This window comes from Ctenopharyngodon idella, chromosome 16 (genome assembly GCF_019924925.1).
Source record: "Ctenopharyngodon idella isolate HZGC_01 chromosome 16, HZGC01, whole genome shotgun sequence".
Lineage (NCBI taxonomy): Eukaryota > Metazoa > Chordata > Actinopteri > Cypriniformes > Xenocyprididae > Ctenopharyngodon > Ctenopharyngodon idella.
Genome location: NC_067235.1, coordinates 11829764 through 11901852, shown reverse-complemented (window position 1 = coordinate 11901852; position 72089 = coordinate 11829764). Strand labels below are relative to the sequence as shown.

Genomic DNA, 72089 nt, shown 5'->3' with positions numbered 1-72089 from the left:
AATTCACAATAGCAATATTATTTGCTATATTGATAGGCGGAATCCATCAAGCTCCCACAACTTTTTGGGGTGCAGATAGTGTCTCGCTTTCACCTGTCATCTCCTTCGACATGATTTTGTGCATTAGTAGTACAGTCCCTCCAGGATTTCGCAGGACTTTTTTCTGTTTTTTTTTTTTTTTTTTCGGCCTAAAATGACTGAATTTGTGACTGCTTTTCTCAGAATTTGGCGTAATAATTGCGGCGATATTTGTGGCATTTCTCATTGTTTTGCAGTGAAAACATACCACAGACAACATTCTTCTAAAATTGTTATTTTTCTGACCTCGAGAACCATTGCAGGGCTCCAGACTAACGTTTGAGGGCAGTAGCACCGGTGCAATATGTAATATTTTCTGTCCGCTAGAGGTCGCTAGAGGCCTATTCAAAACAAAGGCGTAGCTTGATGAAGCCAAGTTTGAGGGCAGAATCTTGGGACATGTGGTCTTCACCTCACAGCCGGTGGAAAACAATTGGGATAGGACTCGGGAATAAATCATGTTCATGGATGCGATTACTAACGTTACTGTAGTATGAAGCAGAGCAGGACCGAGTGTTGTCGGAGCTGAACGCGGCCGCTGGAGCGATTGCGCAACACGCCGCGAGCAGCGGAACTTTTATTATGCCACAGCCGCCGGCGCTGCTTCCGCTTTTCCAGTCAAGAGTATGAGGTTAAAGAGCCTTGGTTAAAATTGCAATTTTCTCACAATTTACAAATAGTTGCAAACATTTGGGATATTGTAAGTACTCAAGTGAACAAAATAAATAACACTGGCCTAGTGGTTTTTGAATATTTTACTGCAAAATTCTTACATATTGCACCTTTAAGTTCTACACTTAATGTCTTTTTATTTTTAAATAAGTGTTTGCTTTCAATGTTACTGATTCTGTGGCGAATTCAAGCTCTTTCTAAACGGGACCTCCCAACGCTGTGTATTAAGGGTGTCGCGTGATCTAGATCAGCACGTTTAAGTCAAATGAGTAGCGTGGATTAGTTCTGCTTTCCTTTTATTTGTCCATTGTAGACCTTGTAGATCGGTCTTCACGCAAGGCTGTTCTTTACATTTTTGGAACTGAGAAACAGCCTTTGTTTCACTAAACGCGCCTTGCGATGGTGTGACAGGACACCTCTAAGCCCAAAATCTGCAGAACATCTGCGGCAGTTTGCTTGATTTTGCGATAAATTCAGCCATCGCAGAATCTTGAAATCCTGGTGGGACTGGTAGTAGCTACATACTCCCTGTGTTCCATTCTGAAGGGCTCATCCCTATGCCCTAATCCCTTCAAAGGTTATACCCTCCAGAGTGAGAGCTCTGAAGGGAGAAAGGGTGTAGAAGACCAAAAAAAAAAAACAACTGTTGCCTGTGCAAAGAATCATGGGTGCAAAGTGTCGATTAGTTCTCTTCGTAATCCTTCATTCCGAAGGCCCTTTTGGAGTGGCCAGTTTTGAGCACTTTGGTTTGAAACGACCCTTCAACATGGCAACCATGATGGTTCTCACTCCGGAGTTGAATATATCCCATTTGGAATGCATCCACTGTGTCTTCTTATCCCTTTTTTTGTTTTATGACTGGTAGCTACCAGTGTTAATGTGCAGTACTGCCACCTACTATTTTGGAGTGTCAGCCAGGGCTGCGTTTCCCAAAAGCAGGGAAGCCTAAGTAGATTGTAGAACCATTGCCACCCATAATCTCTACAGTCTCTATGATCAACTTGGCTCACGATGCTTTTGGGAAACGCAGCCTTGGTTGACACTCCAACATAGTAGGTGGCAGTACTGAACCTTAACGGTAGGTGGCAGTACTGCACCTTAATAGTTACTGGTACTGGATTATTAATGATATTATAATATGTGTAATATTAACACAATATCAGTAGTTATCATGGATATCGTCACTATACCAGTATAATTGCAATACCCTTAATTCAAACTTGTCAGTCACAATCCAAATACTTCGATTATTTATGAAAAACACGATAATCAGTGCCATTTAATGCCATCAATATCAAAACCATTGCAACAAATTTTTGCACACCACATTTGACTTAGTGTGAGGTTTGAGAATGTATTTGCATTTTTTGCTGAATAAGGGCCAGATTGACTAAACAGGCACATTAGCGTGAGAGCGCAATTCCAAAAAAGCGCTAATGGGAGTGGAAAGTTCTGCATGTGATCTACTGACGACGCACAAATTAAAGAAGCAGATGCAGCTGAATCATTTCCATAATGACTAAAACAATCTACCAAGAGCAGCGCAAATTAGCGTCTGGTTTAAGACATGCATTTTTGGGCGGTAAATAATGGCGCAAATACCAGTAAATTAACTAGCTTAAACATTAGTAAATGACCTTGCATGATTCATTTAAACACTCTTCCCCCATAAATTTTGCATCTGAAAGGGAAACTCCTACAAATGCATATGCAATAAGTTCAGCCGCAAAAAATAACTGTGTCCACGCCCATTCAGCACTAATTTTTCACTGCGTGTCTTTAATAAATCCTGACAGTAGTTTTTTAATGCTAGAAGAGGGTTTGTGCTGGCGCAAGCTGTGAGTAAATCTGGCCCTAAGTGTTCTATTCTTAGATTGACAGTCCTAGTCACTGTATGCCTTTGTCGTAAAGGTTTGAAAATAAATGAGGGTGAATATATAATGAGCTGATTTCTGTTAATTGCTTAAGGTATGTTTAATAGTTAGGATCTCTATGTGGACTCCATGTGAGTTTTTGCTGGTTGCTTTTGCAGGCTGTAACACAGAACACTGAGCTGAGAGAGCGTCTGTGCAAGATTCACGCTGAGTCGCACATCTCTGAGCCCTCTGTCCATATAAACCTCAGTCCTGGCCCCCTGCAGGTGGGTCTGGGAAATGTGCTATCATTACACCCATCCACCACCCCAATGCTATTATCAAGACCAGACCATTTCTACAGCTGCCACCAACCATATACACACTACTTTTTATTAGTCATTGCTCACTAATCACAAGTAGAGTTATTGTAGAAAGAATTAGCGTAAGATTTGTCAGCTGAATATTTTTTATCACCTTGGGTTAAAACCTGAGGCTTCAGTTGATTTATGCTAATTGAATCCACAGATACTCTCTGGAGAGGCTGAGTCAGACTTACTAATGCCAGTTAATCATGTCTCTGGGTAGTATACGCCCAAACCCACTTGCACGCACCCTAACAATCTTATATTGCACCCACGCTTCACATGCTATCAGTGATATGTTCCTGTGGAATTGCTTTGTCAATAACCAACTTCCCTAATTGACATTCTAGTCAACATAATGCTTTTACGCTAATTATCTTGCAAAGCACTGCCAACTGTCTTTCCTTTTTGTCTTACTACTTCATAACAAGTCGTCATTCAAAAGAAATTGTTTGCTAATTGTTTATTTTACTTAATTATGTTTACTTGGTCTTGTGCTGATAAGAAATATTCTCTATTATTTAGCATTTTTGTTTTCTTTAATCTTCTGTTGGGAAATTGTATCCTGTTTGCTTCGTATTTCAGCTAATGTGTTGAATCTCATGAAAGCTGCCAAGAAATATCCAGGACAAATCTTTCCTCAAAATGAAAAGAAACAAAAAAGAAATGTTGTATTGTATAAGGAAAATTAAGCCTATTTTAAGAACAATAATATTTATCCATAGTGATTTTTTCTTTTTTGGCATTTTCATGACAATTAGGCATATTTAACAGATCTCTGTAGCCTACTGTGACATATAAAAATCTTTGTGTATGAAACAATAACGTTTACTCTATTCTTCTCCCAGTTCACCAGCCACTTACTTTTATGTATTTCGGGGAAAATTTCGTAAATCCGACAGCTCTAAATTGTGGTGCAAACTCATTGCATGACAAAACAAATTCGCTTCCACATATTTTACAATCAAAATATATCATATAATTCATGATATAGTTAACAAGTTTGTGAATATTTTGAATAAAAAAGGAAAAACGCAATACCTACATATCTGTCAGCTGCATGACGTGTCTCCAAGGAATTAATATGTTCTAAAATAATGTTGTAAAATAACAGTCGCCTTAAACTCACGCTGGGGGTTCAGCTAGAACATAGAGCCCCCAGAATATAGATAAATTACAATGTAGATTTAATTTGCAATTTGTTTTGTTTTTTATAAGATCCCATGAGTCCTGATAAATGCAATTTCAACTTCTGAATTGCTTCTTATATAAAGACCACCGCTTTCTCACATAACGCAGTGAAGCAGCCCCTGCATAGAGTGAATTATCTATTCTTGAGCCATCGATTTCAACCAATTCAGCACCACCGCCATGGACAGCACCTTGTATTGTCGCATTTAAGAAAGTATACCTTAAGCAACCTGATAAGGTATAGTTCAGGGAACACGCCTAGAAAAGTTATAACTTTAGTTAAGGTATTCCTTTAGAGTCCTTGACAACATTATAGGGAAAAACAGCCCTGACTCATAAAAAAGTCTCACAAAAAGACTGCCTAACATCATGTGTAAAGCCTCAGTTGATACCCAGATTAAAATTGACCCAGAAGTGTTACAATGTATATTTTTAAATGATTATATCTATTTTAAAAAATCATGTGTATTTTGATATTCTTAATCAGTTTCCAAAGTTAAGCTCCCATACTAAAAATAGATTTTTTAGAATTTTTTAATGTACCTATTCCTGGTCAAAACTGAACTAAATGCAATAGGAGGGATAATTTATGCTGATTTTAACATTTTAAAAAACAAAAACAATGTAAATGGACGGGATGATTCATTTCTATATTAGAGGATAGTGTGCCTAATTGTTGTGAAAATAAATAAAAATAATAATAAATTGAAAGGTCCCAAATATAATATAATATAATATAAATTTATATTATATATTAATATAATATTATGAATAATTTATTTATATAATTTATGAATATAATGTTTGATTGTAGGGTCAAATAAGATCCACATTTTTTTCTTTTTGAGATTCACCTATTTGGCTCTCTGTGACGTAAAGCCATGATTTCTCTTCAAACAGAAGCAAGACTCCGCTGATGGTTCCCACCCCCTTGTCCACCAGGCGTCCAATGAGAGCAGAGCTTCCATTACAGAGTCTCTTTCGGAGTTCTTTGATGCACAGGAAGTGCTGCTGTCAGCTAGTTCTTCAGAAAATGAGGTGAGGATGAAGTCCCCTCTTTTCACCTGTCCAACAAATTGTGCTACTATAAGTATCATCACAGTTGGGCACTATGACCAAAATGAGTCATACACTGAAGGTGTCCTGTACAACATAGTTTGGCTATAGTAGGTTATAGTATAGTTTCAGGTTTTCATAGCTTGACAGACAGATACATTTTGCCTAGCTCTACCAAAGCATCAAATATTTCATTTACTGCACTTCCTCAAGAGACCAGCTGCCTCCGCTCTTCACCTAAGGCAGACATTGAACTAAACACCCTATTAGGAGACAGAGGAAGGGACTAATTATATTAAACATGTAATAAGTGCTACGGATGACATTCCACAGCTAGAGGAACCAGCCATCCCTGCTTTCTCTCTAACTTCATTTCTGCCTCTCTGACTCACAGTGAGGCTGACCTGCTCAAGCGTCTCCTGTAGCAGAAGTAATATGAAAATTGAGATAATTGCTTCTCTCTAAAAATACCTTATGAAGAATTTAGCTTCTGTGACAATTAGAACCCCACAAAACTTCCTTCATCTACTCCATTTGAGTGATGGACACACAAACACGCTAAAGTCTTCATTGTTATGATAATGTGGTTTATTAGAGGGTGCAGAGAGATCCATTTGTTAATATGTTAGTAGACAGTTAATATGTAATATTAACTGTCAGTTAATAGTTAATATGTTAATAGACAGGCTTTGATACATTTATACGGTCAGAGAGCCAAACACCTGTAATGATGATGTGTGGTTTCCTGCTAGCCTTCGGAAGATGACTCATATATCAGTGACATCAGTGACAACGTGTCCATGGATAACTTCAGCAACGAGGCAGAGAATGAGAGACTCAATACAGGTGGGTAATGTTCCCTCTAAGTTGCACGCGTACACGGCCGTGATCATGATGTCCCACCCACGCAGAAAAAATAAAATGCTGCGCAGAAGGCAGATGCAAAATGTGTGGGGAAAGCCATTTGATTGTATTCTAGTGAATGAGAAATAATTGCAGTGTTCGGGTCAACCGCTATAGAGTTATAAAAGCTGCGAGTTAAAACCGGTGAAAGCGGTTTACTGGTTTCATAGAAAGAATGGACAGTTGCTGTTGTATGGATGATGTTCTCAAGAGCTCAATAGGGGAACGCAAAGACATGAGAAAAAAGTCATCATGTTTTAAAGAAGAGTGGCTTGATATGATTGAAAATTCTGTCAGTAATTACTCACCCTCATGTCGTTCCACAACCGTAAGACCTTCATTCATCTTCAGAACACAAATTAAGATATTTTTGATGAAATCTGATGGCTCAGTGAGGCCTGCATTGACAGCAAGATAATTAACACTTTCACATACCCAGAAAGCTACTAAAGACGTATTTAAAACAGTTCATGTGACTACAGTTGTTCAACCTTAATGTGACAAGAATACTTTTTGTGTACCAAAAACACAAAATAACGACTTCATTCAACAATATCTAGTGATGGGCGATTTCAAAACACTGCTTTACGAATCTTTTGTTTTGAATCAGTGGTTCGGAGCATGTATCAAACTGCCAAAGTCATGTGATTTCAGTAAACGAGGCTTCGTTAAGTCATAAGTGTTTTGTAACGTTTCGAAATTTCAATGGTTCACGTGAGTTTTCACCATGACTTCCTGTTCCACAGAAGTATAAATATGAGGAAACACTAAGGCCAAATGATGGACTAAAACCAAAGAATATAGTTCTGATGTGCAACAAAAGATTGTTGAGCTTCACAAAATAGAAAGTGGCTGTAAGAAAATAGCTGAAGCATTGAAAATTCCCATTTCCACCATTAGGGCAATAATTAAGAAGTTCCAGTCAACTAAAGATGTTACAAATCTGCCTGAAAGATTATATTATATTATATTATATTATATTATATTATATTATATTATATTATAAAGAATTTAACTGTTCTGCAGTTCTGACTTTAAAAAAGAAAAAGAAAAAAGTGTTTGAAGTATTGAATTTCTTGGTAAAGAATGGGACAGCACTGTATAGAAAATTCTCAGGTAACCTAAAAATGTGCTTCATATTTAGTAACTTCTAAATTAACTGCTTATTTTCAGAAATATGATTTAGAATCACATAAGTTACATCCAGGGTCAAATAAAATAGACGTTGCAACTGCAGGATATGTAACCACTTTTTGTACTGTACAAGGGACATTTTTGCTTAGAAAAAGAAAAAGGTTTTGCTTAACAATAAATAAAAATTAGTGGGTACATTGGTTGGTATGTCACATTTTTCCTCAAGTCATTGATATTTTGCTATCGTTCCAGTGTTACACATGAAATACAAACTGCATTTCATACATTTGACAGCTGTTTTATAGCTGTATGAGGGATTTGGTACGCTCAGAAAGGCCACTGACAAGCAATTTTAGCATGCCAGAACAGAAAATTCCAGAGACACAATTGCTGGAGATCAATCTTAGATGCATTACCTGAACCACAAATGATTTTTTTTTTTTTTTAGGTTGCGTAGAGAACGGTGGTTCTCAAGGACAACGGCGGTCTTGTCTTCCCTCCCCAAGTCCCAATACCAGCAACATCAGCCTGTGGAACATCCTGAAGAACAACATCGGGAAGGACCTGTCTAAAGTAGCCATGCCTGTTCAACTCAATGAACCGCTCAACACACTGCAGAGACTGTGTGAGGAACTGGAGTACAGCGAACTGCTGGACAAGGCCGCACACACACAGGACCCATTTGAACGCATGGTAGGCAGAGGTCACATGCATAATTGCACAAAACTATTTGCATATGAAAAGTATTTGGAATTTAAAAACATGCATGAACTTAAGCCTACGTTAATATTTTTAGCTAATCACAATTATTGTGCACATTAAAATAAAAGAAATATTGCCATCCAAATGCTTTCTGGTGCAAATGTGAATTTTCAGGAGATATTCTGACTTTTGTGAATGCAAAGTGTTCTGGTTTTGCTTTATGTTCACATTTGCATATCCTTACAAAATTAAAGGGTTAGTTCACCCAAAAATTAAAATTCTGTCATTAATTACTCACCCTCATGTCGTTCCACACCTGTAAGACCTTCGTTCATCTTCAGAACACAAATTAAGATATTTTTGATGAAATCTGAATCATCCATAGACAGCAATTTAATTACCACTTTCAAGGCCAAGAAAGGTAGTAAAGACATCATTAAAATAGTCCATGTGACTGCAGAGGTTCAGCCTTAATGTTATGAAGCGCAAAAAATGTATTCAACAATTTCGTCTCTTCCATGTCAGTCTCCGTCACTGTTCACATAGTAAACACAGTGCAGTGCTTCCAGGTTCTACGTCACGTGGGCTATTGTAACGATGTATATATATATATATATAGTACATTTTATTGTTTACTATTAATATTGTAATATTCACACACACTTCCATAGTCTGACTTATGATGTCACAATGCATTAGAATTTATTAGCCTGATGTGATTGTTTCGAGTGATTCTTTTGAAAGCCTGTCTGATCCAGGCTCATCATCATGGGATCCACTATTACTCATCATGAGACCATGATTATTGTTCAGAAATCATTCTCCCTGCTTGGAAATATGCTTTAGTCAGCTGCACTCTACTGTATCCAGTGACACTCTGAGTGCCCATCGTCGTTCTGTCTTAGTCTCTGGAGGAAGACAGCAGTCCTTTCTCTCAATTTAAATAATAGCTTTAGCTTTTGAATTTTCAACACACTAATGTCTTGGTAGCTTAGTGTCTTGTAGCTTTTCATTTACTCACAAGAGACAAAGAATTTTAAATCAATATGAAATCAAAATTGACCGGTTTACTCTAGTTGTGCATGATTCATCATTGCACATTATTTAATTGAAAAAAAAAAAAAAAAAGGTCTTCGGTCGGAAAAAAATAAATTACTTTGCCTCTGAAATGACTTTCCTTTTTGGCTGATGTCTCATAGGCCACATTTTCCCTCAGGTGATTGGCTAAAAAATGTTTCTGGTACTGAATGAAAATGAGGGTATACTAGATATCCGTATCACAGTAATTTAATGCCAGTTAACATTAATATAACAAAGGTTACAGCAATAAAATAAAGACAGGTTTGAAAAAGAATTGTTACCATTGGGATACTTTGAAATGCTCTAGAAAGGGTGAACTTGATTTTCAGCTTTCACATCCCTGTCAAAAAGCCTCCCAGGTGCTGCCAGTGTTCCAGAAGAGGGACTTGTCCTCCACAATGAAATGCAAAGTCACATTCAGATCTAAAAAAAAAACCACACTTTTCGTGATCGAATCATTTCCCAATGGATAAGTCCAGCCTAGATTTTTTTGTTGAATATTTTGTTTCATGCCAGATTATGTAAATAAATGAATACCATTTAACATGCCAGACAGATCAGAAACAATGTAATTTCAATGAAGTCTTAATGAAGAGTGTGAAGAAATGGGCAACATATATCAGCGCATAACTAACCAAGTGTGCACTGATCTGTTTGTAGGTGTACATCGCTACATTTGCCGTGTCTGGCTATGCTTCCAGTTACTACAGAGCAGGAGGAAAACCCTTTAATCCAGTGTTGGGCGAAACCTACGAGTGTGATCGCCCAGACAAAGGCTTTCGCTTTGTTGCCGAGCAGGTAGGATGCTTTCTGTAAGCTGTGTTTTTGTGAGCAGGCATGTAAATGTAGCTATGTTTCCATCCATGTACTTTTAAGCAAATTTTGTGTTATTGCATAAAAAAAATAAAATAAATAAATAAATAAAAACGCTGCTTGGAAATGCCAAAATGCGCATAAATTCTAAAAATGCTATACCCGAATTCAGCCCGAATTCCGGAAATGTTGGGACGTTTTTTAAATTTGAATAAAATGAAAACTAAAAGACTTTCAAATAACATGAGCCAATGTTTTATTCACAATAAAACATAGATAACATAACAAATGTTTAAACAGAGAAATTTTACACTTTTATCCACTAAATGAGCTCATTTCAAATTTGATGCCTGCTACAGGTCTCAAAAAAGTTGGCACGGGGGCAACAAATGGCTGAAAAAGCAAGAAATTTTTGAAAAGATTCAGCTAGGAGAACATTTAGCAACTAATTAAGTTAATTGATATCAGTCTGTAACATGATTAGCTATAAAAGGGATGTCTTAGAGAGGCAGAGTCTCTCAGTAGTAAAGATGGGCAGAGGCTCTCCAATCTGTGAAAGAGTGCATAAAAAGATTATGGAAAACAATGTTCCTCAATGTCAAATTGCAAAGGCTTTGCAAATCTCATCATCTACAGTGCATAACATCATCAAAAGATTCAGAGAAACTGGAGAAATCTCTGTGCGTAAGGGATAAGGTCGAAGAACTTTATTGGATGCCCGTGGTCTTCGGGCCCTCAGATGACACTGCATCACTCATCGGCATGATTGTGTCAATGACATTACTAAATGGGCTGTCAGTAAACACAATCCGCCGTGTCATCTGCAGATGCCAACTAAAGCTCTATCATGCAAAAAAGGAAGCCATATGTGAACATGGTCCAGAAGCACCATCGTGTCCTGTGGGCCAAGGCTCATTTAAAACGGACTGTTTCAAAGTGGAAAAGTGTTCTATGGTCAGACGAGTCCAAATTTGACATTCTTGTTGGAAATCACAGACGCCGTGTCCTCCGGGCTAAAGAGGAGGGAGACCTTCCAGCGTGTTATCAGCGTTCAGTTCAAAAGCCAGCATCTCTGATGGTATGGGGGTGCATAAGTACATACGGTATGGGCAGCTTGCATGTTTTGGAAGGCACTATGAATGCTGTAAGGTATATAAAGGTTTTAGAGCAAAAAAAACAGCTCCCCTCCAGATGACGTCTATTTCAGAGAAGGCCTTGTGTATTTCAGCAGGACAATGCAAAACCACATACTGCAGCTATTACAATAGCATGGCTTCGTCGTAGAAGAGTCCAGGTGCTGAACTGGTTTGTCTGCAATCCAGATCTTTCACCTATAGAGAACATTTGGCGCATCATTAAACGAAAAATACGTCAAAGACGACCACGAACTCTTCAGCACCATGTAAATATGCCCCCGTCCCAACTATTTTGAGACCTGTAGCAGGCATCAAATTTGAAATGAGCTCATTTTGTGCATAAAATTGTAAAATTACTTAGTTTAAACATATGTTATGTTATCTGTGTTCTATTGTGAATAATATATTGGCTCATGTGATTTGAAAGTCTTTTAGTTTTCATTTTATTCAAATTTAAAAAACGTCCCAACTTTTCCGGAATTTGGGTTGTAATTTTTTTTTTTTTTTCGGTAAGAAGACATGCGCATAAACTATAATGGAAACACAACAAAAATCTCACATGACTTTGACTAAACAGAGGATGTGAGCGCAAACTGGACTAACCAGGGGACCTATTTCATTGCACAGAATCTCAAATGTTGCTTTGGTCATTCTGAAATGCCTGAGCCAAAATCTGTCATCAACATGTTTAGGTATAATAACCTCTCAAAACTGTCTCACTCGATTGCGTTCCCAAACACCGGGCATCTGCCTCCGAACACAAAATAATATGACAGTGTTTATTGCGTTTCATCTGCATGCTCTGAGGCGCAAGTAATTTATGAAAAAAGAGCCACAACGTTGCAATCCCTGATTGCAACAGCTTCCATTTTTATTACAGACATTTTTTGCCAATTTCCTAGGAACATATGGGATGGAAACGGTGCTTTATTTGCAAATGTTTTATGCAATATTACAATTTTGTTTTCATCCTCCAGGTCAGCCATCACCCCCCCATATCAGCATGTCACGCTGACTCTAAAAACTTCATCTTTTGGCAAGGTAACACCACAGTAATAATATTGTGTCAGTACAATTAAGCTGATGTCTACAGATGTGAAGCTGATCGTGTTATATGTGACTGATTTCAGATGTGAGGTGGAGGAATAAGTTCTGGGGAAAGTCCATGGAGATTGTACCTGTAGGAAGTACTCATGTGGTTCTCCCTGGGTAAGTGCTTCTGTATATTTCAAATGCTATCCAGTCTGCTGTTTTTCGGCTTCCTGGATATATGAGGAAGCCCGATTTAAAAAGTGTGATTTCTAGATCTGGAAAAGTCATGTAAATGAATAAAATCATAAAACTCCATGTGTGAATTAATATACTGAATGAAAATGAATATATATTTTCTTAGTTATGCCAAGCTCTTCAATATTTTGTCAGGTAGGAATGTTTTAAAGGGAATCCAGGGTATTAAGACTTGTATGGCTTAATATAACGTAAATGATGTCTCTTATTGAAATATGTAGTAGAAAACCCATGAAGGATTTACATTATTTAAAAAATCCTTGACATATTTTGGACAAAGGGGGGCGCCATTTTGTTTAGGTGAACAGTGCGTTCTATGTCGATGACGTCAAATGGTTGCACTTGGTGAGCTACTGGCGCTGACCTGTTGCTATTTTTACCGCAACACAATTCGGAATATAATATACGATGCCACATTGTGCGGCTTTTGGTTGCAATCTTCAGTCAAAGGGCAACAAGAGAAGCAATGCAAGTCTTCACTGCTTTCTGATGCTTGCACTGCTTTTTAGCTATAAGAAGAGGAGAAAAGAATGGGAAGATGTCTGTGGACAAATAAAATTTCCTAAAGAACTGCATCTTTGTTCTCTCCAATTTAGCCCTGATGCCTTTGATACTTTTTCATCTGTATACTGCAACGGTAATCTAGTAACGCATACAAGTCTTAATACCTCTTTTAAAACCCAATCAGCCTTTTCAATTTGAGCTAGAGCGCAAAATTAGTGAGGATGAAAACATTGAAGACGTGCAATGTCTCTGTGGCTTTTCGAACTACTGATGGATGATAAAGCAGTGAAGACTTATATTGCTTCTCTTGTTGCCCATCGACTGAAAATTACAACCAAAAGCTGCACAATGTGGCATCGCATTTTGTTTTCTGAGATGTGTTGCAGTAAAAATAGCAACAAGGCAGTGCCAGTAGCTCACAGAGTGCAACCATTTGACGTCATCAACCTAGAATGCACTGTGCACCTAAACAAAATGGCCTTGTCCAAAATATGTCATGGATTTTTAAAATAACGTAAATATTTCTACTACATATTTCATCATTTACGTTATATTAAGCCATACAAGTCTTAATACCCGGGGTTCCATTTAAATGCTTATCCTCAATCCTTATCCACTAAATCACAAACAATTGAAAAAGTCATGGGCTCTTTGAATATTGTTGTGGACAACGTGGGACCTTGGAGACAAAAGGGTTGAAAACCACAGGTCTATTGCACACTTGTGAGAAGCAAGCATGTAGTATTAATACAGTGAAAGTCTGTTTATACATTAAGGGCAGGGCTGTACATACATGATGATGCAGTAAAACAAGTGTTGAATGTAAATGTAATTGTAATAAGCAGCCATATCACCCTGTAGCCCATGACTGGTTGCCCACTGAAGCTAAGCAGGGCTGAGCCTGGTTAGTACCTGGATGGGAGACCTCCTGGGAAATCTAGGTTGCTGCTGGAAGAGGTGTTAGTGAGGCCAGCAAGGGGTGCTCACCCTGTGGCCTGTGTGGGTCCTAACACCCCAGTATAGTGATGGGGACACTATACTGTCAAAAAGCACCGTCCTTCGGCTGAGACATTAAACCGAGGTCCTGACTCTCTGTGGTCGTTAAAAATCCCAGGATGTCCTTTGAAAAGAGTAGGGGTGTAACCCCGGTATCCTGGCCCAATTTGCCCAAATACAAACAAATGCAGGTCTTATATATGCCCACACAAACAAGCCAGGCACAGGTGATATCATTGAGCTAATAATGAACAGGAAATCAGGAGGAATTTGTGGAAGGTCCCTCTGCTGGACAGACTGTGGTGTGACATTCATACGTAAAGCGTACCCAGAAAAGTGCTATATTAGTGTAACAAATTATTATTAATAATGAACAGCACTTTCTTCCATCTCTCATTACCCAAAACTGGAACTTGAGCAAGGCACCTAACCCCTAATCGCTCCCCAGGCACCGCAGCAAAAAATGGCTGTCCAAGGTGGGTGGGTGTTCATGGTGGATGTGTGTGTTCAGTACTCACTTGCTGTGTCTGTACTATTGGATGGGTGAAATGCAGAGCACAAATTCCAAGTATTTTTGTATTATTCCTCACCTACAGGCATATTAATAGAAAAGAAACTCACACTGTAGCTAAAGTTCAGCTTGCTCAGTCAGCCTAGTTCTGGTTCTCCAAACTCCCAATAGATTGTTCTCCATCACTGCATCCTCATGGATGAGACATGAAGATGACTACATAGTTCAAAGATTAGTCAACTTTCACTGAATTTTAGATAATCAATGAACTCAATGAACAATGAAAAATGCTACCTATCAGATTGTGCTTCCAACATGATATTAATGTGGTTTAAGGCTTTATTAACATCTACACCTACCCCAACCCTAAACCTACCCTTACAATAATGCAAATACATGGTGGTAGCACAATCTGATATAGCATTATTCGTTAGAATAAGTACAAGTTGACAGCGAAAAATGCAGATTGTGCTTTATTAATGTCTACACCTACACCTACCCCAACCCTAAACCTACCCTTGCAACAATGTAAATACAGTAATTTTGTGTTATTTATCATGACAAAAATGATGTAATATTGATGTGCGCACACACAGTAAGCCCGGGTAGGACAATCTGATGGGTAGGATGAAATGTCAGGACACCTGTAGCACATATGCCAGAATGTAAAATTAGTTATTTTATGCATTTATATGTATTTTTGTAATTCATACCTTTTCCACGCTCATTTGACTGGTGCTGGGACGAAGTTAGCGTGCGCACCTAAAAAGTCTCCCATTTGTTGTGGTCATAAATAGACGGTTGTATATCTAAATAAACGCAATTTGTGTCAAGGAAAAAGAGAAACTTTGTGAGAAATTGTGAGCGGGTGGCTAAAGGGGTGGCCAAACTAAGCCCTTAGCCCCCTAGCTCGGTCCCTAACGATAGCAACACAGAGAAACGCTATCGTTGGAATCATTGAGAGCCAATAAGAACATTGGCAGCCAATCAGAATCCATCCTTCTTTAAAGAGTTTGAGCATTTAAAGTTCTAGATGACATAACTACAGCACGTGCTTAGAATAAACAGAACGATAACGTCTGCTGGTGTGGACAATCCTTATAGTTATCATTCTTGGTGTGAACGGGCCTTTAGTGTTGCTTTGAAACTTTTGACTAAAGTAGACCATAGAGGTAAGAATAGATTGTAGGTAATTGGTGTCTTGAATGATGGAACTGTCCAAATTATAGCAGCAGCTGTGGTTGATGTTGTCAGTGTCCTTATTCTCCCTAAGCAATGGAGCAGTTATCTTTCCTGGAAACAGCAGACTAGGGCAGTGAGGTGTTGAAGTTGTCAGTGACAACAGCAGCCAGTTACTCAGCAGCACACATTGTGATGACATATGATGACGGACTGTTTGTGATGAGTGGGTTGCGTTGCTTTCACTGTTCTGCAGGTTTTACAGATCCTCCGATTCTATGAATGGAGCTCAGTTTTCTCCACCCAACTCAGCTCAAAATGTGAAAGTTAGAAATGGTTGTGAAGAGTTATAGTTTTGGTGATTTACTATGGATTTGTTTTGGAAATTTCTCTCCCGCAAGTACTTAATGCTGTATAAAGCTGATATATTGCAGGGCTCTCTGGAATACTTCATTTTGATTGGTCGATCATGGCATTCTGTGTTGTAATATTTTTGAGTAATGACTTCTAAACTGCAAAATTGACATTATTTGTCGCAGGGATCTGAGTTCTTAAATAGATGTGCTAGTTTCATGTCTCTCATCACTTCAAGGTTATTTTCTTCTCACATAATAACAAAAGTCATCAGTCAGCAGTAATCATGAATGTATATTATTCCTTACATATAGAAAGTAGTCTCTTATGCGCACAAAGTCTGCAATTATTTGATCAAAAATACTTTAATATTGAAAAATATTATTACATTAAAAAAAACTGTTTTGTATTTTAATATATTTTAAAATGTAATTTATTGCTGTGATGGCAAAGCTGAATTTTCAGCATCTGTGTCACATGATCCTTCAGAAATCATTCTATGCTGATTTGGTGCTCAAGAAACAATAATTATTATTGTCAATGTTGAAAGCAGTTGTGCTGCTTACTAATTTTGTGGAAAACATGATACTTTTTTCAGGGTTCTTTGATGAATAGAAAGTACAAAAGAACAGCATTTGTTTGCAGTAGAAATCTTTGCTACATTATAATGTCTTTACTGTCATTTTTGATCAATTTAATGCATCCCTTCTGAATAAAAGTTTTATTGATTGATTAAAATTAATTAATTTTATTTATATTATACATCATATATATATATATATATATATATATAATCCATTATTTGACTATTATACACTATTAGTTAACTAACACTAATGACTAACACTTCAATTAATCAGATAACCAGGCATATTATGAATTTACAGTAGACACACACTCACACTTTACTCTCACCTGCAGCTTTGGGGATCATTATGAGTGGAATAAGGTGACATCATGTATCCACAACATTCTGAGTGGGCAGCGCTGGATCGAGCACTACGGCGAAATCTCCATCAAAAACTCCAACAGTGAGAAATGCCAGTGTAAAGTCACCTTCATCAAGGTCAGCTACCTCTATATCCCATCCATTCTGAAATGCTTTATTTTCTGATATTTTAAGGTTTCTTCACACTGCATTATATGGAATCTTGTTTCTGTCACTAGATAAAATAAAATAAGGTAATTGCAACTTTTAAATCTTGCAATTCTGACTTTTTTTCTCGCAATTCTATATCTAAACTCGAAATATATATGATATATAATATCTAAACTTGGGAAAAAGTCATAATTGCGAGATTTAAACTTGCAATTGCAAGAAAAAAGTCAGAATTGCAAGTTGTAATTGCAAGTTATCTTTATAATTCGCAATTGCAAGTTTATCTCTCTCAATTGTGAGAAAAAAAGTCAGAATTGTGAGATATAAACATGCAATACTGACTTTTTTCATGCAATTGTGAGTGTATATATGGCAATTCTGACGCAATTCAAATCAAAGTATGCGCAATTCTTTTTTTCTCAGAATTCTGAGTTTAAATAATCTCACAGTTGCGAGATATAAACTCGGAACTGCGATTAAAAAAAAAGAAAGAAAAAAAAAGATATAAACTTTGAGATATAAAATTGCAATTGCAAGAACTTCCATATCATTGGGCCAGTTGCTATTCTGATTCAACCCTGCCTTGCTTGACACACTTGTAAGACTTAAAATGTCGGTCATCTCTTCCTGGCCTTTTAGAGAGCATCACATTTTTTAGCATGTAATGAGGGATCTGTGTGGCACAGTTGAGATAACTGAACTCAGACACTGAGGTCTTCAAAGACTTCCAGCAGACTTCAAGGACAATGGGTCAGGCTTTGCTGAAGGAAAGAGAGAAAAGATCAATTAGGGCAAAGGAGAGCAAGATCAAACAAGAACCGGGACATAATGAGATTCTGCAAAAGTCAGATAATTATTCATGGTTCCTCCCCTAAGAGATTAGTTAGGTTCACTGTCTGACTCAAGTATGACATCTGCTGGAGATCTCCTTCATCTGACCTGATTGCTGCAGTTACTGTTAAATGTCACAGTTCTTTATAATGCCACATTAGCGATGCCTTAATGGTGAATTGATTCTGTATTTTCACTCATTTGTTCAGTATCAGTATACCTAACCCAGGTGGTTTCATTTAAATATGTACACACTTCTTTGTTCAGAGGTGACCTGATGAAACATGTCTATGTCCTTTGCAGGCCAAGTACTGGAACTCCAGCATGAATGAGGTGGAGGGAGTTGTCACAGACCACAAAGGAAAAGTCATCCAAAAACTGTTTGGGAAATGGCACGAGGGAATGTACTGCGGCAGCCCACCCTCTGCTACCTGCATCTGGAGGACGAGTAAGAAACAACACACACACACAGTCTGCCCTCTTTTTTTAGATGTGCCACAATTTTCTGGTGTCTGCTATCTGATGTATTTCACAGACGCTACAGTTATTAGTGTTTAGTAGTTATATATTAATTTGCTTAATATTTCAGAATGTATTTAAATGAAAACTATTTATCATCAGCTTTTATCTGTGTATGTTTGTGTACAGATCCCATGCCTTCTGATTATGAGCAGTACTATGGTTTCACTAAGTTTGCTATGGAGCTCAATGAGCTCGACCCTCTTACCAAACCACATCTTCCACCCACGGACACCAGACTACGACTCGACCAGAGGTAAATACTTATATCCATATTGTTGAGCTTCCAATGAAAGGTTATATGAAAACATTTTCGTTAATTCAAGTGAAAATAAAAACTAACATAACTAACTAAACTAAAATATTTTTTAATGATTGGACATCATTAGAAAATATCTAATTTATTTTACTTTTAGCTTTTTATACATAATGTATTACAAAACTTGAACTTGAAAATGCCGCTATAGCAATAACACTAGAAATTGAATGCTACTAAACATACCAGTTAGTTCATTAAAGGGATAGTTCACCCAAAAATGAAAATTTGATGTTTATCTGCTTACCCCCAGGGCATCCAAGATGTAGGTGACTTTGTTTCTTCAGTAGAACACAAATGATGATTTTTAACTCCAACCGTTGCGGTCTGTCAGTCATATAATGCATGTCAATGGGAACTCCATCTATAAGAGTCAAAAAAACATGCACAGACAAATCCAAATTAAACCCTGCGGCTCGTGACGATACATTGATGTCCTAAGACACAAAACGATCGGTTTGTGCGAGAAACCGAACAGTATTTATATCATTTTTTACCTCTAATACACCACTATGTCTAATTGCCTTGAGCGCACGCACGGCATCCGGTGTGTGAGGTCTGAATGCACTCTGATGCCAGAAGTGATCGCTCGCACTCATTGACATATACACGCGAGAGATCACTTCCGTCATCAGAGCGCGTTTTTAGACCTCACCAACCGGATGCTCAAGGCAGTTGGACATAGTGGTGTTTTAGAGGTGAAAAATGATATAAATACTGTTCGGTTTCCCACACAAACCGATCGTCTCATGTCTTAGGATATCAATGTGTCGTCACGAGCCGCAGGGTTTAATTTGGATTTGTCTGTGCATGTTTTTTTGATTCTTATAGATGGAGTTCCCATTGACATGCATTATACAACTGACAGACCGCAACGGTTGGAGTTAAAAATCATCATTTGTGTTCTACTGAAGAAACAAAGTCACCTACATCTTGGATGCCCTGGGGGTAAGCAGATAAACATCAAATTTTCATTTTTGGGTGAACTATCCCTTTAAGATTGGCAGCCTTAAAATTTTAAATAAACTGAAACTAAAGTAAAATTAAAAATGATAAAGTGAATGAAACCTTAACCAAATAAAAACAATGAATTGAAAATAAAATAGAAATAAAACAAAATTAAATGTTTAAAACTATTATGACCATGGTTTATTATTACATGAAACTAGAGTCAGAAAATCAAAAGTGCAGGAGATCAGTGTTAATTTAGCATTATTTATATGCCATTATAGCATTTATTACTAGTTTTATTAATTCCGTTTCGTGTTTTTGTCTTGTTCCGATTCACTGCTCCGAGACTTGATGAGCGATCCAAGTGCAGCATTTATTTAGGACAATCCATAAGAGTAGTCAAAAACAGGCGAATGGCCAAATACACACAACAATCAAAATAATCCAAACATGGGCAGAATTTAAGGAAACAGGTGGAGAACATGAACACTAGAACAGGGAAGAAGAATACAGATGCTCGGAAATGCAGTGGTGACACTAACAAGACTATGCAATGAAAGCGAAGAAGAACACAGCTTAAACTGGCAAACACAAACCAACTAATGATCCATAGGTGGGAGAAATCAAACCCTAATGAGTCCTGGCAATGGATTATAGGGAATGTAGCTCATACGGGAGAGCAAATGAGTCAGTAGGAGTGCCCTCTGGTGGATATTATGGGCACTCCAGCTGGCAGATGTAACATTGTCGTTTTTATATTATTGTTATTATTATTTTCAGTTTTAGTAATTTTAGTAATTAGCACTTTATAACTTATTTTATTTCAGTCAGTTGCCAAGGCAACATTTCTAATTTTTGTTTAAGTCCAATATTTCTATTTTATTTTATTTCAGCTTCATTTCAATTAACAATTTTTTTTTAATAGCTTTACTAAACAATAACATCACTGCAGTAGATGATACCAATGCCAGGGAAATTGTACAATTATCAATACTAATTTCTATATCTCAGCAGAACCTGAAATGCCTATTTTAAAATTGATATACCATGAATATTAAGCTATGAGGGGACACATGAGTATGATCAAATTACTATTCATGAGCTAAGTTATTGACATTGGAAGGTTTCAAATTGTGCAACTCGCATACCTATTTGAGACGAAAACTTTACACAAAACTACCAGTAATTTTGACATCCACAGTTGGAGTTATTCAGATATAAATGTGTCACATCCAGGACCAGACAGAACCATTAGGGCCACCAGACGCTAACATCATTGCATCCGTCGGGTTATGCAAGGACAAATGAATTTCATATGAGACTGTTTGCGTGTGCATGCAGGTTATTGGAGGAAGGGAATGTTGAATCTGCAGAGGTGCAGAAGCAGAGGATCGAACAGCTGCAGCGAGAGAGACGCAGAGTCCTGGAGGAGAACCACATGACACACCAACCTCGATTCTTCCAGTATGAACTAACTATCCTGCTTTACCAATCTTTAAAAAAAGGACCTATTATGCTTTTTTACATTTTCAGCTTTCTTTAGTGTGTAATGTTGCTTTGTGAGCATGAAGAAGGTCTGCAAAGCTACAAAGTCCATTCCAAAGGGAGTTATGTGGGGTCCAAATCCAAGTTGTTACAACTATTTTCTGCTTTATCACCAACAGGAAGTCCAAAGACGACACCTGGGTGAGCAACAACACTTACTGGGACTTAAGGAAAGAACCTGGATTCACTAACCTTGACTGTCCAGTCCTCTGGTAACTCAGAGGAAGCCAACATACATCTGTGCTCACCGTTGCCTGCTCTTATCTGTTCTGACCAACAAACAACTTTCAAAGTGAGGTAGAGACTGATAAAGCTGTGAGATACTGATGGGCGCAGAATTACAATCTGATCGTTTCAAATCATTCCTTAACATTCATTATTTAATGTCCCAGCAGTTCACTTGCCTTAATATGCTTGCAGTATGTATGGTTTCATTTATGCAAATAGATCCCTTGGAAGTATGAAAAATATGCAATCTTGGCCCAGTTCATATTTTTGTTTTGTTGATGTGCACAATACGTAGCACAAGAAACCAAGAGAAAAACTGTTGGATTGTGGTCTCTTGTGGCTAAATGTAGTACTGCAGATGACCGCAGCCCAAAACATTGTTTTTTTTAAAAAGATGTATAGTATGTTGTCAGAACAAACTGCGTCGTCTACCTCTTAAAATGAAATTGTCGAGGAATTTAATAGTTTATTAGACTATGAATATATGATACATACATATAATGCCTTATATAACATTATATACATATACTTTGCTAGAACTTTTAATCAAAACCAATGTATCGTTACAAAGTATTGTACATTTTCGACCGCCTTTTATTCTGAGACTCTTGAATGAACAAACTGTTTAAGGTTCTCAAAAATATTTATATTCATCTTAACTTATTCACAAGACTGACAGATGGCTCAACAGTACCATCACAGCGTGAGCCTGGCAGTGTTTTTATGCTTCTTCCACACAGTTTGACCTGTAACCTGTGTTCATTTCACTACGCACTACGACGAAAAATGTTGGGGGACTGGGTTACTTGCGTGTTGATCGCTGCAGTGTTTCCTCTGTCCTTCAATAAAGTCTCATTTAAAAGATTGTTCTTTGTTGGTTTTATTTCATATTGAGACATTTGATGGGCATTATTTGGCTGAGACATCTGGGTAACGTAAGATTCAGATTGTGTGATCTGGGTTTTTTTTTTTTTTTTCTGTCACAGCTACTGCTATGAATCAGTTTGCATGCAAACGTCATCCCTGAGCTGTTTGTGTAGACCTTTTTTGATGGCTTTTATAGTGTTTGATGAAAATCCTTGACAGCCCACATAGTTTTTCCTGTCATATGCAACACTGGATATTATGAGTCATTGAGTTAAAAGGGAAATTTTTCCACACGACTGCAGTCCATCACAGTCTTGTGCAGTTTTGGAAAAAATAGTGTTGCTAATCCTATAACTAGATTAAGAGAATCAAATTAAATAAATAATACACTAATCTTTTTAGTTTTTCAGTTGTAAATATGGAGAAAGTTTAAAGTGGGTAACTGGACTCGGGTGTTTCAATGAATAAGATAAAGATGACATAAACCAAAACTCTGGTTTTCACCACATTGGTTCATGTTTCAGTTAAAGGCACAATATGTACATTTTCGCCGCTAGAGGTCACCTGTTCAAAACAAAGGTGTAGCTTGATGACGCCTTGATTTTGCGGAGTCATGGGAGGTGTTGTCTTCACATCTACAGCCAGTGGAAAAGAATCGGGACGGGACTCTGAAATTATGTTCATGGATGAGATTATTAAAGGGTTAGTTCACCCAAAAATGGCCTCCATTGACAGCAATATAATTAACACTTTCAGATGTCCAGAAAGCTACTAAAAACATATTTAAAACAGTTCATGTGGCTACAGTGGTTCAACCTTAATATTATAAAGTGACAAGAATACTTTTTTTGCGGGCAAAAAAAAACCCATAAAAATAACGACTTTATTCAACAATATCTAGTGATGGCCGATTTCAAAACACTGCTTCATGAAGCTTCGAAGCTTTACAAATCTTTTGTTTCAAATTAGAGGTTCAGATCACCAAAGCCACGTGATTTCAGTAAACGAGGATTCGTTAAGTCATAAGTGTTTTGAAATTTCAATAGTTCACGTGACTTTGGCTGTTTGATACACGCTCCGAACCTCTAATTCGAAACAAAAGATTTGTAAAGCTTCAAAGCTTCATGAAACAGTGTTTTGAAATCGCCCATCACTAGATATTGTTGAAAAGTCGTTATTTTGTTTTTTTGGCACACAAAAAGTATTCTCGTCGCTTTATAATATTAAGATTGAACCACTGTAGTCACATGAACTGTTTTAAATATGTCTTTAGTAGCTTTCTGGGCATTTGAAAGTGTTAATTATCTTGCTGGCAATAGAGGCCTCACTGAGCCATCGGATTTTATCAAAAATATCTTAATTTGTGTTCCGAAGATGAACGAAAGTCTTACAGGTGTGGAACGACATGAGGGTGAGTAATAAATGACAGAATATTCATTTTTGGGTGAACTAACCCTTTAACGTTACTGTAGTATAAAGCAGAGCAGGGCCGAGTGCTGTGGGAGCTGAACGAGGCTGCTGGAGCGATTGATAATGAGAGACGAGCGCGACACACGGCTTGAGAGCAGCGGGACTTTTATTATGCTGCAGTTGCCACTTCTGCTTCTTCTGCTCAAGTGTATGTGGGGTAACTCAGTGCTGTTTATCATATTAGATACATTTGAATGTTGAAAGTTGTTATAGTGCTACTCTGCATTAGCTCGGCGGCTGCTATGAGACACTTGTTGTACACTGCAGTAAGCTAGATTGATATTAGTCATAGAAAAACATGGTACTTGCGGTAAATCAAGAAAACAAGATTTAAACAGTAAGACTTACTGTGTTGAGCTATATAACAATGATTAGTTCCCTTTCATGGGAACTGTTGACGCTACGTCATATGACGTCATATGACGTAACGTCTCGTTCCCTATTCAGGGAACCAGGGTTACACAAGTAACCCGAGACGTTTTCTGTCGATGAATGTATCCATCCAAATAGTTGCTCACCTGTCTAATAAAACACATAATATATTAAAGTGTCTTTGGTGTTTCCATGGTTCCTACAAAATAAAACCGGAAACCGAAAGTAACGCGGGTATGATGTCAATGATAGGCGACGCATGGACAAAACTGCTATTTCTCTGGATTTAAACATTCTTGAAAGCATTTGGGATAATGTAAGTACTCAAGTCAACAAAATATACAGTTATATAAACAAAATATACAATATACAGCAAGAAAAAGTATGTGAACCACTTGCAGAATCTGTGAAAATGTGCAAAATTTTAACAAAATAAGAGAGATCATACAAAGTGCATGTTATTTTTTATTTAGTACTGTCCTGAGTAAGATATTTTACATAAAAGATGTTTACATATAATCCATAAGACAAAAAAATAGCTGAATTTATTAAAATAACCCCGTTCAAAAGTATGTGAACCATTGATTCTTAATACTGTGTGTGGTTACCTGGATGATCTACAACTGTTTGTTTGTTTTGTGATGGTTGTTCATGAGTCCCTTGTTTGTCCTGAGCAGTTAAACTGAGCTCTGTTCTTCAGAAAAAATCTCCAGGTCCTGCAGATTCTTCAGTTCCACCATCTTTTGCATATTTGAACCCTTTACAGCAGTGACTGAATGATTTTGAGATCCATCTTTTCACACTGAGGACAACTGAGGGACTCAAACACAACTATTAAAAAAGGTTCAAACATTCACTGATGCTCCAGAAGGAAACACGATGCATTAAGAGCCGGGGGGTGAAAACTTTTGAACAGAATGAAGAGGTCCAAATTTTTCTTATTTCGCTTTTTTCATTTAGTACTGCCCTTCGGAAGCAACAGAAAATACTTGCATGTTTCCCGGAGGACGAATTAAATACAATTTACCTTGATCTTCAAATTCCAAATGTTTTCACCCCCCATCTATTAATGCATCATGTTTTTTTCTGGAGCATCAGTGAATGTTTGAACCTTTTTTAAAAGTTGTGTTTGAGTCCCTCAGTTGTCCTCAGTGTGAAAAGATGGATCTCAAAATCATTCAGTCACTGCTGGAAAGGGTTCAAATAGGCAAAAAATCCTTGAAAACTGAGGAATCTGCAGGACCTGGAGGATTTTTCTGAAGAACAGAGCTCAGTTTAACTGCTCAGGACAAACAAGGGACTCATGAACAACCATCACAAAACAAAAAAAACAGTCGTAGATCATCCAGGTAACCACACACAGTATTAAGAATCAATGGTTCACATACCTTTGAACTGGGTCATTTTAATAAATTCAGCTATTTTTTTGTCTTGTGGCCTATATGTAAACATCTTTTATGTAAAATATCTTACTCAGGACAGTACTAAATGAAAAATAACATGCATTTTGTATGATCTCTCTTATTTTGTTAAAATTATTCACATTTTCACAGATTCTGCAAGTGGTTCACATACTTTTTCTTGCCACTGTATAACATTGTTCTAGTGGTTTTTGGATATTTTAATCCAAAAATCTTACATATTATGCCTTTAAATAAAGATTTTAGAGGACCTCTGAAATAAACCTCTTTAAATCTCACTTCCTAGTTTCCACTTCCTTCCTAGTTTTAGAATTTGCTGCCTGTCTAAAATCACAAAACTTCTGGAAGAATGTTTTGTGGGTAAATTAGTCAATATAGTACTTTCTAGTTTAAATGAGAAGTGTTATGTTTGAAAAACACTGAAATCAATAATAGGAACTTCTTTCAAAATTAGGAACCTCACTCAAGTGGGAAAAAAAACCTGCATTCAAAATTAGGAACCTCACTCAACTGTAATGAATGGTGGTGGTGACAGTATTGCTTTGAAGCCAATTTGCTACTTCTGGACTTGGGCTGAGATTCTCAAATGCATCACAAGTCTGAGTGTAGAAACCACTGGCACTATTGGTCTACATATCTACTTGTGTTAACAATATGCAGCCCAGGATGGTTTAATCTGAATTCTGTGTTACGCCACAGAATTCTATAGGAAAATGTAATGGTGTCAGTCTTTACTGAAACTCCACAGAAAGAGAGTCCTGCAGCAAGACAGTCACCCTATACACACAATCTACTAGATTTAATGTTTAAAGCAGAAGAAATGGAGTGGTCAAAGTCAAAGAAAAGTGCAAACAAATATGCAAACATTCCTTCAAGCTGATGTGCAGTACTGATCCACAACTGTTATAAATGCTGCTTAAAGGGATAGTTGACCCAAAAATTAAACTTCTGTCATCATTTACTCACCCTCAAATTGTTTCAAACCTGTATGAATTTCTTTCTTCTGCTGAACACAAAAGAAGATATTTTTGTGATTGTTCCTTTATGACTCTTACATTGCCAGCTAGTGTGAAAGTAACACCATCTCAATGACATTATCTCTTCCCTCCAGGCTGACCTTCGCCCAGATAGCAAGAACATTTGTGCCAAATGTGACTTATAGCTGGCAGTTACTTCCCTCTCATGCTCTCATTTTACAACAACCTCCTTTGCCCAAATAAGCTCTAATTGGCTTCAGATAAGTGCTATTTTGGTGTTTTAAAAGTTTTTATTAATATTAAGTATATTATTAAGTATTTTATGTCTACAAATAGCCTGTTACTAGAGTAGTACTAGACTAGTCTTCATTTTAAATGACAAGGAAACCAATTTAGTTAATGTTTTCTTCATGCTACTGTATGTCTTGTGTGGCAGAAACAAAAGTTTGGCTAACACTTGTAACAATCCTCACTTTTAACTAGCTGCTTAATTAGCTATTTATCAGTTCTTATAAAGCATGACCATATTCTACTTCACTTAGTCTTACCTGATACCTAAACTTAAACACTAATTCATAAACAGTGAATTAGCAGTTTATTGAGGCAAAAGTTGCCCCAAAAGTGATGCCCATTTTTGTAATGTTTATTTACAATCATTTGTAATAGGCCTTTGTGCTTGTTTTAAATAATATCTGATGTATGATACTATGTGTTACAAACAGAGGACGTCGGAGACACAGGTAAGGTTTATGATGTTTTATTGAGACAACCAGAGCAGTGAGCAGGTGAGTGAAGCCAGATACAGTTTGTGATGATCGATGACAGAGATAGTGATACTTGGTTTCTTCTAGGAGACGTTGGTGGCGGATGGTCCTTGGAGCTGAAGACACACAGAGACACTCACGGAAGACAGGAGAACACGGAGGATCTAGGAAGCACACTGGAGACAGGTAAGTGGTTGATCAAGGAGTCCGTAAGGTAAGGGTAAGTATGCATTAACGAGACCGGACAATGACTGTGTGGCTGTGAGTGTCTCTTATAGTGCTGCTGATGGGGGTGGTGATGAATATCAGGTGTGCGTGATCAGAACTCTGGTGAAGGAGTACGTTGTGATTGGGTGAGTGAAGAGCCTGTCTGTGACACTATGTTATACTAATGTATTTCTTTTTTTATCCTCCTTTTTCTTACAGATGGTGACTGAGAAAGATTTGTGAGACATTACTATCAACACCTTTTGTGTTTAAGATGATATATTTAATAAAAAAAAAATGACTCAATCAATTTTTGTATAATACTGTTTGATTTGCTGTTTGATATTTTAAATAAATTTAAAAAAAGTTAAGGTAAATGTTGTTAAATTATGGCTTTTGGTGTGTTCAGCCATGTGTGGGCCACATAAGGGTCTCATCCATACAAAAATAGCATTTAAGGTTCACATATGGGCCACGTCTGTTTTTATTATTTGGCTACTGGTTGAGTTATGGCCCTCTTTCGGTTTATTTCTGGCTAAAGGATGTGGGCCAGGTCTGTGCCGGCAAACATGATCTAATCTGGGCCACACCTCGGCTGTTTATTTGGGCCACATCTATATGCCAAAGGAAATTTACTGACTACTGTGAGCCACACCAGATACTCAAAGCTATCTTCCTTTCTTTTGGATAGTAATAGATATTTAGATATCTGACACAGTAATATATAATTAATAATGGATCAACATTTAATGGTTTTTGATTCCCAGCAAGACAATAGGCTACTTGTTTTAACTACCAGCTATATAAATTACAATAGATTAAATTATTACACTAAATTATTGTTACATGAAATCCACTCCAAATTCAATTAAGTAAAGAATTTCATACTTTTTATGACAACTTACACTACCAGTCCAAAGTTTGGAAACATTACTATTTTTAATGTTATTGAACGAAGTCTCTTATGCTCATTAAGGCTGCATTTATTTCATAATAAATACAGAAAAAGCAATAATATTGTGAAATATTATTACAATTTAAAATTATGGTTTTCTATTTTAATATACTTTATTTCTGTGATGCAAAGCTGAATTTTCAGCATCATTACTCCAATCTTCAGTGTCACATGATCCTTCAGAAATCATTGTAATATGCTGATTTATTATCAATGTTGGAAACAGTTGTGCTGCTTAATATTATTTTATAACCTGTGATACTTTTTCAGGATTCTTTGATGAATAAAAAGTTTAAAAAAAAATATCAGCATTTATTTAAAATAGAAATCTTTTGTAACAATATACACTACCGTTCAAAAGTTTGGGGTCAGTAATTTTTTTCTTTCTTTTTTTTGAAAGAAATTAATACTTTTATTCAGCATGGATGTGTTAAATTGATAAAAAGTGATAGTAAAGATTTATATTGTTAGAAAAGATTTATATTTTGAATAAATGCTGTTCTTTTTAACCTTTTATTCATCAATGAATCCTGAAAAAAGTATCACAGGTTCCAAAAAAATATTAAGCAACACAACTGTTTTCAACATTGATAATAACTGAGTATCAAATCAGCATATTAGAATGATTTCTGAAGAATCATGTGACACTGAAGACTGGAGTAATGATGCTGAAAATTCAGCTTTGACATAACAGAAATAAATTATATTTTAAAGTATATTAAATAGAAAACCATAATTTTAAATTGTAATAATATTTTACGATATTATTGTTTTTTTCTGTATTTATTATGAAATAAATGCAGCCTTAATGAGCATAAGAGACTTCGTTCAAAAACATTAAAAATAGTAATGTTTCCAAACTTTTGTCTGGTAGTGTATGTAAAGATCTTACAGGTTGTTTACAAGTACACCCTCTCTCAAGAGATAAAAAGCCCGCACTTTGATTGACAATCTGTGCTGCGAATGAAATAGTCTTTGTCTGGGAGTGAGCCAATAAAATATGTGTAGGCGGGGCTAAGCAAACACAACGCTCGAGTAGGCGTGTGTAAATCAGACCCTCTTGGGTTTTGTTTCAGTCGTGGTAGATGTCCCTGGTCATCTTCAGCTAAACAAGCGTTAAGAACAGACGACGGTAAGCGCGAGATCAATATTTACAAGTTTTCTGTTGTCTGCCAAGTTGTAGGCTATTGGTTGCTTTAAAATTAATTTAGTGCGCTTTTGTCAAAACTGTTCTGAAGAGAAGAAAGGATTACAACGATTCTGTCGCTACATTGTACCTTTCGGCTTCTTTAGTGTCACAGTTTCAGTACAAGACTAAATTATGTATAGGTATGAATTAGCTGCTGGTAACTACGGAACTAGACATCATAATATTGTTGTCGCTATGTAAATACAGTGAGTTATTTGAACAAGTGTGTCATAATCAACATGCCTGTTATATATTTATTGCAACTTTAGCTAGACATGGTACACAGATGGCATACTATGGCTTAACAACATGTACTATGGGTTAGTTGCTTGTATTATTTTTTTTTTTACATACATAATTTACTGATATAGTAAGTACATGTTACTTGTAACAAGGACACTGAAAAATAAAGTGGGTTACACTTTATTTTAAGGTCCGTGTTACAGTGTAACTATACATTTTAGTACTTAGTAATGTACTTACTATAGGGTTAGGGTAAGGATGTGGGTTTGGTTTACAGTTAATTGCATGTAATTATTCATAATTTACAATAACTACGTGTAACGTGTAACAATGACACTGTAAAATAAAGTGTTACCGTAAAGTGTTACCAAATACCATGTGCCATGGTATTTACATGGTATTTACAAGGTGCTTGAAAGAATCCCTTGGCATTGCCATGGTAGGCTACATTACTAAAGAACCATGATACTTTGTTATTTTTCGTTAGTAATGCACACTGATAGAAGTAATACTTTTAAATGAAATATACTTTTGTGTTTTTTCCAGCTGATCCTCAAAAATCTTCCTGCCAGTATAAAAGATGTTTGCTAAAGCCACTAAGAACGTGCTCTCTGAGATCGACACTGAAGGTTCCCTGATCCCAATGTCCCGTCTGAATGACTCGGACGGTCTGATTCCTCTGTCCCTGGTCATCAAGCGTAACCGCTACTGGTTTTGGCAGCGGCCCAAGTACCTGCCATCAGACTTCAAATTAAATGATGTTCTTGTTGGAGATCCGATAAATCCAGGTACAGAGCAACTGTCACTCTTTACTGAAAAGTATATGGTCTATGAAAGCTTGAATTTATCATTAATCCATCACTTTTGAAGGCCCACCCCTTGTGAAACACAATGTAATGCATGAAACGCACTTAATTGCATGTTAAATTTAAATTATATTAAATACAACTTTGTATGTAATTTCATAATTCTGTTTTCTTAGAACTATGGATTTATGGTAAGCTATGAATGTCATTTTTATTGATACTTTATGTCAAGTATTTAAATATATATGCAATGATGTAGTACATTTTAAAATCTCCAATAAAATATATTGAATAACACGCTACAGTTAAAATTATAACGCATTAGTGTGTTAGTCAACACATCAAAGTAAGTGTCCTTTTTTAAAGCACAACAAAAGTTCATTAAAACATAATGATTTAAAATGTTCTTTAAAGTAAAATGTTCAATTTGACATTATTACAAAGTGCACTTTTTAAAGTATGATATGTTTCTTAACACACTTAAAGGGTTAGTTCACCCAAAAATGAAAATCCTGTTATTAATAATATCTTGAATAAAAGCCTAAATTCAATCCGTTCATCATATAAAGCAATCATATCTCTTCAGAAAATTCGGACTAAACCGCTCAGTTCATATGGATTAATTTTACAATCTCTTTATGAACTCATTTTTGGGTGAACTAACACTTTAAGTGTGTTAAGAAGCATAGCAATGGAAGTGTACTCTCTTTAAGTACACTTAAATGGCCTTTTATTTAATTAATATTATATTATGTACACATACAGTTTTTAAAATATTAACCTTTAAAATTTGAAGTACACTACAAGTGCACATTTATTACAATTAAGAACATTTTTTTCTCAAGGGACTGTAGTATCACAAACACATCCAGCTTTATGTTCTCTGTGAAAATGGTTCCCAAAAATTGTTTGTATAACTATTTATAACGAACCAGTGATAGTTGATGGTGATTTTCTGCTTAAAGCTGCAATATGTAAGATTTTTGCAGTAAAATATCCAAAAACCACTAGGCCAGTGTTATATATTTTGTTCAGTTGAGTACTTACAATATCCCAAATGTTTCCAACAATTTGCAAATCGTGAGAAAATTGCTATTTTAACCAAGGATCCGAGACGTGTGAGTGAGTCGATACCCGCGTTACCCTCGGTTTCCGGTTGTATTTTGTAGAAACCATGGAAACACCAAAGACGCTTTAATATTTACATGTTTTAATAGACAAGGGAACAACTGTTTTGATACATTTATAGACAGAAAACTAATCATTGTCATATAGCTCAACGCGTTTAGTCTTATTGTTTAAATCTAATTTTCTTGATTTTTTGCGAAGTACCGTGCCTCAGAGAAAAACACTATTTTGTGAAGTAGCTAACATAGCATAATCAGATGCAGCTTTATTTTTAGTAACAGTAATACAGAATTGTCCCTATCATACAATACGTTTTAAAATTAATTGCATGCCATTTATCAACACAAGCCATCCAGCATTTAATATGATATTCTAATATCAATCAGCTTACTGCAGTGTGTAAGAAGTGTCTCACAGCAGCCACCGTGCGAACGCACAGGGTAACATTATAACATCATTTTCAACACACTCAAATGTATCTAATATGATAAACAGAGTTGTGGCATAATAAAAGTTCTGCTGCTCTGGAGTAGTGTTGCACGATATACCGGTACTAGAAGGGTATCGCGATACCCTGCTTTTAAAAACGGTCCGGTTCTTCATTTTATTAGTACCAGCTGTATTTCCTAATGTGCGACAGCAGGGGGCAGTGTGCGTGCAGCGCGCTGCTTCTAAGGCACATTGAGTGCGTGTTTATTCCACTCAACTGCCAGGAAAAACCAGGAAAAAAAGCATAAGAGCAAATAATTTACAATTTTACTGAGCATGAAAATAATAAACATTAAAAATTATATTAAATCTAAGTCTGTAACTTCATGGCAAATCATTAAAACATGTAGTTCAGCAGTTGACAAATTCATTTATATTTTTATTTTTAGTTTAAACAGTTCACATTCCCTCTCTGTCTCAGCAGACAGCAAAATGAGAAGCTTTTTGTTTATTAATAAAAATAACAACAACAAAGTGTTCTGTCATGTTATTTATTTACCTTTCCTGCTGTTTTAGCCATAGTATTGTTTAAGTATCGGTATCGTGATATTTAAGTTGGGTATCGTGTCGAAGTCAAAATTTTGGTATCGTGACAACACTTCTCTGGAGCCGTGTGTCGTGTTCGTCTTTCATTATCAATCGCTTCAGTGGCCTCGTTCAGCTCCCACAACACTCGGCCCTTCGCTGCTTCATTCTACAGTAACGTTAATAATCGCATCCATGAATATGAGTCCTATCCCGATTCTTTTCCACCGGCTGTGAGGTGAAGACGACGACTCCCAAGATTCCTCGCTCAAACTTGGCGTCACCGAGCTACACCTTTGTTTTGAATAGGCGACCTCTAGTGGATGAAAAACTACATATTGCACCTTTAACAAGATTTTATTGTGTGGGAGAACTGATGGAATATTGATATTTTTGTCCACAGTTGTGGTTGAAACAGACTTTTTGACCTATAATGGCAAAGTTGTGGATAACAAAAGTGGAAGTGCTGCAGCAGAAATTGGGCCGGGGAGTTTTAATGTAGGGGGGTCTGGCTCCAGCAAACTTCAGTCATCGTTTGGAAACCTAAAGAAACAGGAGGTGGATGTCCAGAAGCTCTTACAGGATTCCAAATCTAGGTGAGTGACTAGCCACATTCTCGAGCCGCGGTCTTCTCAAGCTTGGCGAGATAAGGGAGCGTTGTGATGTGGAATGTGATTTAAACACAAGTGAATCACCCATAGTGACAGATATGGGCACTGGTAAACTAAAAAAGGGAAATGAAAGTGCTTAAAACGCACAAACAGTAGCTCATATTTCATAGTCTCATATTCACATAGTTTGGACAGTCACACGGTAGTTTCAACATTTGACGGTAAAAATGTAAAAAAAAATTTTTTCAGTTCATTTCAGTTGTAAAATGTGTAAAATATGGAAAATGACTTGAACATATGGTGTCATTGTTACACATGTGACATGCATTTATTATAGTAACAGTAAATTATGCATAATTATAAGTAGCTTACACTAAACCATTAATGTTTTGCCACATGACTTAAAAATATGATTCATGCTGTAACAACAAACTAAATTGGTTTATTTTTTATGTCAAAAATAGGAAAAAGTCGAAGAACTCCAACTGTTTCTTTATTTAAAACTGATGTATTGATGTAGGTGAAAAGTTCTAGACTCTTGCCACGTGTAGATGAAAATTCTAAACACAATAAAGACACGTGACAAACTTGTCACACTTGAATCTGTGCTGTGGTTGTAGGGTTCTGGACCTGCAGCACTCTCTGATCCAGCAGACACGGGAGACGCAGAGGGAGGTGTTGGCGATAGTGAAGGAACGAATCTTTACCACTCAGCCCTGCACTGTCACTGAGGAGGTTCAGGAAGGAGGTACCTGCACTGGAATGTTGGGCTTCAATAAGACAATAAAGGTTGGGCTTTCTTCTTTGGTGAAAAAAATCACACACCCCTCTTTTCCATTGACATACTCTTGGGTGTATCATCAAGTAACAACATTCCAGGGTGGGCATGTCCAGTCGTGCTTGTCCTTCTAAAACAAACTGTCCTGTCTTGTTCTTTTGTTTCTCCACAGGTTTCAGTCAATGACAAAGTAAAGCCTTTTATTGAGTATGACACAAATGTGTCTATCAACATCCCCCCCAAAACCACTATTGCTTACAGCGTGATTGAACTAGATGTTGCGCACACTGGACAATATGGTATTGATTGCTCTGCATGTTTTCCTAAAGCGAAGTTTTATCATTCTGTAGTAGCTCATTGAAAGTTTTGTACCAATTACGTTCTAGATCAGATGTTCTCTACTGTTTTTGCTTAAGAAACCAGATTTACTTTTAAAATTAAGTCAAGTGTCAAAATGGTTAATTGTACAAAAGTAAAAACATTATGGGAAAGGTAATTCTGGAGAGTCAAAGAAGCAGTAATATGATTGTACCATTGTCCATTTTGCCAGGATTGTGTCTGCTGCCAAATATAAAAGGCGGTTTTGAACTTGACGGGCCAGTGAAGTTGAAGCAAGCTAACTCACTTAGTGCTGCACCAGGGAAAACAACCATCAAACTGCAGAAAGGTAACAGTTTAATGAGTAATCATTTTGTGGCAAACAAAATACCTCTTCTATCTAAGCATAATTATTCAGAGACAACTAGTAGTTTTTAAGCTGTTATCCATGAAATATGTAAACATTATAGCTTTGTGGCACAATCAAAACATTACTGTTTGTTTGCACATCTTGACTAGCCTGACAGAGCAACCAAAGGTGTGAGCTTGGGGCGGGACTGTCTGTTTTTGAGAACAATGACACTGATGAGGTATACAGTCATGCAGGGATGATGTATTTTTGTAGGCCAGTTTTAACACTTCCGGTTCCATTGTCCCAAAGTCGATGTTTTTTTTTTTAATGGGATTTTGGTAAAAAGTCTGAAATAAGGTCAAGCTCAAAATATTTTCATATTTTATTCCATGACATAAAACACTCCAGTAATACCCAACTTGTGATTTATTTATTTATATATATATATATTTTTAAAGCTTTTAAGAAAAGGCGGTTGCTAACAAGTTGTTAAATGGGACTACAGAGGTTATTGGAGACATTAAATGTCATCACACCGAACAGGCAAACTCATCTACACACTAAAACGTGTAGCTAAGTATCATAAACTGTTGATCACAGAGCATATTTTTTTTTACCATAATTCAGATCCTATGAAAAACTTCCAGGTTGGCCTACAACCCGAATTCCGGAAATGGAAAATGTTGGGACGTTTTTTAAATTTGAATAAAATGAAAACTAAAAGACTTTCACACATGAGCCAATATTTTATTCACAATAGAACATAGATAACGTAACAAATGTTTAAACTGAGAAATTTTTCAATTTTAGCATAAAATGAGCTCATTTCAAATGTGATGCCTGCTACAGGTTTCAAAATAGTTGGGACAGGGGGCATGTTTACCATGGTGTAGCATCTCCTCTTCTTTTCAAAACAGTTTGAAGACGTCTGGGCATCGAGGTTATGAGTTTCTGGAGTTTTAGTGTTGGAATTTTGTTCCTTTCTTGCCTGATATAGGTTTCCAGCTGCTGAAGAGTTTGTGGTCGTCTTTGACGTATTTTTCGTTTAATGATGCGCCAAATGTTCTCTATAGGTGAAAGATCTGGACTGTAGGCAGGCCAATTCAGCAACCAGACTCTTCTACGACGAAGCCATGCTATTGTAATAGCTGCAGTATGTGGTTTTGCATTGTCCTGCTGAAATACACAAGGCCTTCCCTGAAATAGACGTCGTTTGGAGGGGAGCATATGTTGCTCTAAAACCTTTATATACCTTTCAGCATTCATAGTGCCTTCCAAAACATGCAAGTTGCCCATACCGTATGCACTTATGCACCCCCATACCATCAGAGATGCTGGCTTTTGAACTGAACGCTGATAACACGCTGGAAGGTCTCCCTCCTCTTCAGCCCGGAGGACACAGCGTCCGTGATTTCCAACAAGAATGTCAAATTTGGACTCGTCTGACCATAGAACACTTTTTCACTTTGAAACAGTCCGTTTTAAATGAGCCTTGGCCCACAGGACACGATGGCGCTTCTGGACCATGTTCACATATGGCTTCCTTTTTGCATGATGGCGCTTTAGTTGGCATCTGCAGATGGCTCGGCGGATTGTGTTTACTGACAGTGGTTTCTTGAAATATTCCTGGGCCCATTTAGTGATGTCATTGACACAATCATGCCGATGAGTGATGCAGTGTCGTCTGAGGGCCCGAAGACCACAGGCGTCCAATAAAGGTCTTCGGCCTTGTACCTTGTGAACAGAGATTTCTCCAGTTTCTCTGAATCTTTTGATGATGTTATGCACTGTAGATGATGAGATTTGCAAAGCCTTTGCAATTTGACGTTGAGGAACATTGTTTTAAAGAATTCCACAAGCTTTTTACACAGCTCTGCCCATCTTTACTTCTGAGAGACTCTGCCTCTCTAAGACATCCCTTTTATAGCTAATCATGTTACAGACCTGATATCAATTAACTTAATTAGTTGCTAGATGTCGTAGATTTCTTGCTTTTTCAGCCATTTGTTACCCCCATGCCAACTTTTTTGAGACCTGTAGCAGGCATCAAATTTGAAATGAGCTCATTTAGTGGAAAAAGTGGAAAATTTATCCGTTTAAACATTTGTTATGTTATCTATGTTCTATTGTGAATAAAACATTGGCTCATGTGATTTGAAAGTCTTTTAGTTTTCATTTTACTCAAATTTAAAAAACATCCCAACATTTCCAGAATTCGGGTTGTACAAAAATACGTCATCCATGCAGCACTCTATTCAGGCACATCACTGACGAGGAGTTTAGGCACATCACCTTTAAAGAGTTTGTTTGTTTTTGTTACAAATTAGTTCTTTGTTGACCTAATGGAGTATGAGCAGGGAGAGTTGGTGAATACTATAGAGAGTACTTTATTAGCATTTTTTCAATATAGAAATAAACATTATTTACACGGCCCCCTCTTTCTCTCTCTTTAGATCTTGAAGGATTCCAAGGGCAGTTTATGGTTCTCTCTAAACTCCCATCCAACACGCGCCGCTCATTATTTCAGCAGATCTCTCTGCTCCTGCAGAACAGTGTAGCCATCAGCTTGCTGGAGGACGCAGTGAGTGAGCCGGGGGGATCTTACATCAAATTTTGTGTTCCTTTGTTTGTTTTTAAGTGAAAGAGAATGAATTATTCCATTTAATAAATGTGTCATTTATTATTTAATATCAAAATGTGTGTGTGTGTGTGTGTGTGTGTATATATATATATATATATATATATATAAAATTATAAAAAATATTTTTACAGTCAACAGCCACTTTTTTGGGTACACCTTGCTAGTACCAGGTTGGTTGCCTTCAGAACTGCCTTAATTCTTCGTGGCAGAGATTCAGCAAGGTGCTAGAAACATTCCTCAGAGATTTTGGTCCATATTGACATGATAGCATCACACAGTTGCTGCAGATGTTGGCTGCACATCCATGATGCGAATCTCCCGTTTCACTACATCCCAAAGGTGCTCTATTGGATTGAGAACTGGTGACTGTGAAGGCCATTTGACTATAGTGAACTCATTGTCATGTTCAAGAAACCAGTTTGAGATGATTTGAGCTTTGTGACATGGTCCGTTATCTTGCTGGAAGTAGCCATAAGAAGATGGGAATATTGTGGTCATAAAAGGATGGACATGTTCAGCAACACTCCTGTGGCATCTGAATGTCACAGTAGAAATCGAGACTCATCAGACCAGGCAACGTTTTTTCAATCTTCTTTTGTCCAATTTTAGTGAGCCCGTGTGAATTTTGCCACTGTTTCCTTTTCTTAGCTGACAGGATTGGCCTTCTGCTGCTGTAGTCAATCTGCTTCAAGGTTCGATGTGTTTGTGCATTCAGAAATGTTTTTCTGCAGAACTCAGTTTTATTGAGTGGTTATTCTAGTTACTGTTGTCTTTCTATCAGCTCGAACCAGTCTGGCCATTCTCCTCTGACATCTGGCATTAACAAGGCATTTTCGCCCACAAAACTGCTGCTTACTGGATATTTTCTCTCTTTTTTTTAACCATTCTCTCTAAACCCTAGAGATGGTTGTGTGTGAAAATCCCAGTAGATCAGCAGTTTCTGAAATACTCAGACCAACCCGTCTGGCACCAACAACCATGTCACGTTCAAAGTCACTTAAATCACATTTCTTCCCCATTCTGATGCTCAGTTTGAACTTCAGCAGGGGTGCGTTTCCTAAAGCCAACTATGATTGTATGTTCCATCATTACCAACACAATTCAATGGAACTTGCTGCCATAGTCTACATGTCTAAATGCACTGAGTTGCTGCCATGCAATTGGCTGATTTGATATTTGTGTTAAAGAGCAGTTGTACAGGTGTACCTAATAAAGTGGCCAGTGAGTGTATATCTTTAATAGATATATACGTCAAGAATGAAAAAACAGAATTTGAAGGTTGATTGAGATCTTTATCACTTCTGACCAATTTATTACATCCTTGTTGAATAAAAGTATTTTCTAAAACAAAACAAAAAATCTTTTGAATGGTAATGTTTAGTAATATAAGATAAGACTCAGTGTTGGACATCTTTGTACTTGTTTGTCCATCTCTCAGCTAGAGGACCTGTGTAATGGGATGCAGCCTGATCCCAGTGCGTTAGATGAGGTTCCTGCTCTGAAGGCCACACTGGAGCTTGTACAGAAGGCTGCTGGTTCAAACTCCACTGGACAGCAGATGAAACCCAGCGCTCTTACTGCCACCTACCTGCTCTTCAGCTCCTTAGATGGTGAGTTCAGTTCAAGTGACAGAATTTTGACCGATATAGGTCATAGATTGAGTCAGGTGTTATCTGTTCATAAAGGTAATCAGTATGTTTACTTGATATGCATTGTCAGCCACAAGGCCAGAATGACATTCACCTGCGGATTGTTTGTTGTCATACACCTGCTGTCAAATTGACCTTTGTTCCCATAAACTCTCATGTGTCCATGTAGAGATGACTGACTCTGCCCTGTTTGAGCTCAAATCTTGCTGCAGTTATGCAACCCTGCAAGCTCTGCTCCATCTTGTAAGTATTCTTACATAACAGTACTCCAAAATACCAAGAAATATTTTTTCAAAATGTGATCAAAAACAGGCATTGATACCACATGTAATAAATAGGGCGTGTTCAATAGAAGTATTCAGTCATGACGTCAATTTACGGAACATCTCGCAAGGCTAATTAGCCGTGGGATCCCTCTGGAATTTCCTGTGGGAAGTTTGGATTTATGAGTGAAAAGGCTTGTGGTAAACATTATTTGAAGAGACTTCCACATGTTGTTTTGCAACATAAATTGCACAGATCCTTCAACATTCACATCTGATGTTTGACAATTGTTGACAAACTGCTAAAAGATTACAACCACTTGGATGCGAGTTTACATGATACATAAAAATTTAATTAACTTTACAGTTCAAATAATACAAGTTTTGACAAAAACAAGTTATAAAATTATAAACCTCACATTTCCGCCTTTTATAGCGTAAAGGCATGTCAAAAAATGACATGGTTATACAAATTAATTTAAAATGATAGTCTAGATGCCTTATTATTCTACAGTTTTTGAACACAAATTAGCTTCTTATCAATCCACAGGTTCACATTTACAACACTGCGTGTAAGCAGAGTAAAAATGTGTCAGTCTTCACATTGGTCTAAACAAAAATGGCAGAGATACTGAAGAAAATTGCAAATTCACTCTTTGACAGTAGATGGCGTTTGTGAAAAAGCAGAAATATAGCAGTTTCCCCATTTGTCTCAGCAAACAAAGCAGCACTGCGCCTGTATAAACTACTTTATTATTAGGCATTACAAGGAAGTAATATGAAAGAAAATGCGGTCTAAAACGAAAGGCAGCATTTGCAGGTATGATATAAACACCTTGAAGTAAACAGTCCTAGTTCATCAATGGTAGATCAAAGCAACTGCTCATTCGTTGTGATTTTGAACTGCTCTGAAAGCACAAGCCTTTAGAATGAGCAACAGTGCCACATTTTTACTTTGAATCATGCAGTGTATGCATTAAATCATTTTGCCTTCTCTATTTAAAAACAAAAATTAATACCAAGTCTAGTTTCTATTTTCTATTAAATCTATTAACATTTACTGACATATCGCTTGAGACTTACTGATTACTGAAAAATTATAATTAACTTTATTTGGAGCATTTCTTTATTGCACAATGCACATTTCTTAAATATTAATGGTTCCCTATGACTTACACTTAAGTACACTAAAGCTACTTAAATGTCCTTATTGAACTAAGGTCTAATCCAGGTTTAGTCTAAGCCCTGTCTGTGCAACCGGGCCATAATGTGTTTTAAAATCACTATTAATAAGGACTGTATGATCTTTAAATGCAAGATATTTAAAGTGTACTTAAAGTATATTTGATTGTGCTAAAGTGGAACTATTGCAAGTATACTTTAAGTATATCTTTAGTTAGACCTCAGCACTATTTCCATACAATTAAAGTGCATTAAGTACAAAATTCCAATTTAGCAGATTAAGTATACCAGTTTAGTATATCAAAAGTACAATTGTAGGGCATTTTTATTAAGTACATAATACGTAAATGTATTTGTAGTATACTTAGCATGAAATAAACGTATTTCAAATACATTTTAGTACATTTATTTTTCACTAGGGTTTTGAAGTTAATTATCTTAAGCCATATTTTTAAAATGAGAATTAAGATTTTTGTAAAAGACTTTGACCTTAAATTTGAACAAACTAAATTTAAGACTTTAAGGACCCGTGGGGACCCTGAAATCTTACTGATAACAGTCTATAGTATTCTGATTTATTGAAGTAATTGGTTACATTGTTCTCTTTTGTCAAATATTAAAGAGATAAGTCTCAAGTTATGTTAACTACAGGCCTTTTATTTATTTAATTTACTTAATTTACTTTTATAAATCCAGAATCATCATTGTAAAAACCCACAGAAAATCCCTAATCATTGGCTTAAACATGCCAATCATCTTCTGGCTTGTTTGACCACAAACTGAGCAGTTCTGTACCACATGTAAGAAACAGAGCTTCCTTTCTATGCCTGTGTGATGTAACATTTTTGTGCAGGTGCAAAATTTGGCTTCAAATAAGAAGTCCTCTTCGAAAGATGCTGCTCTGGCTGTGTTAGCGGATGAGAAGGGTTTCAAGAAGATTACAGCACTCTTTGCTTCTTGTAACATGACCTTGCTTAAGGAGAAGGATTCACTTGTTACAAAAATCAGCAACTCACAGGATCGCCTCCCCCTCATGCTATGCATTGCAATCAAAGGTTTGGCATCTCTAGCACCCCCTGTCTGACTGGAGTAAAAAACAAAAATCAAACCAAAAAAAAAAAAAAACCTGGCACAAGCTATTAACTTAGAAGGACCAAAGGGCATTAAAGCCTGCAAGTGGATGAACTGGGGCCCGTTTCAATAAGGAGGTTCAACCAAAACTTGAACTCTGAGTTGACTTACCCTGAGATGGGAAACTCTGAGTTTTCTGTTTCAGAACAGCTGAATTGAGTTAGTTCAGTCGACTCTAAGTACACTGACTCTGAGTTAAGCGCGTGCACCACGACTATGAAAGCCATGATCAATGGAGCTCCGATATTACGATTCACCATGGCAACAGCACCCAACAAAGAGACAATACAAGTTTAATTTTTATCGTTGTTATAATATCAGAGGTGAAAACTGGCAGAACGGTAAGTTATTGAACTACTATTCATTTTCATGGTATCCCACATGCAAAAAAAAAAAAAAGAAGAAAATAATAATTTTGCAAATTATGTTCTATTTACCACGTAGGCTAAAAGTAGCAGTTCTTTGCAATAAGTGTAAATAGTAATTAGATGCTATTTTAAATTTTTATACTGGCAGATACATACTATTTGCACTTCAGTATTGTTGTACATTAACATTATGCAATAATAACTGAGTGTAAATGATTTTATCATTATTGAACACTCGTTCGGCAATTTACTTCAACTTGTAGAACATTTTCTTAACTTTTATTGAAAATAAATGCCTTTCTGATGTGAAAGGAAAAGGGAGAAGAGCGAGCTCGGCAAAAGGCGGATTTGAACCCGGTCAGCCGCATCATAAGTTATATCTCCGCGCCCAACGTGTTACTGCCTACACCACTGAAGCCGTTAATTAACCTTGTGTGACATTGGTGGGCGGAGCTACAGTGAATTCGCACTTAGTAGTAGACACTGCAGGAAACAAGACTAAATATATCATTTTCTTATATAGAAAATCCATCTTGATTTGATAATTTTTAGATATTTGTACTTGAAAAGACAAAAAATACTCGGTAAGAAAAGCATTTTTGCAGAGTGAATGAATGAATGAGGTATTTAAACATCACTTGCACTTTAAAAAGGGGGAGGAGTCCGAAAAAAAACTCTGGGTTTACCGAAGAAAACCTGCTCGCGACCAGGTTAGGTTCGCAGAGTAAGTTACCATGGTAACTGACTCTGAGTATAAGTTACTTCTCTTTCAGAAACGGGTTTGACATACCTCCCATTTCAGGTATGTAGTTTCCCTCATTTCAGGGTTAACATACTCAGAGTTTTCACTTAACCTCCTTTCTGAAACAGGCCCCGGCTCTCTGGGATGACAAATAATAATAATAATGGATTCTTAAGTGGCCTTTCAGCGGTTTTGTGGATGACATAGCAAAAACAGCAATCATTTTGAAATTGTCTTTTTGTAAATTGACCATTTGTAATTTCATTTGTTTGAATATTTGTTGTTTTTTAAAGTACTTCTGTAATATCAAATCTTTTAAAGTGGATAGCCAATACTGTGAAATAATGTACAATAAATTCATGTATTTGGGCCAGTTTTGTAATTCACTGTATCCGGTTTCCTGCCTTAATCTTTGTTTTCATTTAAAAAAAAAAAAAAAAATCTTATGCACACCAGAATATAAAATGATTTAAGTACAATGATTCAAAATTAAGATTAATTTATTAGACAGCCGTTTAATTTCAGAAAATACAACTCTCTGTATTGCAAAATATAGAATTTTCAAGTGAATACAAGCTGGATAAAAATCGGAGTTATACAGCCTTGAAAAAGACACTGGAGCAAGTTGCCAGAGACAGCGATACATCACTACAGACAAAAAAGACTTGTGAATCTGTGAGGCCAGGTAGCTTGTGATCATGACACACTTGGTCTATATTCCATGTTAAAAGGTGATTTTGTGCCCATGTAAAAGGCATTTAGCTAAATGCCGCTCTTATTCTGTATACTATGACATACAAGCAGCATAATGACTGAGCTCATAATTCTACAACAATATAATTGAAACCGTGATATTGGTTGCACTTTATTTTATAGTACATGCACTTACACAAAAAAGTACTAAGTATACTGCGAGTAGCAAGTGCTGCGTCCCAATTCAGAGGTTGCATTCTTCGAAGGCCGAATGAGTCACCGCGACGCAACGAAGGCTTTGTCGTTCCAAAGGCGTGGCCTTTGAAGTCCGTGTCCTTCGAAGGATGCAGCCTCTGAATTGAGACGCAGCTAAGGTAACTTGGACTTAGGTATGGGTTTAGGGCGGGGATGGGCCAACGAGACTCACTTTCCTGCAGATTTTTGCTCCAACCTTAATCAAACACAACTGAACCAGCTAATCAAGGTCTTCAGGATTACAAGAAAGCTACAGACATGCGAGTTTGATCAGAGTTGGAGCTGAACTCTCCAGGATGGTGGACCTAGTGGGCCAGAGTTGCCCAGAGATTAGGGGCTGTACACACAGAACACATTTCTGCTTTTAAAAAAGCGAGATGCCACACAATGGTATCCAACTGCAAAGGTGCGGCGCAGGCGAATGGAAAAGCAGCCAAGGTTTTGAGCCGTGTTATCATGGTATTACTCACCCTCAACTTGTTCCAAACCTGTATGAATTTCTTTGTTCTGCTGAACACAAAAGATGATATTTTGAAGTCAACAGGACCCCATCAACTGTCGGTAACCAAACATTCTTCAAAATATATTTGTGTTCAGTAGAAGAAAGAAATTCATACAGGTTTGGAACAACTTGAGGGTGAGTAAATGACAGTTTTCATTTTTGGGTCAACAATCCCTATAAAATGTGGTTAAAAGTTCAAGACAAAGTGTCATGTACGAGATGCTGAAAAGCAGTAAGATGCATGTTCAAATAGAAAAACAATTCAAAAGCAGTTCAGTGTAACAAAAACATTCTGTGTGAACCGTCCCTTAAGCTCAAAGTATACTTCATTTTTCACACAGACACTTGGAAAAAATTTCAGACGCAGACGTAAATTTCTTCATTAGTATGGTACTCGTGCAGCAAGATTTTTCATTTTCTGTATGCTCAGTTTGTGCATTCGCCTTTGCACTAATTAGTCTACAAGGTGACAGAGCGGTTTGTTTCAAAGTTGAAAAAGAAACATATGAGACGAAAAACAGCTATTGGAGACTGCAACAAACACACACGTTGACAAAAGGCGATTAAGAGATACATGCAATTGTAGTTTAAACGACAACACTTTTTTTTTTTTTTTTTTTTTTTTTTTTAAATCGGTCATAACTTCTGGAGAGAAACAACTCAGACATTGGACAAGGATGAAACTTTCTAGTATGTAAGGGTCAAGCACCTGACACCATCGAATGAACATCTGTTGTGCACATATGCCAAGGGTTTAAAACTGAAGTATAGTTTGGGCTCATTGTGTACTTCAGTTCTTACACGTACGCTAGAGTATGCGTACCAATGTGCGTTATGTTAATTTCATTATCAGCATAGTACGTATAACTATACACATGCAAACAGAGGGCCTGTCCCAATGTGGTTTTTCTGTACTTGACCACATGTCTACTTATATATGTTTGGCCAAAGTGTTCAAGTGGGTGTAAAGACTGCAAGTGTCTTAAGACTTTTGTTCACTCAATGGAACACAATGTAATTGAAGCACCACAATCACTAAAACATCTCGTCTTTTGCAAACGTTTAACAAAATACATATAATCTCTGCAGTCTCATCTCTCCAAATTATATGCAACATCTAATTAAACTTGCACTGGAAAGTTTTCCTTAGACATGTCACGAAATCAGGGCAAGCAAATTCCTTAACGTGATGAACTATGGTATACTCTTAGCCTCAAAGACAGCTCCAACACTGATTTGGTGTGCGTTAAGTGTACTGCACTTTGGTATTTTTCAGACATGGGGAAGTCTTGTGCAGTTACTTCCTGTTGCATGCACACAATCTCAAGTGGCCAAAACCACAAGTGTGGATATTGGGACAGGCCCAGATTTTTCAAACTGCACATATATTTTGTATGCTCATCTTGCACATGAGCCTTGAACTTCTTTGCACTAATTTGTTTGTCCACAAGGTGGAAAAACTGGCCCAGCCTGTTGTTTCACAGTCAAGAAACAGATGAGATAAAAACGACAACGACAACGACGACAGACTACTGGAGATTGTTACAACAACAGACACCTACATTTTTCATATTCTGCATGCTCAGTTTTTGCGTACACCTTGAATTTTTTCTGCAGTAATTAGTTTGTCCATAAGGTGGCGAAACTAGTTTCACAGTCAAAAAAGAAGCAACAACAAACTACTGGAGATGGCAACAAAAATAAATGCACGTGATACATGCAACTCTAGTTTAGACGAGTACAATTTTGTTTTTTTTAAATCGGTCATAACTTTTGAAGAGAAATAGCGCAGACACTAGATGTGTTCGGCTGTACACATAGACCAAGCTTTCGCGTCAAAACGGGATTAGTTCAGTTCAGAATTAAAATGTACTCACCCCCATGTCATCCAAGATGTTCTTTCTTTCTTTAGTCGAAAAAAAAAATTAAGGTTTTTGAGGAAAACATTCCAGGATTTTTCTCCATATAGTGGAATTTAGCGGATACCAACCTTTTGAAGGTCCAAATTGCAGTTTCAATGCAGCTTTAAAGGGCTCTACACGATCTACGTCATGCGTGACCTTTCCAACATGATTACGTAATGTGTGTCGGATCGCAGAGCTAGTGCAAGATGAGCATTTGTGGTTAAAAAGTATGTCAAGTTTTATTTTATTTTTTTTGATCGTTTCGCTAGACAAGACCCTTATTCCTCGGCTGGGATCGTGTAGAGCCCTTAGAAGCTGCACTGAAACTGCAATTTGGACCTTCAACCTCGTTGAACCCCACTGATGTCCACTATATGGAGAAAAATCCTAAATTTAAATCTCTTTACGAATGAAGAAAGAAATACATAAACATCTTAGATGACACGGGGGTGAGTACATTATCAGGAAATTTCAATTCTGAAGTGAACTAATCCTTTAAGGTACATTGCGCTTTAGCAGTAGGTTCAGGGTGAGTACCTAGTAATTATAGTAAGTAAATAGCGCATATATGTAGAACAGGACTGTAAAATAAAGTGCACCCATATTTATAAAAAGTTAAAATTGGCTTACTCCTTTCGTTCCTTGAATTTAACTAAAAATCAAGCCTAACAGGATGACCCTAATGAAGGTCTTAACAAGTCAGAAGCTGGATAAACTATTATTTGACATACTGTAGTGACTGAACTATATGACATCACAGTTCAGAAAGATGAAGAGATGCGAGATGAATCCTGCACTGTAAACCAATGTTAGTAACACTAAAATTACAGCAAGAAAACAGACTCCTGCTTTCAATACTGTAATACAGCTTATACCTGTCATTAAAATGATAATTTTCCATACAAGTCATTCAAAAATTCCTATTTGTTTCTGTCCCTCCAAGTTACATTCTTTAAAGTACGTTTAGTCAGTAGAACATAAAAAATGTTAATAAATAAGTACACTTCCCTTATGTCTGTCCTGACTGGATAGCTAGTGTACATTTGCATAGTGACTGGTGGGTCCGTTCAATGTGAACTTGTGTTCTTTGCCGCCGCCGCTGATGATGGTGATGGTGGTGATGGTGATGATGATGGTGATGATGATGATGGGCTGTATGTCTCAGTAAACCCAGTTCAAAGGGACCCATTGCGGTTGTGTAGCCAGCTGCTCCACAGCTTCCTGCAGTTTCTCAAAGGCCTTGTCCAGATTGTCATTAACAATAGTCAGATCAAAGTAGTGATTGTACGCCCGCTTGATCCTGGCGCTTTCGTCCACTGTTTTCTTTAGGTCCGTTTCCTAAGAGACAGGAAGAGATGAGCTGACTATTCAACTGCTTTGGTTCCTAAAATATTTTCATCCATTCATTTATTTTCTCTATAAGGATTGAATAAAATTCTTCAGTAAGGAGTTGTAAACCATGAACCAAATCTCCCAAATCAAAACAAAACGTTTTAGTAGTTTCTAAAGAAGCATATATTAAAGAATCTCAGAGCTCATGGTAGCTCTAATATTTCTACAGTATTGTTAAAAAAAAAAAAAAAAACATTTCTCTATAGAGAAAATGATTTTGGATACTTTATTTTCTGAACTTGACTGTTGCGCTCTATAGAGTGCATGAACTGTGAAGAGAAAGAAATGAGGCTGACCGTCAGTAGCTTGGTTGTGATCCCAGCATCCACCACAGCTTTGTGCATGGCCCGTAGTGTATCGAGCTCTGGGGCGGCGATGAAAACCACAAATGGCATAAACTCTGATGTCTTCAGTACCTTTAGCGCCTGTAGAGCATTTATTAAATAAAGAAAAAAATAATAATATTTTTCTAGTGATGAGACAAACGAAGCTTTTTGAAGCTCTGAATCAATCGCTTGTAAAATGACACACTGGGGGTGCTATTTTAACTATCTAAATGGCGCAGGTGCACTTAGGGCATTTCCGAATCCACTTTTGCTAGTTTAACGACAGAAAAAAAATGGTCGGCACGCCAGGCGCATGATCTAAAAGGGTTGTACTTAGACTCTTAATGAGTCATGGGTGTGTTTTTTGTGTTTCAGAGTGCCATCTCCCATTGCCTATAAAAGCCAGGTGCGCTTGCACCATGGCGGATTGCTATTTACATGGCGTAGTATAGACACCCTCAACCTGACGAGTCAGTTTAAATACATGTGTATTGCCACAATTGGTCAAATAATTAGCCAATTTGATTCGTCATTACTGCAAATAGGTAATTCTGATACATGCAATTACTATCCATTATGACATGTAGGCAATTTTTATCTTTATGTACACAATAATAATCTTTTACATTGTAATCCTTTTATTTTTAATATTTGGCATGTTTGTGTGCTGCTGCGTGTCCCTCTGTGTAACAAGCAGAGTGTATGCCTATAGGCGCATATTACTAACGTGCTCTTTAAATAACAAAAAAAAAAAAAGAAAAAAATACTGCACCATTGACGTTTTCAGTTGCCTCAAAATAGCAACACGCCAACAATGTGCCTGAACACACCTCGTTTTCAGACAAGCACACCCATGGGCGTACAGATAGGTGAGAGTGCATTTGCTATTTAAACAACATGGTGCAGGACGTGAAAATGATAACTGCATCGGGCTGAAACTAGCAAAAAACACTTGCGTTGCACCTGCCGTCACATTGCGCCGAATATATGATAGGGCCCTGGGTCTTATTCACTTAACCGTGAACTTAAATTTGTGTGTGAAATCGATGTATAAGCGTTTTCACTAACAAATCATGATGATTAAATAACTTTTGTTCAAAATTTCATTCTAAATTTATGGGGAAAAAAAAAAAAAAAAAAATTAGGACCAACATATATGTATATCACAAATACACACACAAACACACACACAGAGTATATAAAGTAATAGAAAAGGTGCGTTATAGCGAGCTACGAGTTTCCTCTGCACAAAGATACAGATTCTCATATGTACAGCTGGCTAATCAGAGATCTGTAATCTGGGTCAGTTGTGACCTAATGGTTAGAGAGTCGGATTTGTAACGCGGGTCGCGGGTTCGAGTCTCAGTACCGTCAGGAAATGTAGATGGGGGAGTGAATGAACACAGCACTCTCTTCCTTTCTCAATACCTACAACTGAGGTGCCTAACAAGGCACCTAACCCCCAATCACTCCCCAGGCGCCACAGCAAAAACACTAGTTGTCAAAAGACTACTACAATATTATGCAAGCTTGTTTCTGCCACAGACAAAAAAATAAAAAAAATACAAAATGTAATTGTGACTTTTTATCTTAATTCTGACATTTTCCCCATTGCAATTTCAAGTTTATTTCGAGAAAAAAAAAAGTCTGATTTGTAAGAAAGTCAGAATTACCTTAATTTTTTTTTATTCCGGGGTGGAAACAAGCTTTCATACTATACGTATACATATATACTTAGAGGATAAATGTTTAAGCTAGTCTGTTATTCACAAACCCACTCACCTGTGGGTTGACGTCCAGTATGCAAGTACGTCCTGTGCGAACGACTTCATGGATAGAGTCAATTTTGGTTCCATACAGATTTCCGTCATATTCTCCGTGCTCAAGGTATCGACTTGCCTTGATGTCCATCTCCATTTCCTCTCGGGAAACAAAGCAGTACGACTGGACGTCTTTTTCATCATCCCGAGGACGCCGGGAAGTGACTGAGAAACAGATGAAATTCTCAATGAGTGAGAATTTTTATTGGTAAAATAACATGATAGCTACAGTAAGTATTAATTTTCACGTTGTTTATAGACTCACAAGGTACAGTAGTTCCATATCGCAGTGGGTTTAACACAATCAGACGGTTCTTGAGGCTTCGGCGGCCTACACCTTGTGCACCAATCAACACAAGAGTTTTTCTCTGGAATGGAGGCATCTTTGCTACTTCCTCATAGATCTGTAATTCATGCCGATCAAATTCTATTAGAAAGAGAGAAGTTTTGAAAGTTAATTTTTATGTTTTTAAAAGTACACTGCCGTTCAAAAGTTTAGGATCAGCAAGTTGTTTTTTTTCTTATGTTTTTGAAAGAAGTCTCTTATGCTTACCAAGGCTGCATTTATTTGATCAAAACTACAGTAAAAACTGTAATATGAAATACTATTAAAACTTTAAATAACCATTTCAATATATTGTAAAATATAATTTATTCATGTGAGGGCAAAGCTGAATTTTCAGTCTTCAGTGTCACATGATCCTTCAGAAATCATTCTAATACTGATTTGGTGCTAAAGAAACAAAAATATATATTATTTTCAGTGTTGAAACTGAGGATGAGAAAATATAAATATATATTATATATATATATATTATATATATGTGTGTGTGTGTGTGTGTGTGTGTGTGTGTGTCTGTGTATGTGTATGTGTATATGTATAAAGTACTGTATATATACACCGATAAGCCAAAACATTGTTCACATTGTTCAGGAATGGTTTGAAGAACATGAAGAGTTCAAGCTGTTGCCCTGGCCAGATTTCAATCCAATTGAGCATCTGCGGGATGTACTGGACCAACAAGTTCGATCTATGGCAGCTCCAACCTACAGGACTTGAAGGATGTGCTGCTACAGTCTGAGCCAGATAACACAGCACACCTTCAGAGCTCTCGTAGAGCTCATGCCTTGGTGGGTGGGCACTGTTTTGACAGCACATGGAGGACCAGCAGCAGATAATAACAAAAGAGACCGAGCAATTCTAACCTGCATTTTTTGCTGTTAAGTACATCATTTTCTTTTTCTTCTTTTTTCCAGTTAATGTCCCACAGAGGATTCCTAAAACAAAGTTGTAATACAGTTGTAATACACAATAGGAAACGACACAAAAACGACTAAAAACATTATTATGCATGCCAGGCCAGTAGCTGGCGAGGTCACTTTGTAAAGAAACACTATGCGCCTATAGACTGAACACGTAATACACATGCACATAACGTCACAGTTTTCACAGACTATAACGGTATTGTTTTCAAAAACTTGCATTTAAAAAAAAACATTTTCAAAAGTTTGCATTTTCAGGCCCCCAAAATGGTGTGTAAATGAACAGCTAAAATGCACAAGTTTTCCGTTTTTAGTTGAAAACGGTGTTGTGTAAACATCCCTCAAAATCTTGGGAAAAACCATTACCAGAATCCTCTGAAATTCACAGAAAAATGCCTAAAATCCACTGTACCTGAACCATCCAGGTCTCTCCTAACAAACGCCTTCCTCTTTTCCTCAAGAAACTGACTGGGGATCAGGCCAGTACGGCCTCCATTTATGTTACATGCCTAAAAGAAAAAGAAAAAGAAAAAACACTATTGAACATAGCTTCAATACGTCAAATATTTCATCATTTAAAAGAAATTGGACCGAAACAAAGGTCTGGGAGAGAAAAAAAAAAAAAAAAAAAAAAAAAAGTATCTTCTTCTCACTTGCCACCAGTTGGTGTCCTCCTTGTTCACTATATGCAGAATGTCTCCTTTAGAGAAAGCCAAACCCGCCTCTTTACAAGGGATCAGGTTATCAGTGTCAGGATTGTAGTTGAAATGTGGCTTCAGATACACCTAAAGGGCAAAGAATGTGTAACTCCTGCTTATTGACATATTAATCATTTTAAGCTGCTAATTATAGCCTAAAAATGCAATCGTGTCATAGCTCATTCTCAGACAATAGACTTTTTTATAAATCAATCATTGTTGCTTTCTGACATATAATGAAAGGAGAAGTATTTTATCATAAAACTAAAAATAACCACTTCACCATTAAGATTGGCTTAAACATGTGCACGTTACATTGACTATTATCTGATTTCAGTAATGCTGATAAGGCCGATTCCTCTTTCACATTGTCAACATTTGTCTACAGAATACTGCAGCCTAAAAATAAAAATAAAAGGGGAAATAAGAGTATCAGAAGCAACCCATGTTGTTGTGTTTTGTAAATGTTGTGTTTTGTCCTCTATGGAGGACAACAGCATGTTTTCACATGAAATATTTATGGATCGTGTTGGATCTTTATCAGTGATGAGGACCCAACAGTAAACATACAGCGGTCATTCACTGCACATAACCAGGCCACCGAGTAAAGTTCAGGTCGAAAAAAAGACAGAAATTTAGGTTTGGCACAAGCAATGGAACCCTGTAAACCCTCACCTCCGGTGTTTGCTCTTTGTGCGAGGTTTGTAAACATTATTCAAGGAATGGTGGTAAAGGACTATTCCTGTTTAGATGCATACACTCAGGAAGTGGTTGATGTGCAGCAACAGGACTGTTTGGGGATCTAAATGTATTCGGATCAGAATCTGAACTATCAAATATTTTGCATATATGTGGACCTGAGAAACCTGCTTAACTTGTGCTATTTTTTTTTTTTTGCACCATAAATGTGGTACATTATAGTACTGTATGTCTTTGTAATGTACTCTCTGGCTCTTGTGATATAACAATTACAGTTATCTCTATCAAACTCTTTTGAATGTGTGGTAAATATCACTCATCCAGAATCAAATTAGAAGCAAAAAGTAAAAAAAAAAAAAAAAAAAAATTAGTTAATTCCGACCTTTTATGTTGCATATTTCAGCTCTGACTGTTATAACATAATGCAGTCTTTGCAAAATAACTTGTTATAGAAAGACCAGTTTAAAAACTTCATCAGACCCGCCAGCAAACCTCGTCACATACACAATGACTGCAGTTAAATACGAATTAACTCCTGAAAACTTAATGTAGTGACAACCACATTTACAAAAATTCTGTGCAGTATTTACGGACTAAACTAAACAACTACAGTAGTCAACATTTAAAGTGGATCAAAACCTATCAAAGTTGTCCTAAAACCTTCTTCTTAGAACAACTTTGATTAACGTTTTTGATCCACTTAAAATGTTGACTACTGTAGTTTTTAAAGACATATTCAAACACGTATCAGAGACTTTACATGGCATTAGTAAAGGAATAAGCCCGTGTCTTAGTGGGAGTCTCTTAAAGGCACAGCAGCATAAAACGGACCATATAATTCTAAGGGTTAGAGAGAAGGTAGATTCAGAAGTTGTGACAAGATCAATTATGACTCATTTTGGTGCAAAACACTTTACTAACATTATAACTTGAAAAAAATTTATTAAAAAAAGTAGTGACTACTTTTCAGGATCCATTTCTTTCTAGGCCCAGATCTCAGAGTAGAAAGTAAGGGTGTGTGCGCGTGTTTCACTCCTCCCATCTGCCCTACTTAGCGCAGGTTGTGTTATTAATAGGGATAACCATGCTCACAATGCCACCAGGCTGAAACGGAGTCACCCAGAGGCCAGGTCTCTCCTTCCTCCTTCTCAAGGACTGTATTAACCCATATCCCATCAGGAGGTTATACAGCACTAAAATCAGGAAAAAGACTGCTTTGTACTCTCAGCACCTGATTATTAGGGAAAGATACTAGCAGTTCAGATGAGGATGAACTTGTACATCAATCCACGTCTTGTTGCAGAAAAAAAGGTTTATTTTACATTTATTTTTTTTAGTTTTGCCTCAATCCCACAATCATGTTACTAAAATTTTGGACAAAAAAAAAAAAAAAAAATTAAAAAAAAAAAAAATTCATAATGTGTGTCCTTTAATAAAGCAAACTAAATTAATAAATAAAGGTAGACTAAATGTAAACTAAATTAAGCCATCAAAACAACTGCTTGTCACCAAATGCTAGCCTGTAATTATTGGAAAACTTAATTTGCAGTGAATATAACCGTTTACAATGTTGTACATGTAAACATAAGAATGGTACTTTTGAAAAATATGTTTAAGTCATGTACACTCACTTAGTATCCAGTCATATCAGTAGCATATCACTTTTGCTTGGTTTACTGCATTGATACTAGATCATTTCTACAATGGCATTAGTAACTGAACACTTCTGCATGATGCTGCATGTACACCGCTGAGTGTAAGTATAAATCCAAGTAGACTGCATAAAATTGGCTAGAGTCACAAACAAAAAGTGACTGAGTACATGTTTAAATAGCATGGACAAACAAAATCTGAATTTGGATGAAAAACATACACTCCAAAAAAACATTTTGGATGTTAAATCTAATAATTATTTACATACTAAAGAATGAATTAAGTTATATTTAAGTATTGTATTCAAATAAATAAATAAAAGTTACACAATAATTAATTTTGCCATCAACTCGGCGGGAATAGTTTTGGTTGGTATTTTCAAAGTACCGGTACTTCGTACCAAGTCGGTACCTGAAATTTTAAAAACGTGACTATACCAGCATTTCCCCCTAACATTTTGAGTGGATTCTAACTAACTTAAACACCTCTGATTGGCCATTGTGTTCACACGCTCAACAGATACGTCTGTGATTGGCTACAATGATCAACGCTTCAAAAACATTTTAGAATTCTGTGTCACTTAATTTCATTGGATTTGGTGTGAACCAGCGGTGCACTGACCTGTGCGGGTGGAGGTGTGTCCCTGTAGCTGGGCAGGATTTTGAGTGTAATGGTTCCATTGCAGTCCCTCAGCATGTGCTGTAACGCCATGGGGTCTTTGCCCACCTCTCGGCCGTTCACCTCTCGGATGACATCACCTGTGTGCAGCATCCCCTGCCTGTCAATCATGCTGCCATGCATAACACGCGCGATGACAAGGTCGCCCTCCTCCACCCGGAATGTTACACCCTAAAAGAGACGACACCATGAATCTCTGAAATGCCAGTACAGAGAGTCAGACAACCTTTTTATTAAGGGATGATATCTGCACCTTGGAACTGGTTCTCAGAATTGTATTTATTTTTTACTTTATAAGGGCATATTTTCCTATAATGTAATATCATCTAAGAATAAATAAATAATTGTTATTTACAGTGGCTTTTAACATAATATATAATATAAGATGATACAATATCCCTAAATAAATAAAATATTTTGTGTTTTTTTTATTATTATTATATTATATTATATTATATTATATTATCTAAATTAATTAATTAAAAAATAATTTTCAGTGGCTTTTAATATGATATATCATAAGATAATATAATACAATATCCCTAAATAAATAAATAAAAGTTATTTTCAGTGGTTTTTAGCATAATATATAAGATAACAAAACAAAATCCTTAAAATAAAATAAATATTTTCAGTGGATTTTTTATACAATGAAAATTTAATACAATATCCCTAAATAAAATTAATAAATAAATTATATATTTTCAGTGGTTTTTTATATAATAATAATAATAATAATAATAATAATAATAATAATAATAAAGCAATCAATCAATCGATTTATATCATATTATATTATAGATAGATAATTAATTTCAGTGTCTTTTTTTTTTTTTAAACCAAGCACCCTGGTGAATTTCTGCCCTTGGCAGAGACACAATGACTTATTTTACAAGGTGTTAAAAGACTGTGTGGCAGCCCACAATAAATCTGCTCAAGAGACTGGTTGGCCTTATATCTTCCTTGTATATTAAAGTCTAATTTAACAATTAAGCCTTGTTCTCAATAATGCAAACTTTCCAAAGCAGAACAACCAAAAATGACTTTTCACACTGCCTGAAACACAAGCTGTTAGTAGTTTGTAGAGCTACTCTGAAGGAGCTGAACATCTGACCGACTGTCGGATCTAATCCTGTGAAACTGAGAACGTCTGTCACTCACCAGAGGCTCTCCGGCCTTCTTCTGGATGCTGATCATGCGAACCGTGTCAGCCGGCATGAGGGATGAGCTGGTCATGCTTGTGGAATTGGTGCTGGTGGGAGGAGCTTCATATGACTTAGAGGCCACCTTGTCGTGAGCTTCTAACAGGGACTGAAATTACCAAGAGAATTAAATTACCAAATGAATCATATTCCCCAAAAAAGGAAATGAGCAACTCATTTGTTCATTGTCTCAAGTGCTTAAAGATGATTTTGCTTTACTACTGAGAAAGCAACAGGCTGAATAAATAATTGTAAATAAACAGTCAAAATAATGTTATGAAAAGAGGCAGTCAGTCAGACAGACACACACACAAAGAGGTCTTGTACCTGGAAGTGCGGTTCCTTCAGGATCTTACAGAGTTCTGCTGCACTTTCATCATGACTGATCAGTGTGCTCATATCCGACAGGATCTCGCTCACTAGCTCCACGTTATTACTTTGCACCGCCTCCAGCTTAACGTCCTCCAATCGCTCGTGTGCCTGAGAGAGAGTGGGCGGAGTCAAAATAGCTTGAGTATCTTGCCAAGAAACAGATTAACGGATTATGTCTAGGTTGACTCGGAGCATTAACAAACGCACGGCCAGGTACACTTCAGATGGAAGAGAGTTTTTTTACCATTTTTCAAATGACCTAAATAAAACTGAATAAAAGATCAGATTTTAAATCTTAAACCACTGAAATGCATCATAAAAATATGAATGCTAACATTTAAACTATATCTAAACAGAGTGAAATAAATAAAACTTTAATATTTATTGTATATAAATGATTTATCAACTTTTTAAAAATTAAGACTACCCCACAGTTGTCATTTCCACCACACTGAACATTTTTCTTCTTCAAATTAGTGTACTTGTTTACCAATATCAGTTAGATGCATGTTTGAAATTAAATATAGCAATAAATAAAAAAATATTACTTGAATTTTTTTTTTTTTTTTATAAAATATGGTTTGCAATCATGTTGTCTTGTCAAACTAAGTCAAAATAACATTAATTTAAAAAATAAAATGAAATTAAAAATACATTTAAAATACATAATTTGACATGGTAGAAATTACACTGTGGTGGGAATTTTTATGACTTTCAAAAAATTAAATGAATGACAATTGAGAAATCTACTTGAATATATACATACATTGTTAGACAATGTTAGTGAACAAATGAAGTTACAATCAATCAAATACTTGAAAAATGCGTTTAAGAAAAATCATTATGGACTGAAAACAGGTGTTATTCAGGGGAGATTGGCAGTGTCAAACCAGACATCTAAAGCAGATGAACCTGTCAGTCATGTGTATTGTGGACTAACTCTTGCTATTAAATCAACAGATGGTACAGTAACATAAACTATATGTTTCTCACTATAGAGTGTTAGCTCCTAATCAAACAAACAAAGTAAAGCTCAACCAGTATCTCTCACAATCTGAACAATTTCACACAGTTATATTAAGAATAAGAAGTGGCCCCTATACATCACGTTCTTATGACCTGTGACACAGCAAACAACCCCGGCCTCCAGCTTATAAATGTGCACACACGATGAGAGACATGTGAACAGGGTTTATGTTGATTTTAGGTGGCAGATATAAGCTCTTTTTAACTAATCAGTTAAATGCAACATTATATTTAATCACTTGATATCCCCTAATAGCTATAGAGCTAAGTGAGAGGACAAACTGTAGTTAAAATGGAGAATTAGTTTATACCTTAGCGAGGGAACGAACTATGGGACTCTCCATAATGCCACGGAGGAAGATGAGGTCGATGTCTTTGGCTCCTGTTGACGGCGGCAGCTCCTTGAGGTTATCCAGCACCTGCTGCATGGCTGAGGGTCACACATAAAAAAAAAAAAAAAAAAAAAAATATATATATATATAATAAATAATAATAATAATAATAATAATAATAATAATATCACACACACACACACACACACACACATCAGTAAAAAAAAATAAAAAATAAAAATAGCCCATAATGTACATGATTAAGGGAAAATTAATAAAGCACACTGGCAACAGAAGCACATATGACTTAACTGGTGTCCTATATAATGGATGTTTATTCTACACACCAAACTGCAGATTTTTTTAACCTTGGTTCCCTTATATGGATAAATCTTTAAGCATTTCCCTTCAGGCATGCATATCATGGTAGATGGTACTTCGTACACATTTATGGTCTGTAGATTCTATATATTTCATGGTTTCAAAATATTGAATGAATACTAGAGTTTAATAATTAAATTGTGTCAACAGATTACATAAAACAACAAAAACGAAATACATTTGTACAAATTAAGTAACCTAGTTAAACCAACTTGGTGTAGTTGACCGTCTTTACCATTACAACCATCACCCTATATTAGTACTCACCAAGCACCTCAAAAAAAAAAAAAAAAAAAAAAAATTAATATATATGCCTAGTAAATCTTATTGGCCAGTTGTTCAGTAACTGAAATACAAGTTAATAATCACACTGCTATAGAAACAAAATTAGAAATATTTCAAGCTCCAAATGTGACTTTTTCTCTTTTGTGAATAAAAAGTTATTTAATAGTACATAGGAAGGTCACTGGGAGCTACAATATTATTTAGTTTAAAAGGTGCTGTATGTAATTTTTTTGACTGTAGTAAAGCAAAAAAAAAAAAAAATATATATGTTTCTTAAAATTTTTGCAAACATATTAAGTTCACATTCTTGTTTCTTTGAAAAACAATTCTACAGCCATGTTATTCTACCTTGAAATGTCCGTTCCGTGTCAGAATTTCCATGTGATCTTGCCCACTGCCAATTTACCCAACAGTACTTCGACACCCTGGTTTGCCAGTGTAACCCCTCCTGTTCAAACTGCCCGCTCTAAGCGGGACTCAAACCCGGGTTTGCCGGCATGGGAGTCGGGCGCTCTAACAAGGAGGCTAAAGGCCGCAGTCTCTAGCGCCACTCTCTAGAGTGCCTCTTGAGTTCAGGTTAGTAATGTTTAACATGCACAGCTCTTACTAGCCTACGTCTGTTACGCTCACCCCCCTAAACCTCACTCCCATCCGGATCATGGCACCAATGTAACCCCTCCTGTTCGAACCGCCCGCTCTAAGCAAGACTCGAACCCGGGTCCACCAGCATGGGAGTCGGGCGCTCTAACAAGGAGACTAAAGACCGCAGTCTCTAGCGCCTCTTGAGTTCAGGGGAGTGAGGTTTTACACGCACAGCTCTTACTAGCCTATGTCTGTTACACCAGTTGGCAGAAAACACAGTGTATTGCAGCCATGGAAGCCAGCAAACAAACTGGGTCAGAGATCGCAGATTCTACCTGACCTAAAAAGCCTCAGAATCCATCTAAAAAGCTCTTTGACCAGAGGCATTTTAAAACATGGATAAACAAAATCATCAACTTACACTGTCAGGCTCGTCGCCTTCCATTGTCAATTGCAACCATTCTGTTGCGTGTCCTTAATCTGGAAGTCTGAGGAGGAGGGGGCGGGGCAAACAACTATCTCCAATATTTTGAATTTGGACTGCAGCACCTATTTCAACCACTAGCAGTCAATATTACATACTGCACCTTTAAATCTGCATCAACAACACTGTGTGTGTGTGTGTGTGTGTGCGCGCGTGCGCACGCACACACGCGCGCACACACACACACACACACACACACACACACACACACACACACACACACACACACACACACACACAATATAATTCAAATACAATTCCCACAGCTTCCTACAGCTTGGCTGTATGGTGTGGCAGGAAGCTGATTTTTGATCCTGATTTTAGTCAATCCTACGCAACCTACTGCTCTCCAGTAACAGAATGACAAAAACAATCCATGTGTATTACTGCATCAGAAAGCACAATTTTAAACTTGAGAGGCTAGAAAAGGGCATATTCATCACGAAGTGGAGTAATTTGCATAGTGCAAACAGCAACAATTTCCATGGTGAACAAACCCACACACAGACCTCTCCCACTATAAGGCAACACACCGCACAACACAGCAGAGAAAATGGTGTGTCAGTCGAAGCAGCTGAAAGAAAACACTGCGCTGTGGGTCATACACGCAGGTCATTAAGGCTCGGAGACATGCTGTTTTATCAGCACTTTTCTATAACCTCTCTAGCTCCATAGTGAGCTGCATGTCTCTCTCTATAGAGGTAGGATACATTAGACACTGCTAAAGTTATGATGACATGGCTGGAAGGACTGAAGAGGTCTTTCTGACCCATACTCAGGAGGAGTGTTTGTAAAAGGTCTATCAAGAGCAGTCAAAGGGTGAACTAGGTCAAAATCTAATTGAAAAAAAAATTGAAAAAATAAAGCAGCAACAACTGCTGCTGAAGATTGACGCATTGAAAATGGTGGTACTTGTTCATGTAACAATTGCTGCTACAATTGCAAAGTGTTGCTATGCATTTGCTAAGGTTTTCAGAGTGATTTTTGTGTGTTGCTGGGTGTTCTGGATGGTTGCTTACTGACCTAAGTCAAAATCCTAAATCTTTGATTTTTATTCCCTAGTTTTTGAAACTCTTTACTGCCTCATGCAGTATCAAAGTTTAATTGTTTATGACCTATTTGTAAGATTTGTAAGTTTTCTGGATTCCATTTTAATGGTTTAATTGAATTTAAATAATCAAAAAGCATGTCTAATTAATTGAATTCATAAAAACAACAAAATGTATTATTTTTTAAAATTTCATTTCTATGAAATATTTTGTTTGTTTTTTCCAGGAATTCTGTGTCGTGTATTTTAATTTTTCTGGCAATCAAATGAAGGCTTTAAATATTAATTTCAATTTATCTTTTAATCATATGACATTAAACAAACTTTTTTGTCAAACAAAGTACAACAGAGCTCTGCTTTACTGTTAAAATTAAAACATGGAAGAAAAATTGTGATTACTCCTTCGTTTTAATATATTATAGTAATATATTTGTCATAATTTCTTGACGTTGAAGAAATCACGATTTGATTTAAGTGTACTGACCTACTTTTTATTTATTCATCAAAAATTTGACAAATTCCGTGACATTCTGCGTTAAACAGTAAATTTCGTTTTTATGACTGGATTCCCCGATTCCGTCCGCGTTTTCTGCATCACGAAAATCATAGGGCCCTTGAAGTGCAACTGCGCTACTGTACACATTGGAGCATTGCCCACAATCTATCATCTTCCACATATTTTATTAAATTCAATTATTATGCATTCATACAATTGGTATTAATTTATTTTTAATTCATATTTTTACTGAAATTCAAAAACAACCTCTGTACTAATCCTAATAAATATTTTGGCCAAAATTGAGACCACAATTGTTTGACATCATTACTTACTTTCTAAACATCAAATTTTATGATATTTTCCCTGAACATTAAATATAACAGCTAAAAAGTAAATATATATTTTTAAACAATATGTACATACATATTTAAATAAATATGAAAATAAATAAATAAAATCAGTCTCAGTTGATACTACAAGTATCCGACTGATGTTTAAAGCATCCCATAAACCTGTAAGAGGCTCTAAGGTGCTTACCTGTGCCAGACTTGGCATTGGCAACGGTCATTATTCCTATATGGCAGGGCAAGCTCACGACTAAGACAAAATTTGTCTTCAATAGCAATGAGAACCATGCACCTGGGGGACAGGAAAAGGCAAGTCCACATCAGAATGGTTATTGACTCCATTACTCTGTGCTACTTCTCCCCTTGTCATTTAAAACAGAATGAGAAAGACACACGGTTATAATAAAAACAAGCCGGAAACATTTTGGTCATGCAGTGTCTAAGTGCATCAGAGTCATCCATTTGAGCTCTTCTTGGAAATCTCGGCATTACTGCCACTCTTTTCCAGGGCCTTTGTACTATGAATGAGGCGAAACCAAGAAAAAGAAACTTTACCCACAAACAGACCATCTTTACACACAATAGGATCAGAGGCACACATTCAAAGATATTCTACAAACAATACCTGGATCTGTTTTTGCCGATAGCAGATATTCCAGAAAGCTTTGACATAAACACCAGTCCTACGATGTGTGTGTATGGATACACAGTGTACTACAGAATCACACTGGTTTCATGCAGAGACAAGCAAAACTCTCAGTTGTATTTCAGCATATGGCAAAAACATTTAATTAAGCATCTCTGAATATTATACTCCTACCCGTTACCATATGAGGAAATGTGATCACGTCACTGCAGTGCAGTGCATGATGATATATGTAATAACTCACCTGCAAATTGAATTTCAGTGCAGTTCACAGAAGCTCCGCTCACTCTCTCCTCACCTGGAGCTCATGGAGACAACAAAACCTGCGAGAGAGGTCAAAGATTTCCAACATTACTAAAAACTGCAAAAGCTCACCAGCGAGTAGGCCTATATACATCAATACACACTATACTGACTGAGATTGGCATCTGATTGAAAGAACTAAGATTTGCCATGTAACATTTATTTAATTAGCACTGCTTTATTGTGGAAAAATTAGCTAATAACTCAATGCAAGCAATAAACAACATTCCCTGTAAAGCAAAATGAGCAGCTAGCACTGTATAGTTCCTCTGAAACTAATGTTTCCACACAGATGATGGTGTTAAAAACAAAACTTGTGTCCCAAATGAAGCACTATGACCCACGTACTCACGATGCTACAGATCCACAATCTGATTTCCGACTTGTGATGCTGCCTGACTCATAATCTTACAGCGTTTGTTTGTTGGCCAGAGGAGAACTGGCCCCCCCACTGAGCCTGGTTTCTCCCAAGGTTTTTTCTCCATTCTATCACCTGATGGAGTTTGGGCTCCTTGCCACTGTCACCTCTGGCTTGCTTAGTTGGGATTAATATTCAACAAAATTATTGATTTGACTGCACTGACACTACTGGGGGGTATTCCAGAAAGCAAGGTTAACTTGCCGTCACATACACCCTGAACACTCGGTTGATTAACACAAACTTTGCTCAATCGAGCTATGCTGGTTCCAAAAATGCATCTGGGAGTAAGTTCAGCACACTCAGAGTATGTATGTTCGTGGGTAACAAACAAGACACTCTCAACAGAGCGACAAATCAATGATTCACCATGGAAACAGACGCTAAGAAAAAGCAATTCTAGTTCCTTCTTTTGTTTAACCCTCTGGTGCTCTTTGCATGTTGGTCAAAAATGACCGGATTTCTTTTCATTTCAATGAAATGAATGACTATATTTTAGTTTGATAATGTTTTTTTTTTTTTATTATTATTTAATATTTTGTATTTTAGGGGGATTTTATGGTACTAAATTATATTTACGCTGTAGTTATAATCCATTTATTCACTTTTTGAGAATAGACCTGAAAATTAAATTTCCAACTATTTCCAAACTATCATAATTAAGTCTGTGCTCTAAAGCATTTTTGATCTCTTTTCTATGGAGCCCCGCACATGACATGCAAGAAAAAAATTAAATTGTGCGCATGACTTACTAATTCATTCCCTCCACTTACAATTTCATTCCCTCGATTTATAAATCATGTACATGATTCAGCCTACTATTTTTTTCCTGCATGTCATGTCCGGGGCTCCGTACTTTTCAAAGATAACAACTGGCAAATTATTGTTTAAAAAGTTAACTTAAAAAAAAAGTTACAGAATTTTATGTTTATTGTTATGAAAAATGCACAAAAATACAATTTTAAATTTTAATATGAAATATATATATTTATTTTCAAAAACACGTTTTACTCTAAAACTGCAAGAAAAAAAAAAAAAAAAAAAAAAAAAAAAAATATATCGAAGCCATAAATCTAAACAAGTTGAAATTTGAGCTTGATATCTCAAAAAATACGCTTTCAGTAAGATTTTGTTTGGCCACAGTACCAAAAGTTTTTACTCTGTGAAATTCGTCTCCCATTAATTTCCAATGCGGTCATTTTTGACCGCGAGGAGCACAAGTGTGACTATTGTTTTCAGGACCATGTAACCTTTTTAAATCATGTCCATGATTTTTTCCCCACATAGCAAGTGCCAAAACCTTTACCAAGTTTCGTACCATTCCGATGAAGTAAAAAAAAAAAAAAAGTTTTTTTTTTTTTTTTTTTTGTACGAATAGCACCAGAGGGTTAATGACGATTTACACAGCCTACTTAGTGCACATCGCCACCTATTCGGTAGTTGTGCAATCATTTTTCCAATCTTTTCTTTTAATGAGTAATCTTTATTCACTGAGAACAACAATCATATTATTTGTTTGATGCTAATTATTTAATAAGATCACATATGTATTTTAATATAGAAATACATTATAGTATAGAAAACTTCCCGTTACAAAAACGGAAAAAAAAAAAAAAAAAAAAAAAAAAAAAAAATTGAATGCAGATTCATTGTGAGATGACAAATTAAATAATAAATATATTAGAATTAAATACACATTTAAATATTACCTTCTTATAATAGTGCTTTAGAATACAGGTGCTGGTCATATAATTAGAATATCGTGAAAAAGTTAATTTTTTTATTGTAAATTATTTAAAAAATGAAACTTTCATATATTCTAGATTCCCTACATGTAAAGTAAAACATTTCAAAAGTTTTTTTTTAAAAATTTGTTGATTAGAGCGTACAGCTCATGAAAGTCCAAAATCCAGTATCTCAAAATATTAGAATATTTACATTTGAGTTTCATTAAATGACTATCCCTACAGTATAAATTCTGGGTATCTTTTGTTCTTTGAAACCACACTAATGGGGAAGACTGCTGACTTGGCAATGGTCCAGGAGACAATCATTGACACCCTCCACAAAGAGAGTAAGTCACAGAAGGTCATTACTGAATGGGGTGGCTGTTTACAGAGTGTATATCAAAGCATATTAAATGCAAAGTTGACTGGAAGGAAGAAATTGGGTAGGCAAAGGTGCACAAGCAACAGGGATGACCGCAAGCTTGAGAATACTGTCAAGTAAAGCCGATTCAAACACTTGGGAGAGCTTCACAATGAGTAGAATGAAGCCGGAGTCAGCGCATCAAGAGTCACCACACTCAGACATCTTCAGGAAAAGGACTACCAAGCCACTTCTGAACCAGAGACAACGTCAGAAGCATCTTACCTGGGCTAAGGAGAAAAAGAACTGGACAGTGAACAGTGGTCGAAAGTCCTCTTTTCAGATAAAAGTAAATTTTGCAATTCATGTTGAAATCATGGTCCCAGAGTCTGAAGGAAGACTGGAGAGGCACAGAATCCAAGCTGCTTGAAGTCTAGTGTGAAGTTTCTGAAGTCAATAATGATTTGGGGGGGCCGTGACGTCTGCTGGTGTTGGTCCATTGTGTTTTATCAAGTGCAGAGTCAATGCAGCCATCTTCCAGGAGATTTTGGAGCACTTTATGCTTCCATCTGCTGACAAGCTTTATGGAGATGCTGATTTCCTTTTCCAGCAGGACTTTAGCACCTGCCCACAGTGCAAAAACCACTTCCAAGTGGTTTGCTGAGCATGATATTACTGTGCTTTATTGGCCAGCCAATATGCCTGACCTGAATCTATGGGATATTTTCAAGAGAAAGATGAGAAACAGTTGATCCAACAATATACAGATGATCTGAAGGCTCAATAGTGCCTCAGCAGTGCCACAGGCTGATCACTTCCATGCCACACTTCACTGATGCTGTAATTTGTGCTAGGAGCAAGTCATTTGCTGTAATATGCCCTGCCGATCAAGTATTGAGTGCACAAAAGAACATACTTTAAAGAACTTGAACTTTTCTGTTTTGCAAATCCATTTTTTGATTGATCTTAGGAAATATTCTAATATTTTGAAATACTGGATTTTGGACTTTCATGAGCTGTACGCTCTAATCATCAAAATTAAAAAAAAAAAACTTTTGAAATGTTTTACTTTACATGTAGGGAATCTAGAATATATGAAAGTTTCATTTTTAAAAATAATTTATAATAAAAAAATGAACTTTTTGATGATATTCTAATTATATGACCAGCACCTGTATATAACAAATTTATAACCATATTAATTATAACACACATCTGAATACAACATTTAGGCAAACTAACCGAAGCAGGTTATGTTCAGAGAGTAAGTTGCTATGGCTACTTACCCTGAAGGTTACCTCCATTTTTGGAACCGAAAGTTTAGGTTATCCGCTTACTTACTCTTAAACATACTCAGGCATGTCACATAACCTGCTTTCTGGAATACAGGATGAGAACTGAACTGAGCTGGATGACGACATCACTGTTTTTCTGCAGAACTGCTTTATAGATTAAATGAACTAATTTAATAATTGATGATCTTTACAATGGAACTGAATCAACACTGAACTGACTTCAGCTGAACAATGACACTATTTTCTTTTAGAGCTGCTGTACAGACGAAATTAACTCCTTGCATCACTGAATCATTTTCCTGTTCACTGTAAAGCTGCTTTGAAACTATCTGTATTGTATAAAGCACTACATAAAGGTGACTTGACCACTCAGTCATGTCCTATGTACTCATGACCCATGTACTCAACTATGCAGTGTATGAACTTTATAAGGTTATTTTGTCATTCAACATCGCAATCTGATAGCCCCTCCCCCTCCACTACATAATTAAAGTTGTGTGCATGAAGTGTCCAACACTCCACACTTCATTTTTTTTCTGTTAACTAAGTGCATCATCATTAAGCTGAACACAGATCTTTTAGGTAACTAAAGAAATGAAGTCCATTCAAAAGTTTGGGATCAGTATGTCTTTTTAGTACTTTTATTCAGCAAGGGCGCATTAAATTGATCAAAAGTGCCAGTAAAGTTTTTGATATTGTTACATAAGATTTCTGTCAAATAAATGCAGATCTTTTGAACTTTCTATTTAACGATTCCTGGGAGAAGAAAAAAAACTATCACTGTATACACAAAATTATTAAGCAGCTCAACTGTTTTCAACAATGATTATAAGAATTGTTTCTTGAACATCAAATCAGCATATAAAAATGATTTCTGAAGGATCATGTGACACTGAAGACTAGAGTAATGATGCAGAAAATTCTGCTTTACCACCATAGGAATAAATTACATTTTAGAATATATTTAAACAGAAGACAGTCATTTGTAATTAATTCAAATTTTCCAAATTTTTTTTTTTACTGTATTTTTAATCATATAATTGGTGAGCAAGAGGTGAGCAAAAAAAAAAAAAAAAAAATCTTACCGACCCCAAACGTTTGAACAACAACAGTGTACCGACAGCACAAAAAGCAAAACGTACTAAATCATGTCTTTGCAAGTCCAGGCACCTGTCATACCATGCAAATCCTTTCCAAGCCTGTGATTGGTTAAGTTAAGGAAGTTGAACACAACCACAACTGTAGCAGCAGGTGAATATAACAGATTAAGAATAAGCGTGGAAGTTTAATCTGATTGTGAGTCATTATGAGATCAAGGGTGTGTCTGAAAGATAAGACAGCGGCATTCCTGTCTCACTTCACAGGGGGCATTTTTGTATAAAGGCACCTCAAAAACTAAAATGTCACATTTAATGATTTCAATTGCTCCATTTGGACAGAGGCTACAGGTTTTAGGAGTCTCATTTTGAAGCCCAGTAAACTGGTTATTTTAAGTGATCATAGTGATCACATGCTGACTATCTGTCTTGTGTGATTTGATATGAATCATATTGTACACAATATCCGGTTGCAGTCTGGTGTAGAATAGTATGTACACACTAATAGCTTGAGGCCAAAAGGCTGGGGAGAACGTAACTAGGCCAAGGTGTTTCAAAGTGGAGGAGCGCCTTACATTCAGAGAAACTTACATTCTGAAACAAGTCAGCACAAACAAAGTCACATGAAATGTTTGCTCAAATTTTACAGTTACAGTACTAACTGCAAACACCACCATGCATTAACTAATGACCCTTCTGACCCATCTGATTGTTCAAGCATCTCAAACCAAAGCTACAGTTTTCAGTATTTTTTCATTAAGACAATGACAAAATCTTTCTTTAAAAATAAATAAGCAAATAAAAAAGTATTACAGAGTAATTCACGTGTTACAAACCCTGTGAAACACTAATGCATTACAGAGATTTTTTTTTTTTTTTTTTTTTTTTAAATAAATAATAAATGACCCCGAATTATGACCAAAACTAAATATTACACACAATATAAGGTGTATTTTGAGTGCACTATGTGGATTAAAAATGTTACAATTTGTAAAAAATTTGACAACAACAACAATCATCTCGCCAGTAAAACACCTGAAAGTGTTAAAGGTAGGGTAGGCAATCTCAGAGAGGCTAGCAATAGTGAGCCAGCTTTGAAAGCATAAGATCCCACCCTCCCTTCAGAGCACTCTCGAAAGCCACACCTCCTCCAAAACACATGAACGCGCACAGCCAGAGCAGAGTCTGCAAAGCATCATTGAGAGACGGCATTAAATTACCTCATGTCTCGAAGCATGTAACATTAAAATAATAATGAACGTATACAACTTACAGAGCTCTGACTTGTATCAACTGACTGCTGCAGATTAATTTCGGCATTGATAATGTTGCTACAGAAATGCGTAAATTTGAGTCTGAGGACGTGAACCACTCCAGGGAGAACGTCAAGTGTTGCCATCTCTTAATTACGCAATTACAACATCTTTATGAGTTGGGGGCGTGCCCATGAAAAACATGGCGGAATAAAGATATGGAAGTGACATTGTCAGGCTTTTCTATTTACAACGAAGTAAGCTATTGCCTGCACAAAATATGATAGCATTGTAATATAACAATATGATATGTAACGATTAGGGTGTAACAATACATCGATATAGATCGATACATCGATCTAATGTCTAACAATACGATGCATCGATACAACGTGTAAAAAAAAAAATCGATACCTGTGGGCTATTTATAGAGGCACCTTCGTTTTAACACTCTCCACATTTTCACACAATATCAGTCTATGCATGATCGCCAAAGCGTGCATTCTCTTTTAAACTACCTTTCAGAACTTGTGAAAGACGTTTGGGACAGTAGATGGAACTGTCACTGTCCCGATTGAGCCAGTGCTGAATCGTCACGAAAGTTTATAATTTGCTCGTCTTTAAAGCTTTGCAAAAAGCCGTCTGTTAGTTAGAGCACAACACTGGAGAACAGAGCGCTATGAATCGTTCTTCGCACACAGTAACTGAAATTAAAACTGTTAAAAGAAAATGCTCAATAAACTGCTGCGTATGAGCGCTGCGCGCTCTGACTCTGTGTTGCTTCAAGCGCATCATTCTGCACACGGGATGCGCATAAGTGCTTTGTGCCGCTTTGTGTTGGAGCCTTTATAATACTTTTGCATAATGAAAGAATATTAATAGCCTGTCTTGTTCTGTCCTACCTATAATATGTTGTTGCTTCATTAAAAAGCTGCGCTATACATTTAAAAGAAATGTATTTTAATTTCATAGAATATAGGCCTATATACACAATATATACAACATTTCCTTGTTGATCAGTACTTTGACATTACACATTTTAGCACAGACGCCTAAAATACTTTCTTGACTGTTGTCATGTAATAAGCTGTCATTAGATTACTGTGTGAATTTTTTATTTGTGGATGTTCCAATCAGGGTGCAGGATGTGAAATTTTAAAATAATTGTTTATGTTATATAATTTGGTTGCAGTTGTGAGTTAATAAAAACTGACTGGTAGTGTAAAATAGGCACGTAATATCATAATATCGAAATATTGATCGATATACCCCTGAATCGAATCGTATTGTAATCGTATCGCAGAACTTTTTGAGGTATCGGAAAATATCGTATCGCTGGCTATGAGAATCGATATTGTATCGAATCGTGACGAACCGTCCGATTTACACCCCTAGCAACGATAAAGTTTACAGTTGCTTCATAAATTAATGAAAAACAAAGCAAAACACACCTGATGCACATTCATTGTTCTTCATTTTCTAGAAGAGTTAAAAACCTTGTTGTGTGTTTGTGTAGTTAATTAAGAGAAAGTACACTACCATCTTGCTCCAACGAAAATGACTTGAACGCACCTGATGTTGTAAACAACTTCTCATCTCGTAAATACGAACTTCACCTGAGGACTTGAATTCTACATATCTCGGCTGCCATGACATCAAGCTGTCAAAGGCCATCTCATTTTGAAGGATCCTCGGAAGACAGCCTTCGCTTTGCATCCTTCTTTTGCCTCATTTTGAAGGATGCGTCAAGCGTGTCTTTTGCGGCCTTTAATCACCCACAATCCTTTGCACACATTCCAATTCACGAAAAAGAACTAACGAAAAACGAGTCAGCACTGAGCTTGTCGGAGTTCATTATGAAATGTAAGACAAACTGTTTTTGGAGATGAACGCATGCTATCTTTTGTTTTGGTGTAAATTAATCATTTAACACTAAACAGCCAATAATGTAAGCCACTGGGAGACCACAGACGGTTGCCATTCACTGTTTTCTATTAATAAAAAGCCAGTTAATATAAAGATTTTTTTTAATACAAAGTATTTTTTCCAAAAATAAGTTAATAGTATTTTCGTGCCAGGACCGTGGGGGCGGGAACATGTGTGAGATAGCCATGCGCACTTACTAGACTGTCTCAATCTTGTGTTTAATGTTGAGGAGGAGTATAGCCTACAAGCCTCCGAAGGACTGGACTAGGAAGGACACAGCCTCACTAGGATGCAGCAAAAAACTGTTCATCCAATCATTGCATTCGGTCCGAATGCAATGATTGGATGAACAGTTTAACATTTAGACCACTTCTATTATTGATTGCTAGAAGAATGTGAAGAGAGTTTCAACCAGTATAACAAAAAATGTTTATGAAAAACATTGCCCAATGCCTACCCTACCTTCAAGTAACAATTGCTTACAAGCTATTCAATAATAGTCGGGTTTCCATTCACATATTTGTTTGCAAATGTTAGGATACTGCATTTAACACCACTGGATGGAAACACAAAGACGCAAACATATATAAAGTTAGGGATTTGATTTGGTGCCCAAGAAACATTTCTAAATAGCTTATGCTGCTTTATAGTTTTGTTGAAACCGTGGTGCATTGTTTACAGGATTCTTTGTAAACTTAAGTCTCTACTGCCACTTTGATAAATTCAATGCACCCTTGAGGAAAAATTATTAATAATGACAATTATTAATAAAGAATATTAATTTCTTCAAATTAAAAACTGCAGGTATCTGTTTTGAGATGTAGATCCATAAATTGCCCACTAAAGAAGTCATAAACATATGTAGATGAAATTCAGATAAGTATTTAATAATGTGCATTGTAAATGAGTTATAACGTCACAAAGGCCAGTGACCGTCCGAGCTGCTTTTATTGCTACAGGCAACTCGCTCGCGCATTCTAGCTACAGTTGACTGTCCTGACAGTTACTCGTCTTATTCAGATACTATTCCAGTGCATATAACCTACCTTTAGTAAACGTTTCTAGTCACTCTGGACCGTACGTAACATTACGCCATAGATTTTTATGATGGCAACACAAGCGCACGTGCGGCCCATTCAACTTAAAGGACACGCGCAGCAGCGTGTGGGACGCATTGAGCACATTGCTCGCGCTGTGCTAGTACAGCTTTCACAAACCCGATTCGTTTTTCCTACAACAAAGTTAACATTGTGAATTCGGTCGGCTCGTTTTTGCAGTTCTTTCATTCATGGTTTGAATTGGCTGCAATAGTTAGCTTTAAGAGTGTAGCCGCGAAACGCTAGCAGCAATCAGCTGTTTATTATTAGACGGCTAACTGGATTTAGCTGGTTAGCGCTCCAATCAAAAGTGTCCACAGGGTGAGACAGCTGTATAGACAGCCACGTGTAGAGCCCTACTCACACAAAAACACCCGCAGCCACAATCACAAGAGACTCACAGTCCCCATGACTTACCTCACTAACCTCCCTGGGTGGCTCTGTCCCGGTGAGAAATTTAAAGCCCCATGAATGTCCCAAGCAGACAGAACAAGACACTTATCCTCTCTAGTGCTCTATATGTCAGTCAAGACGTTCGGACATGCCCCTTTCGTTGACGCCCGAGTGGAATGTCCAATTAGAGGCATGGGATGCAAAAAGACACGCCCACTGACCGTTGTGTTCGCATGTTCGACTCATTTGTGAAATATGTGAGAGGATTATTTATTTTCTCCGCCCTTGCTCAGCTTGAAGAGGGTGTATGACCAGGCAAAAATGTTGAATATGAATGTTATGGTTTCCCTTACATATTTTTTTTTTCAAATCAGAATTCCC

The 72089-nt window shown here is 36.7% G+C and overlaps 3 protein-coding genes across 12 annotated transcripts in view; 2 read left to right on the top strand and 1 right to left on the bottom strand.

Annotated features, from left to right (window-relative positions):
- The window catches only part of osbpl3b (oxysterol binding protein-like 3b), an 80450-nt gene extending 58282 nt beyond the window's left edge, over nt 1-22168 (top strand). For 7 of the 8 annotated variants that reach the window (XM_051866662.1, XM_051866665.1, XM_051866667.1 and 4 more), the window contains 12 exons: nt 2783-2890; nt 5060-5197; nt 5968-6061; nt 7701-7945; nt 9695-9832; nt 11961-12024; nt 12114-12192; nt 16736-16880; nt 18048-18192; nt 18393-18519; nt 20872-20994; nt 21195-22168. In XM_051866662.1, coding sequence (XP_051722622.1) covers nt 2783-2890; nt 5060-5197; nt 5968-6061; nt 7701-7945; nt 9695-9832; nt 11961-12024; nt 12114-12192; nt 16736-16880; nt 18048-18192; nt 18393-18519; nt 20872-20994; nt 21195-21291 — 1503 coding nt within the window. In that variant the 3' untranslated portion in view covers nt 21292-22168. The remainder of the gene's footprint in view (nt 1-2782; nt 2891-5059; nt 5198-5967; nt 6062-7700; nt 7946-9694; nt 9833-11960; nt 12025-12113; nt 12193-16735; nt 16881-18047; nt 18193-18392; nt 18520-20871; nt 20995-21194) is intronic. The other variant, XM_051866669.1, reaches the window with a different exon arrangement.
- A 4741-nt stretch (nt 22169-26909) lies between these two features.
- On the top strand, nt 26910-43124 carry gsdmeb (gasdermin Eb). Of its 2 annotated transcripts, XM_051866673.1 has the most exons (11): nt 26910-27360; nt 27453-27527; nt 30315-30556; nt 33120-33312; nt 33948-34116; nt 34278-34404; nt 34656-34772; nt 37229-37356; nt 38855-39026; nt 39235-39308; nt 41364-43124. In XM_051866673.1, exons 3-11 carry the CDS (start codon nt 30349-30351, stop codon nt 41592-41594), a joined length of 1419 nt encoding a protein of 472 aa, XP_051722633.1. In that variant the 5' UTR covers nt 26910-27360; nt 27453-27527; nt 30315-30348; the 3' UTR covers nt 41595-43124. The 2 variants fall into 2 exon arrangements, with proteins under 2 accessions (XP_051722633.1, XP_051722632.1); XM_051866672.1 differs by lacking the exons at nt 26910-27360; nt 27453-27527 and adding an exon at nt 29269-29468.
- Nucleotides 43125-43233: 109 nt separating this feature from the next.
- Nucleotides 43234-71874, bottom strand: pals2a (protein associated with LIN7 2, MAGUK p55 family member a). Of its 2 annotated transcripts, XM_051866670.1 has the most exons (14): nt 71733-71874; nt 62083-62161; nt 61383-61484; nt 57546-57664; nt 56164-56316; nt 55796-55945; nt 54578-54805; nt 51560-51691; nt 51319-51415; nt 50850-50921; nt 49909-50070; nt 49606-49808; nt 47794-47922; nt 43234-47443 (listed from the first exon to the last, which is right to left on the bottom strand). In XM_051866670.1, the coding sequence occupies exons 3-14, from the start codon at nt 61411-61413 to the stop codon at nt 47267-47269; spliced, it is 1653 nt and encodes a 550-aa protein (XP_051722630.1). In that variant the 5' UTR covers nt 61414-61484; nt 62083-62161; nt 71733-71874; the 3' UTR covers nt 43234-47266. The 2 variants fall into 2 exon arrangements, with proteins under 2 accessions (XP_051722630.1, XP_051722631.1); XM_051866671.1 differs by lacking the exon at nt 61383-61484 and having other exon boundaries at nt 71733-71873.
- Nucleotides 71875-72089: the final 215 nt, after the last annotated feature.

Coding starts and splice junctions, on each gene's coding strand:
- gsdmeb (XM_051866673.1), top strand. CDS start 30,349: ATGTTTGCTAAAGCCACTAAGAACGTGCTCTCTGAGATCGACACTGAA. Junction 34,773..37,228: donor AACCATCAAACTGCAGAAAG/GTAACAGTTTAA, acceptor CTCTCTCTTTAG/ATCTTGAAGGATTCCAAGGG. Junction 37,357..38,854: donor TCAGCTTGCTGGAGGACGCA/GTGAGTGAGCCG, acceptor TCCATCTCTCAG/CTAGAGGACCTGTGTAATGG.
- pals2a (XM_051866670.1), bottom strand. CDS start 61,413: ATGACCGTTGCCAATGCCAAGTCTGGCACAG. Junction 56,317..57,545: donor TAGTTCGTTCCCTCGCTAAG/GTATAAACTAAT, acceptor ACTCTCTCTCAG/GCACACGAGCGATTGGAGGA. Junction 50,922..51,318: donor GAGAGACCTGGATGGTTCAG/GTACAGTGGATT, acceptor ACTTTGTTTTAG/GAATCCTCTGTGGGACATTA.